General features: G+C 44.2%; 1 protein-coding gene across 1 annotated transcript; it reads left to right on the top strand.

The window, feature by feature from the left end:
- Positions 1-16,813: 16,813 nt before the first annotated feature.
- On the top strand, positions 16,814-43,273 carry LOC146631388 (outer dynein arm-docking complex subunit 3-like). The gene is made up of 13 exons (XM_085355354.1): positions 16,814-16,862; positions 18,048-18,169; positions 18,423-18,500; positions 21,637-21,822; positions 21,952-22,053; positions 40,715-40,840; positions 40,991-41,113; positions 41,630-41,779; positions 41,861-42,021; positions 42,173-42,329; positions 42,558-42,710; positions 42,985-43,063; positions 43,149-43,273. Exons 1-13 carry the CDS (start codon positions 16,814-16,816, stop codon positions 43,271-43,273), a joined length of 1,611 nt encoding a protein of 536 aa, XP_085211480.1.
- The last annotated feature ends 28,816 nt before the right edge of the window (positions 43,274-72,089 follow it).

Raw genomic sequence — 72,089 nt, 5'->3', positions numbered from 1 at the left:
TACAACAAGCCAAACCACACCTTGGTCACACCAACCCTTTTCTGCCCCGAAGATGTCCAACACCATCTTAGTCTGGACCAGGGTTGTAATAGTTTTGCAATTTTCATCAGTTTTAATCAGTTTTTTTACCAATTGTTTGCTAGTTTAGTTTAGTTTTTATTTTCTGAAAATCCTTAGTTTCAATTTAGTTTTATTTGTGTTTTGCAAAAAATTAAGTGCAACAAAATCCCAGTTCCATCATATCAGTCATGCTCTTCTGGTTATCCTTGGGTGTTGAGACTAATAACTATTAACTCTTGCCGCACCGAGTGGTCCTAATTTTGGTTCAAGTGAATTGATAACCTTTTGAAGGCGATTGTTTCACACCTTTATTTAGATGTCCCAGTCCTGTTGTCTCGGGATACATCACGCTGCCTTATCTGGGGTTAGCTATTTTCTGGGGATGCGGGTTGAGTGGGTGAGCTCTTCAAGGAGGGGGAGTGTGCTCCCCCTGATGAGGTCTTCTAGGTAAGCTAGGTTAACCTTCTTGTGTGAGCTTTTCAAGTGCACTTTAAGGTTAGTGGGACTTTTAGTTTTATAAATGTCCCTCATGTCCCCCTGATGACCCAGTATTTCATTTTTGCACACTGTAGTACACATTTTAGTTTTTGCTTGTAGCTCGCATACTCTACTTGCCACTCCTCTAATTCCTGATGTTTCTTAGAGAGGGCAACAGTACCTTTAAAATTATATCACATGTGTGGGGGTGTGGCCTTGCCAATTGTTTTGCCCACCTTTTCAAAATGGCTGGCGTGCCCACAAGCACATTTCATGGAAAAAGAAAGGTAAGCTTGATATTTACATTTAAAATGTTTTGTTAAACTCAGATTTTTATTTTATTCTTTTTTGCAAGTACCCCCCTCGGTGGCGAGAAACTGTTGGTGTGGTCAAGTGGGTGCTCTAGAAACAAACGCTCAGGACAGAACAGTTATCAGTCATGTACTTCCTACAAATTTTGCATATGTTTTATTTCATATTGATCCTCTGAGTGTAATGGTACATTTTAATTTGAATTTATCCAAACTAAACACAATATTTTCTTTATTTACTTTGCTCTTGTTCTTTTGCAGTACCACATCCTATCAAATGTCCCTGTCGATTATATTCTACATTTAATAACTTACTATTTCAAGTGAGAACCTAAATCATGTGGACCAATGTTTATTATTGCATATCTCTATTCTGAATGCCAGTCATTCATAGGTATTGTTCAATTTTTGCGATTTTCCTCTATAAAATTTAATTGACTTTTTACAGTGGCCTGCTGTGGTTAATAGTAACATATTCCAGTCATGAGTGGTATCAAAAGTCTTCTCCACTGTAGCATTTGGCATTCCCAATAATATAACATGATACCTTAATCAAAACACAGCTAATATAGCACAGTTTTCTTAATGCAAACATCAATAACTCAAAATCAGCAACCACAGTGTTAAGTCTGCAGTTCATACTTATGTGAAGCTAGAGTCTCCTCCTCCAGTCTCTCTTATCCTCCTGCTCCTGAAAAAACAAAACAAAACAAAGCGAAGCATCCACCCTTCTCTTGTCGGCTGGGTGAATTGTTTATGAATTGTTTATTGGCATTTACTAATCCTAAAGTGGGTGCAGTCATTGTCTCAATATCAAGTCAGTCAAAACTTTTAGTCGTCAGTCCATCACAGTCCATTCACATGCATACCTCCATACACATTCATACCAGATGTTGCTGATAATGGAGTCTCACGCGCAACCTATTCGAGCATCCATCACCAGCAAGATGACGTCATCATTTTAAAGGAAAACAATTCCTTGTTGTTTTTTTTGACCGGATTGACTCGGTGCAATCCTTTTAGACTCAGAACTTCTCAGTGTTCCCTATAAGTGAATTTCTCCCAAGCCAATTACAATCATGGAGAAGCACACTTTGCAACTGTTTTTGTAAGAATATTTCATAGCGCTTTAAATTTCAATCTTTCAGGCCTGGTTTAAAGAGCTGATTGTTAAATCATAAACTCACAAAATATCAACATATCACCACCGGTGGATCACACCTCTCAGATGTTTTTTCTCCAGTGCACTGTAACAAACACGAAAACAGACATAACCAACAAAATACTACTAAAATAACACAAACTAGGGCCCGTTGCAGACATGTCCAAGCATAAAACTATCCCTCTCTCGCTTACGAGAAAGAACACAAGCCAAAGCTCACTGATAAAATCAAGCTAGCGCTAAACAAAACCAAACAATCAACCAGAAATTCACAGGAACATTTTGCTTCCTGCCGGGACAATATTGTGTGGGAATGAGAACCTCAGGTGCCGTAACACCTTTTGTTCCTCCTTGAATTAAAACTCAATCACAGAAAATGCCGTACTCCAACCTAAACTTACACTATTAATTCATCATTTTCACTCTGTGCCACTGTTCCTCATCAGGGCTGTGTGAAGCACAGCAAAGAATTCAGTCAAGGCCTTGAGCCATAAACAGACATCACGCACAGACATTGTTTTCATAACCAAACTTTTTTAGACCTTATTCCTAAAATCTACATAAATGCCCTCTGGGTGACATATAACACATTCTAAGTATTTAATGGTAATCAATGGCTCCTCATAAAAATTATGCATTGGGATGTTTGTGTGCAGCATTTTGCATATCAGCATAAGCAAAGCATTCTTCATTGCATCAGCGTGTATGTGTGTGTGCGTGTGGATCACTCTTCATTGCACAAGCGTGTGCATGTGTATGTGTGTGCATCACTTCTCAGTGAATCAACATTCCCGTGTGTGTGTGTGTGTGTGTGTGTGTGTGTGTGTGTGTGCGTGTCCTTTCTCACTCACTCAACGAGTGCACGTGTTCATGTGTGTATTTCACTTCATTCTGAATCTGTGTGTTTGGAGACGTGTGTGTGTGTGTGTGTGTGTGTGTGTGTGTGTGTGTGTGTGTGTGTGTGTTCATCACTTTCCTGTTCTGGTGTTCTGGGTAAACCACGGCCTGAAGCGTGCCCTGGGGTCCTGCCCCCCTCCTTTTTCAGTTTGTTTGCGACCATTGCTGCTGCTGCTGCTGCTCAAAATTCAGTCCATCCTGGTTCTGACCCCAATTGGGGCAGTCCTTTCTCCAGTGTCGATGTTCACCGCAGGTGAAACCTGCATCTTCTTCTGTGTTTTTGTCCATTCTGAGGTGCCTTCTGTCCTCAGTTACTCCTCTTGTCTCGGTCACGCCCTTTTTCGCCACCCGATCATCCGTGTTGGTCCATCACTGTCCTGCACAGTGTGAATGCAAAGTTATCAAGGTCAGCATTCTTTCGCTCGGCCTTACTTTTCATTCGGGCTTGGCGGGCGTCTCGTCACAGCTCTGTCAGCTGACGCAGTCTGGGAATTTTCCCCCGTGTAGTGAAACGGGCCTTAGGTTTAGTGCTCTCCGTCTCGGCTGCATGAGATCACATTCCTGCAGGTCTGTTGACATTCTCAGGTCGTTGTTGTGGGTCCAGCTGTTGCAGCATTTGGTCAGTGTCACGTATGGGGGAGAGCAGGAGTCCAGTCAGCCTCGGCTTTCAGGGCCGGCAAAGCAGCCTGTAATTAAATATGTATAGAAAAAACAAAAACAAAACAAAACAAAAACAAACAAAAAACAAAAACAAACGAACAGGAAAATGTTGTTGTGTTGGCTGTGTTATTCAGAGGGGAGACAATGGGGCCAGGCCCTGTGTCAGCCTTCTCTCCCCCTTTTTTTTGTTTTTTGTCTCCCGATATAATCAACTCCTAACCCACCAAGTTGACAGGACAACACCGGTATATGTTAAAATTCTTAAGATCATGTTTAAAAGCCCAAAAAGGAACTTTCTTTCATTCAGTAATCACTTTTCTTAATCAATCAACAGAAAACATGTCACAATTTGAATCTTTTAACCACTAAATTTGTTGTGTCTTGCCTGGTTGGTTAGACCAGTGTTCCTTTTTTTTTTTTTTTTTTTTTAGTTAAATTGTTGTCCTGCAACCCAGAGGGTTTCTTTGTCAGTAATGTATAGACTTCATCATTTAAGTATGTTAATTTTTCTTTAACCTTGCTGGAAAATCTTCACGTGTTCATGAGTGTAAGCTGTTTCTTCATTGCGTGTATGTGCATTTGTATAAAAGCAGGTTAATTTTATCTTTTCTCAAACTAGGCGTTACCTTAAAAGGAGCCTTTCTCTCAGATTTCTCTGCTTGTGTGTGTTTTTGTTTCACCTTTTTGTTGTGATGCTCCGGACGCCTTCCCAACCTCCACAAGTCCGTTGGCCCCAATTTTATGTGTTAAAACTTCTCTTAATTTCTCCTCTAATTCTCTCCTCGCTGCTGTCTTTTTCACAGCTGCTGATTCGTGCTGGGTGTGGTTCCCATTACCTATAATTTTGCTTCGGCCGCTGTGCTTGTGGGGGCAGTTGGTCCAGGTCCGCAGCTTCCTGTATTAACACACTAAGAGATTTATTTTAATTTCATTTTCATCACTTTTAAACCGATAAGCAGGCAACACGCCTACCTTGACAGCGTAAACTGTACGCCAGTCTCCCAACACATTCCTCTCTGTACTCCTCCATAATTCTCCACTGCACACCTCTTACTATCTCTCCTTTTTATTTTTATTACACCACAGAGTAATACACCCAATTATGCCCGTCTATCTCTATGTGGCTCCAAATTCCCTCTTTATTTTAATTTCACACTCGTCAGGGGACAGGCACACAACAATTTCAACCACTGAAACGAGGAATTCAACCTTTTTATTTCTTTACTAATCTAGACTCAACGTTTGTTCGCAAAATGTGTCTTGTTCTAGTCCGGAATAAATGTGAACCCGTGATTACACGGCCGTTCCAGTGTTATTTCCGTAGCTATGCGGGGGCCCTCACCTCCCCAAGTCACCACCTCGGCACCCGGACAACGCCGGTCCTGGCCACGCGTCCACGGACAGGAGGGTCGCCACTCCTAGGGCAAATGTTCCACAGGTACACTAGGCATCAACCTTTGATCCTAAAATGTGTATTTGCTCTAATGTCCTCCTAATCAAACACATTAACCGTCACTGTCACTGTGTTCACGCTTCACACTCCACACAAAACACACTCAGAGCGCGCCTCACTCACACTCTCACTCAGTGCGCGCTTTACCCACAAGACAGCACCCAGAGCGCGCCTCGCAGCTTCACACACACTCTCTCACCCAGAGCGCGCTTTCACACTCACACACAACACTTTTCCTCAGCGGGAATTTTACACAGAAACCTCTGAGCTCAACTATTAGATCTTCTTAAAGCACACTGCACCATAGACCAAAATACCCCTTTCTCTGCGCTTATGACCGCCACAACGGGGCAAAGTCGCATCATAAAAGTGATGCTTGCATCCCCGAAGTTATACCAGACATCATAAACCAGGTTTTGCTCTATGTACTTCTTGGCAAGTAAAATTTTACTTTGTTTTATGACCGCAGCCCTTAAAAAAAAAACTCGACTGACGCCACAAACCACCGTCAAACCTCTGTTCAATGTACTAAAATTAGCACCAACCACTACTGCACTTCACGGCCGCATCACCGGAACACGGCCGTATCATAAACCAAACCTACGGACGTGTTTCGCTCTCGCGTTGCCAGTGTTTAACCGCACCGTGAAGCCAGCATCTGCTTTTCCTTAAATCAACTTCTATTTCATAGCCGGCAAGAGCCAGGACGTAACCGACACCATAAACAAACTTCAAACCTCGACTTCAATGTACTGAACTAATGGCCGTGTCTTCAGAAGAAATTCTAATGTATTATTGCTACAGAAGCCAGTATTAGACAAAATTAAATGTGGAAGGTAAAGTGGCTGCAATCTAGTCCAACGTAGTATGTTATTAGTATCTCGGTAGAAGCAGATTACTGCAATCTAGACCAACGTAGTATGTTATTAGTATCTCGGTAGAAGCAGATTACTGCAACTAGTCCAACGTAGTATGTTATTAGTATCTCGGTAGAAGCAGTTTATTTAACACACTGGAATTCAGCCTCAACTTATGTTGTTAGTATCTTGCGCCAAAAACCAGACACCGACCAATTTACTGTGAAAATACGTGTAACTCAGTGAACAGATTAATTTGGAAAGCCCAATATGCACATTTGGTATTTATAATACAACAGGCTGTGCTTACCTTTCTGTTTTAGGCCGGCCTTCTGTTCACTTTGCCCCACGATCTCACCAAAGGCCAAATCTACACCTCCTCAGCACACCAAAGATCCGGGTCACACGGCACCAAGTTGTTGAAAACACGCAGTTCTTTGAATCTTTGGGCTGAAGGAAGGACAATACTCGGTGTATAAATGCTCAATCAACAATCATTTATTTCCATACAATTCAACAATAAGAGCATTACAACGTCCGGACGGGAGAGATGCTACCAGAGGGTCAGGCACATGTCTCAAAATGGTGACGGGTTGCTCAGCTTTTTATAGTCTCTAGTGGCCCCCAGCTAGTCGTAAAAGCCAAAACATCACATTTTTTCTCTGTTACAGCGCCTAAGTTATGACCTCGGCAGTTGTTTCTCTGCTTTCTGTAAGGTGGGGGTGTGGAATGTGGTCTGTCTATCTCCCCTGTCTTTAGACACAGAGTCTCCTGCTTACAACCTTCTCTTCATGATTCAACAATTAAGCATGTCAAGAAAACAGTGTAACACATTCCCAGCAGATCAAGGATACAGAGTGATGCACATTTATCTAATGAACTAATATGTGAATATGTTCTGTTAACTCAAAAGTATAATGAGAACTAAACTACATACAGCTCACACACTCTATATTAAAGGGTATAATGTGATCTACAGCAGTATTCTAATTCAACTACTTTGATTACATATATAAGGTAACATATAATAACAGAATAATTTAATAGTCCCCTTGTCCTCAAGGCCTGTGCCCCCCAGCTGTGTGGAGTCTTTCATAAACTGTTTATGCTGAGTCTGAGTCTGCAGAGGGTCCCGGTGATGTGGAAGACATCATGCCTCGTCCCTGTACCAAAGACGCCTCGTCCCAGTGGCCCCCAGGATTACAGGCCCGTGGCACTGACCTCCCACATCATGAAGACCCTGGAAAGGCTCATCCTGGACCAGCTGCGACCCATAGTAAGACCACATCTGGATCCCCTTCAGTTCGCTTATCAGCCTCGTCTCGGAACAGAGGACGCCATCATCTACCTGCTCAATCGTGTCTACACCCATCTGGACCAGCCGGCGAGCACTGTGAGGGTCATGTTTTTTGACTTTTCCAGTGCTTTCAACACCATCAGGCCGACCCTCCTGGGTGATAAGTTAGCAGCGATGCAGGTGGATGCTTCTCTGGTGTCCTGGATTGTTGATTACCTGACAGGAAGACCACAATATGTACGTCTCCCACAGTGTGTGTCTGACAAGGTGATTAGCAACACAGGGGCACCACAGGGGACTGTCCTCTCCCCCTTCCTCTTCACCCTCTACACCACAGACTTCAGCCACTGCACAGAGACATGCCATCTTCAGAAGTTTTCTGATGACTCTGCGGTGGTTGGATGCATCAGCAGGGATGATGAGACAGAGTACCGGGCTGTGGTCGACTCCTTTGTCACGTGGTGTGAGCAGAATCATCTGCAGCTCAACGTGGCAAAGACCAAGGAACTGATCGTGGACTTCAGGAAGACCAGGAAACACTTGACCCCTGTTTCAATCCAGGGGGTCAGTGTTGACATTGTGGAGGACTATAAATACCTTGGAGTACACATTGACAATAAACTGGACTGGGCTAAAAACACCACAGCACTTTACAGGAAGGGCCAGAGTCGTCTCTATTTTTTGAGGCGACTGAGGTCCTTCAACATCTGCCAGAAAATGCTGAGGATTTTCTATGAGTCTGTTGTGGCCAGTGCGATCCTCTATGCTGTTGCATGCTGGGGGAGCAGGCTGAGGGTCGCAGATGCCAACAGACTTAATAAACTGATCCGTAAGGCCAGCAATGTTGTGGGGATGGAGCTGGACTCCCTCAAGGTGGTGTCGGAGAGGCGGATGCTGTCCAAGATAAAGACAATGTTGGATAACACCTCCCACCCACTCCATGACATGTTGGTCAGTCACAGGAGCTCGTTCAGTGAGAGACTGAGATTACCGAAAAGCACCACTGAACGACACAGGAAATCATTCCTGCCTGTGGCCATCTCCCTGTACAACGCATCCACTTAACACACTGTTTGCTGCTATAGCTACACATGTTTCTTTTCCAACTATTTATTTATAAGTGACTTATGTATGTATGTATGTATATATATGTATATATTGTACTATTCTTAGTTAGCGTATTGTCTGTCTTGTCTTAATGTTGGTTTAAAATGGAGCACTGTAACAAAAAATAATTTCCCCCAGGGATCAATAAAGTATTCTGATTCTGATTCTGATTCTTTGTATTCAGTTCCCTGTTTAGGCTCTGTTTCCTGAGTTGCCCTGTTGTGTTGTTCCCTGAGTGCTTTCCCTTTGTGACTCTCACCCCCTGTGTGCCCCTCTATGTATTCATGAGCCCTTGTCCCCTTTCGTGTGTTATTCCATGTTTTCCCCAGCCTGTTATGTCTGTGTTCTCCCCGTGCTCTCTCCTCCTGTCTGAACCTCTGTGTACTTCCTGTTTGACTCTGCCCGTCTCCCGTCAGTGTTATGTTCACCCCGCCCTGTCTCGTTATGGTTATCTGTTTCAGCTGTGTTCCCCGTGTGTTCCCACTTTCCTCGTTAACCCTCTGTGCATTTCTGTCTGCGTCTCCCTCTGTTCGGCGTCGCGTTCTCCCTCATGCTGTGTGTGATTCCCCCTGTGTTTCCTGGTGAACTTTATGTTATTTTTTCCCAGTTTAGTTTTCCTATTATCTTTTGTCAGCAATAAAGCTGCATTTTGAATTTATCCCTTGAGTCCGTGAGTTTTTGCGATTGGGTCCTCATCCTGCCTGCCACACAGCCGTATCATGACAGTTTGTAGGTGGGTTAATTTAACCTTTTGTATGCTCGTGGGGGGCAGTTGGTCCAGGCCCGTAGCCACCTGTATCAACACACTAAGAGATTTATTTAATATCATTTTCATCACAATCTTACTCTGCCGACTGAAGTGCCGGTCTTAATCAAGCACAATTTGTCTCTTCTATATCAAAACCCAGCCAAACATCAAACATTCAGCATAGTCATTCAAAACCTTATTTGTAATATTATAATCAGCAAAATCAGCGTTTCAATTACAGGCGTGTATCATTGTTTGCAAATAATAATTATAAAACTCAAAAACACACTAAACAGGAAGCAAAAATCCTCTGTGCGCCTCACAGCTCATTTGCATGTTCACACACAGTCTAAAAATAGCTCGCAGTGCGCTGTCGTCACACACAGGGTCAGACAAAACTCAGGCAAGACTCTATTATTTTATATTACAAAGACATCTTATATTTACAACCACTGACAGGCCTGACAGATTCAGCACCTAACAAATTTCGACAAATTTAAAATAACGGGTCTCACCGAAGAAAGTCTAACTTTTTTGTAATCAATTAACCAGTATCTGTTTCCTCCAGAACAGCCTATGGCCTGATTTCTAAAGAACCTAAACAATTTCGACAAATTTTACCATAACGGGTCTAACCGAAGAAAGATAACTTTTTTGTAATCAATTAACCAGTATCTGTTTCCTCCAGAACAGCCTATGGCCTGATTTCTAAAGAACCTAAACAATTTCGACAAATTTTACCATAACGGGTCTAACCGAAGAAAGATAACTTTTTTGTAATCAATTAACCAGTATCTGTTTCCTCCAGAACAGCCTATGGCCTGATTTCTAAAATCCCTAACTCAATTTAACTGTGTCCAAAAAAGCACATCACACCGTTTCAAACGGTGAGGAGACTCTAACTCCTAGCTTAATTCCGGGATGCCCTGTACCCCACAGTTAAGCCAAACTGAACTATCCCTGTTCGCCGACAGGTCAAGGCCACGCGTCCATGGCCAGGAGGGAGCGTAACCTCCGGGCTATGCGCTTCTTAGCATCTTCCAGTGCCGTCCTATAATAATTTGTAACAATTTGAAACAACAGTCAACACCCTAAAACAAGAGTCTGACTAAGGCAAGTGCCACCTAGAGGTCAATGGAGCCAACCCTCACTTATAATCACTCAGGACCACACTTATAACCAATTTGGACTTTAACCAACAACATGACCAATTCCCTACCAAACTACTTGAGCCTTTAACTCAATTCCTTGGGACTCTAACCCAGCATTTCTTTCATACTTTTTCAACTTCATTAAATACTCTTAACCGACTTTTACTGCATAACACACACACGCGGGCTCCTAATCAAAATCAAAACAGACCCTCTGCCAGTAATTTCAGTGAGTAGACTTTAATTTAGTCATATCCAATTTGGCACACTTTGGAAATAATTCAACAGGTAGTGCCTTACCTTTAGATAAGCCGGCTTATGCCCACTCACGTCAGACCACTGGCTTGTGCCTGTCCGTTCGACAACCTCGGACCGTCCAAACCTTTAAATTCCACCCCAATACCACAGGACGAGCCCCCAAGATGTTATGGTTCAAAATATTGGGGATGGAGACAAGAGAAAAACCACAATAACAACACAATGAAGATGGCGCCGGTGAGGTCGGCTGCCGTCACGACTGCTCCGACCACTTTTTCTTTGTTTTTTAAGTTAGTTTTCAGCGTTTCTAAATCGGCAAAATCACCACCATTGGGTACATTAGGTATGACAGTGACACTCTTGTTTCTATTGGTATACAATGTACTCACAATTCGAAGTTTTTAACTCCGGATCCGAGCTGGCCGAGTGAGATCTCGAGGGAGAACAAAGGGAAGCGGCGGCGGCCTAGAGGGAAGCGAGCCGGCGTCAGGAACAGGCTGAGAGCTTGTGCACACCGCACACCTCTGCCTAGCATCCTGCTCGCCAACGTCCAGTCACTGGAGAACAAGCTTGACGACCTCAGGGCCAGGATAAAGTTCCAGAGAGACATTCGGGACTGCAATCTCCTCTGCTTCACCGAGACATGGCTGAACCCAGCGGTGCCGGACCACGCCATCCAGCCGGCCGAGTTCTTCTCGGTTCACCGCATGGACAGGACACGGGACTCGGGGAAGTCAAGGGGAGGCGGCGTGTGTTTAATGGTGAACAACAACTGGTGCAACAGTGCGAACGTTGTTCCTCTCACACGCTCCTGCACACCAAATCTGGAACTACTGTCCATCATGTGTCGTCCTTTTTATCTACCTCGGGAATTTACATCGGTCATTGTAAGTGCCGTTTATATTCCACCACAAGCGGACACGGTCACCGCCTTATGCGAGCTGCATGAGGCACTCACACAGCACCAGACACAACACCGGGACGCTGCGCTTATTGTGACGGGGGACTTTAATAGCGCCAACCTCAAACGCGCAGCGCCGAACTTTTATCAACACATCACCTGCCCCACCAGGGGTGAAAGGACACTGGACCACTGCTACACTACGGTCAAGGACGGCTACAAGGCACAATCCCGCCCCCCGTTTGGCAAATCTGATCACGCCGCCATCTTCCTCATGCCAAAATACAAACAAAGGCTGAAACAGGAAGTTCCGGTTCAGAGGAAGGTCGCGCGCTGGACGGATCAATCGGTGGCCGCGTTACAGGACGCACTCGATGACGCAGACTGGGGCATGTTCAGAAACAGCTCCGACGATGACGTCAACGTGTTTACGGAAGCGGTTGTGGGATTCATCGGGAAACTAGCGGATGATACCGTGGAGACAAAGACTATCACAACGTTTCCCAACCAGAAGCCGTGGGTGGATAAAACCATCCACGACGCTCTGAGATCCCGCACCGCTGCCTACAACACGGGACTCACAACGGGGGACATGGACCCGTACAAAGCCGCGTCATATAACGTGCGGAGGGCGGTGAAAGAGGCGAAGCAGCGCTACGGGAGGAAACTAGAGTCACAACTCCAACAGAGTGACTCTAGGAGCCTGTGGCGGGGACTAAGGACAATAACGGACTATAAAGCACCAACAACCGGTATGACGAACGCGGCCGTGACTCTGGCAGACGAGCTGAACACTTTCTATGCTCGCTTCGAGGCTGCAGCTAAGGTCTCCAACAATGCTAGTGTTAGCGGCGCTAACGGCTGCAGACAGGAAGATACTGCCAGCACCGGAAACGTGCTCGTCATCTCCGAGCATGAAGTAAGGAGAGCCTTCAAGAGAGTGAACACCAGGAAAGCAGCAGGACCAGACGGCATCCCAGGTCGTATCCTCAGAGACTGCGCATACCAGCTAGCTCCTGTGTTCACTGAGATATTCAACATCTCTTTATCTCAGTCGGTGATCCCCACATGCTTCAAAGAGTCCATCATTGTTCCTGTCCCGAAGAAACCCCACCCTGCTTCTCTCAATGACTATCGCCCTGTAGCCCTCACCTCAGTAGTGATGAAGTGCTTTGAACGCCTGGTCAGAGACTTCATCATTTCTTCACTACCAGACACACTGGACCCACTACAGTTCGCTTACCGTCCAAATCGTTCCACAGACGATGCCATCTCTCATCTCCTCCACACATCACTCACTCACTTGGACACTAGAAGGAGGAATTATGTTAAAATGCTCTTCATAGACTACAGCTCTGCATTTAACACCATAATTCCCTCCACACTCACCACCAAGCTGGAGCATCTGGGACTCAGCTCATCTATGTGTCAGTGGATCTCCAACTTCCTAACTGGCAGACCACAGGCAGTAAGGATGGGCGGACATGTCTCAGCCTCCACCACTCTCAGCACTGGAGCCCCCCAGGGGTGTGTTCTGAGCCCCCTGCTGTACTCTTTGTACACATATGACTGTGTGGCCACTACCAGCTCCACCACCATCATCAAGTTTGCTGACGACACCGTCGTGGTGGGCCTGATCTCTGATAACAACGAGACGGCCTACCTGAAGGAGATTAGGAATCTGGAGAACTGGTGCCAGAGGAACAACCTCCTTCTAAACGTCAGTAAGACAAAGGAGCTGATAGTGGACTTCAGCACTAAGCAGGAGAGGAACTACCAGACCCCCGTCATCAACGAGTGCCCAGTGGAGAGAGTGGACAGCTTCAAATACCTCGGAGTTCACATCACGCAGGACCTGTCATGGTCCTGTCACATCAACACCGTGGTGAAAAAGGCCCGACAGCGTCTCTACCACCTCAGACGCTTGAGAGACTTCCAACTGCCCTCCAAGGTGCTCAGGAACTTTTACTCGTGCACCATAGAGAGCATCCTGACGGGAAACATCTCAACCTGGTTCGGGAACAGCACCATGCAGGACAGACAAGCTCTACAGAGGGTTGTGCGGTCAGCTGAGCGCACCATCCGCTCCGAGCTCCCTGACCTGCACTCAATCTACAGCAGGCGGTGCTGGACCAAGGCCAGGAAGATCGTGAAGGACCTCAGCCATCCCAACAACAGACTGTTCTCTCTGCTGAGGTCAGGAAAGCGATTCCGCTCCCTGAAGACCAACACAGAGAGACTGAGGAGGAGCTTCTTCCCGCAGGCGATACGGTCTCTCAATCACACCACCACACAGTACTGACCCACACATATGGTTCTTACACACACACTGGACTTTCTGGACATTGTTTTTGCACAACACTGGTCACTATATTCTTCATTTCCGGTTAATACTTGTACAGCTGCTGTTATTGTGTATATATTTATTTATATTTAGATTTCTTCATACATTCTTATATAGTTCTATATTGTGTATTTTGTTGTACAGTTATTTTATTTTCAACTTTAATTTATATATTTTATCTTATTCTCCCAGTTAAATTTACCCTTCATTCTAATTTGTGTTGTACAGTTATTTCATTTTTAACCTTAATTTATATTTTATTCCTTCCTAGTTAAATTTACCCTTTTTAATTTTTCATATTTATTTCCTATCTTATTCATAGCCTTTTCCTTTTTTTGTTTTCTTTAGGTCACGAGCAGTTGTCCAAGCATTTCACTACATATCGTACTGTGTATGACCGTGTACGTGACAAATAAAATTTGAATTTGAATTTGAATTTGGTCCGGCCGGGTCAAGTCAAACGATGATTTTAATGATCACACACGTGGGAGATGGACACCGTATGCAGACAGCCTCAGATCTCAAAATGGTGGAGCATTGCTCAAACTCTTATAGCCTCTGGTTCTCCCACCTTATCATAAAAGCCTAAACATTCACATGCTTTTCTCTCACACGGCGCCTAAGCTACGACCTTGGCTCCCCGTTTATCTGCTCCTGCTGAGATGGGGCAGAAAACTCCAGTATGCTCTGTTCTCTTCTAATCAGACAAATAAGGCGATGACTTTCTGCAAACAGTATTTCTTATAACTCAGCAGTATAATGCATCATAAAACAATATCATTCATCCACAATAAATCAGCAGTCTAATGTAATGCAAATCAGTTTAACGAATGCAATAGTTATCAGCTTCTTCTAATTCAGGAGAATAATGCAAACTAAAACTACATAATAATTCACAATCTTTAGTTAGGGGTATAACATGGCATAAAATAATATTATAATCTAACAATATGTAAAGCGCTTTGGGGTCCTTAGGGACTAGTAAAGCGCTATATAAATACAGGCCATTTACCATTTCAGAGAAGCTATAATTGTACTATGTCACACCCTGAAAACAGATTGAAAAGCAGGAGCAGGCCAAGTTAGCAGAGCAGGCTCAGCCAGAGGAGCAATCTTAGCAGAAGAGGGTTAGCTGGAGGAGCAAGCTGGATTAGCAGAGCAGGCCTGGCTGGAGATGCAGGCTCGGCCAAAAGAGAAGGCAAGCAGAGCAGGCCAGGTTTAGTTGATTGTAGTAAAAAAAGGTTCAGATAACTCCAGCTTACTAAGACCAATGTCTGAATCTGTGATATAATCACATTAAAACATACATGGCTTGGAGAGAAACTCATGCACACTCACTGACACTGCCATCTTGGGGCCAAACTGGCTGTCTCTAGGCAGGGGGTGGAGATAAGTGCAAAGGGAACAACAAAGAAACAAACAAAACAAAACAAATACATGCAGGGGCCCGGAGTGACAAAATGAATTAATTAAATACATCATTCGCAGATGCCAACAGATTAAACCCCTCTGACACCGCTGTTGATCAACAATTTGCAGTATCTCATTCTTTCCATGTTCTGTGCAATATTTTTGGCTCATGTGCAACATCTTTGGTATGAGCAATATTTTGGTCTCAGTGGAATTACCATCCCCACGCTAAATGATAGCCCCTCCACCCTTATTTATTTATTATATTATATTATATACCTGCCCTTGTTTACATCCGCATGATATTTCTGTTTCAATGTTTCTACGCATACACCATGATATAGTTCACTCACATATATGGGTGCATATATATTGCCGTTTATTTTTTTTCCCTCGTTGCATATTGTTTTCTTTTCTTTACTTGTGCGCCTTTGTGGTCCAGCTACCCAATTTTGCTGTGCAAGAAACCGCACAATGACAATAAAAGCTCTAAGTCTAAGTGTAAATAAACTGATTTACCAGGCCAGTAATGTTGTGGGGATGGAGCTGGACTCCCTTAGGGTGGTGTCTGACAGGCGAATGTTGTCCAAACTAAAGAGTGCTGGATAATACCTCCCACCCACTCCATGACGTGCTGGTCAGTCACAGGAGCACACTTAATCAGACTGAGATAACCAAAAAGCACCACTGAATGGCACAGGAAGTGGCCATCTCCCTGTACAACTCCTCCTCTAACACACTGTAAACACTACAATAGTTGCAGTCTTTTGCGCACACTCTTTACTACTCTGTAATTTTCTTTGTCAGTATTCTTGATATTTATTTATAATCACCTCTGTCCATTCTTGATATTTATAATTGAGTGATCTGTATATATTAGAGCTATTTCTCAGTATTCTGATTCTGATTAAATAATTAATGAAACATTTAATGAATTAATTAATGGCCAATTTAATTCATTCATTCAAGTCACTCCTGTCCCTCCATAATAACAGAGGCATGAATGTGTTTTTTGCACTGTTACACCCCGGCCTAGGCAACCGGCGTGCAACGTATGAAAATAGAAATAAGAAAAAAAACACACGAGAAAAAAACTAAAGCTCTCCACCAAAATCCCAAAACGAAGGTGTCTCAAACGAAAATATTAACAAACCCATTCACAACTATTTACAACAGACTATTTATTTACAACAAAACACCAAACTATTTACAACACGGGGGGAGATCGCGACCATGACCAACTGACACACAGGGCTTAAATACATAGAAGGAGCAATCAGGGAATGGACCACAGGAGGGAAACACAGCTGGGGCAAATTAGACCTGACGAGACAAGGAAACGTAAACTGAACACACTAAGATAACAACAGACCTTCAAAATAAAACAGGAAACACATGACAGTCACGCAAAAACAAAACACTGACAACACCGAAACGTAACAGCACGTTATCTCAGTTTGATCCCGTCTATGTAACGGATCTGGGCCCTACAGCTTTAAGCAGCTGCGCGCTCCCGCGGACGGCAATCACTTTCTGGCACAACACCTGAACTATCGCGAGACTCAGCGATCCTTACTGGATTGAATGGAGAATGACGCGACTATTCATTCAACGAGCCCTGGTTTGGCTTTAGGTGTACACGTTGCTAGGCAACACTGCGACCAACTCCAACAGAAACAAAGGCTTCGTTTTCCGCCACTGACTGAAGGAAGTCACAGCGATGGCAGCTGAACACATCACGGGGCTGAAGCGGAAAATCAGACTGCTCGGTAAGTTTGTTCGGCGGGTTTCAGCTCAGCTGGAGGCAGCCGGTGCACCTTAGCGGCTTGTTCCGCTCTTCGTGTTCCAGGTGTTGCATTTTCTGCAGTTAATCACAGATTTGAGCGATGAAAGAGCTCACGGATAAAGACGCTTGCTGTCTCCAGTTCGTGTCGATTACGACAAAGTTTCGACACTTGCAGCTGATCAGTGTCTTTAAATGAGCTGCAGAGAATGAATAAAACGACTTGTCTTCTAAAATTCTCAGTGCCCTAAACTGTGATTGATATTTTCAGCTGTAAAATAAATAATAGAATAGAATAGAATAATCCTTTAATTGTCCCACAAGGGGAAATTTGGTTGTAACAGCAGCCAAAAAGACAAATATACAAACAAACAGTACACAGGACAGAAACATACACAATTTTTCTTACATATTTACATTAAGGACAATGGTTACTATAAACAGAGAGTACTGTACAGTTATTAAATAAAATAAAATTTAAACAACAATGTTATTGTTTGTATAGTCTCCAAAACACCTGGGACTGATTACTGAAGATAATGATTTGTTTTACACATAAGCCATAGCTTGATTCTCGTGACAATCAGATCTGTATTATGGAGGTTCTACTTCCATCCTGAATGATCGCTACTCCTCATCTGAAATCCCCTCTAATGAATGTAAATCATACAGTCGCTGTGAGGTAAACACAAGCAACAGTGGTCTGTCTGTCTGAGGAAGGTGTACTTTAATTTTATATAAAACAGTGCAACCTTATTTTGGTTATATCGAGCAACAGCTGTGACCATCTGACAGGTACACTCAGGGTCCTGCTGAGTTCCATCTTTCTTTCATCAGAAGAAAAAAACGATGGCACAGAAAAGCACAGGTAGGCATCCAGCTTGAGGATATTTCATTTTAACTTTATGAAGCATTTTACAATCAGCATGATTTACGCAGTTATCTCACACAGCTCTTTCATTACTCACATCTGTGATAAACTGCAGAAAGTGCAACACCTAGAACACAAAGAGTCGAGACGAAGCAGCTTAGTGAAAAACAGCAAACTGCCATTTAGGTTCTTAAATGAACTTTAACACTTATAATTGACTTAGAGCCGATAAATTCAGCAGGTGACTGTGGGTCACCTGTTTCTCTGTATTATTGTGGTGGTGATGAAACGTGTCCATAGAGGTGGAGAGAAAAGCGTGCTATGACAGACATGAAGCTGCCATCATGAAGAACCAGGAGCTGATCCATCAGCTGAGGGAGGACAACAGGAGGCTGCACAGGAAGCTGGCGGGAGCTCATGCTGTAAGATGGTCACAACACAAGCTAAAGATGTTTGAATGCTGATCTGAACTTTATTTAATTTAAAATAAAGAAGATAATAGTGCAGTCACACACAGACTGAGAAACCTGGCCTACCTAGCTGGAAGCCATTTATGGTCCTTATGAAGCTGGAGACAACAATCCTCCTTCTTTTCCTCTTTTTTAACCATGTTTATCTCACGCAAAAAATGTGTTTTAGAATTCATTTTTGGTGACACTGGTGTCTGCCTCTTAGCGTGATGAGCAGGTGATCAGAGCGGCCTTTCAAAACAGAGCAAGGGAGAGGGAATCCTACCGCAACAAGTCTGTGAAGGTGAGAGGAAGCCTGTGCACGCACCCTGAACTCCGATTTTACTTGAAATGCAGTACTGTGAAGAAATAAGTCCGCCAGTGACTGAGCAGCAATAAGCTGCAGCATTGTTTTTCTGACTTTATCAATCTGTCACATCACTGTGGGGCAATTTTGGTCCACTCTTCTTGACAGCACTAATTCAGATTCGACTTCATTAATCCCCAAAAGAGCTTTTTGCTTGCAGCTTACACATAACACACAGTCTTTAAACCAGCTTTGATGCACAGTAAAGCTGAGATCAAGAAAAATAACATAAGGATGAAATAAATAAATAGAATAACAAGGAGAAATGTATAAGAATAAACATTCAAATTCAAATTTTATTTGTCACGTACACAGTCATACACAGTACGATATGTAGTGAAATGCTTGGACAACTGCTCGTGGCCTAAAGAAAACAAAAAAGGAAAAGGCTATGAATAAGATAGGAAATAAATATGAAAAATTAAAAAGGGTAAATTTAACTAGGAAGGAATAAAATATAAATTAAGGTTAAAAATGAAATAACTGTACAACACAAATTAGAATGAAGGGTAAATTTAACTGGGAAGAATAAGATAAAATATATAAATTAAAGTTGAAAATAAAATAACTGTACAACAAAATACACAATATAGAACTATATAAGAATGTATGAGAAATATAAATAAATATATACACAATAACAGCAGCTGTACAAGTATTAACTGGAAATGAAGAAATATTTTCACAGAAATTCACAGAAATATTCATCATCTGTCAGCAGTAAGTAATCTAAGAGCTGAGAAACGAGGATTTTAGGTTTCTGAATTTTAATGAAGGACTTTAAGTTTAGTTTATTCTACACTGGGCCGGGTCCAAGGTCACGGCGACCAACTTATTAACAACACTGCCGAGCGAGTTTCTATCCTTGATACATACTGAGCCAGCAGATAAAAGAAAATCTTCAAAGACTTTCAATAAATGAACAATAAAAATGCCATAAAACGTCCCCACTAACACATTCTCTGTTGATCCTGTTTTATGATGGAGATATTTGACAAAGGCTGTGCCGAGATATTTATAAGACTGCACTATTTCACAAATAACACTGGCTTTATACTCGGGGTTACGCGTCTGAAATCAATGATCATTTCTTTTGTTTTTGACACACATTTAGCTCCAGATAGTTATCATCACACTACTTCACAAATTCAGGCGAAACAGGGCCGTGGACAGACTCAGAGGACAGTGATATCAGGCAATTATAAATCTGTCCTCAGAAGAAGTCCTGCAGCTGTCGGCATACATAATAACGAGAACACATCCCTGAGGGGAACCAGAGCATGACACAGTCCTGCCGGACATTTGTTAACGAGGACTTGTCGACTCGTCAGTAGGAAGTTTAAAGTCAGCATCAGGAGCTGTTCTGGGAGTTTGGAACGTGAGGCTGCGTCTTATTAAAAGCAGAGAGGTCAGCAAACAGAAGTCTAACGTGAGGACTGGATTTTTTGAGGTGCTCTTAGACAGACTTTAATATAAAGGGTTTAGCATCATCAAAGCATTCACTCTGCTGATGAACAAATTACGAAGGATCAAGTTTACCATTAATGGGGGATCAAATAACACTTTAAAGATCTTTTCCAAGGTTTTAATTACCAGAGTCATGTAAGCGCAACGTGAAATCATTTGAAGTTTTAGTTGTAGGGATAGGTACTGCGGTTTGCACCATTCATTTCTGCACACCTCTCTGAGCTCTGCAGCACCTTGATTCTTTGGTTTTCCAGTCGTTCTATTGGAAATGGTGCTCATCCCGATCAAACTGGGTCATCAACATTATCGCGTTGATGACCCAGTTTGGTCCGAGCTTTAGCTGTGGGACAGATGGCCTCACACTGACTCTGGAATACTTGGGTATGTAGAGGTGTCCACGGTCCACTCAGTGACTCGTAGGTCCCTAAATCATCAGTCCTCCACGGCCCTTAACCTTTAACATGCTCACTAAGGTGTGCAGACTATCTGCTAAAGCTGTTTTGGGTTTGTCACGTCCAGCTGCGTGGCACACAAGATTTGGACCCAAATGCAGGACAGGAAAGGAAATAAACTCAAAATACAAAACAAAGGCTGGCCAGGAACAAGGGTCCAAAACTAAAGAGCCAACAGTTAGAAGACATGCAACCATGAGAGAGGACACAACAAAGAACTGAGACAAACTGAAGGAACAAATAGGCATGCCAGGGAGGGCAGCTAAACCTAAGTGAGAAAACAAGACAAGGAATGTAAAACTAAATACAGAGCACAAAAGACAAAAAACCCAACAAGGTAAAACAAGTAACAGATCTCAGGAAATAAACAGACTTGACACAGAGAGTGCAGGAGGCAGGAAAACAAACTCAGGGAATTACAAAGGACAGAATCAGGGCTGAGAATAAAAGAGAAAATGAGCTAGAATACCAAACTGAAAAAGGCAAGAAAAAAAGAGCAAACTAACCTTCCTGTCGTGATCGGGTCAAATCGCCCCGATTTACGACTTAAAACACTCATAAATATTGTGTTTTACATGTGATTGCCTCCAGGCCTTATGACATCCTCCACACTATGCACTTGAACATGTAAACGTGATGAGCACTTCTTTCAGTGAATTTTGAGTGTTTTAATCAACCTTGAATCTGTGGAGTTCCCGGTAAAAAGTGACCACCATAGGAATTTCACCTGAATTTTGGTGAAAAATGTTTGTTATTCTAATTTAAGAGCTGATAAAACAGACTGGGAGGGGGTGCACAAAACTGGAGTGCTAAGCAGAAAGACACACAGGTGAAAATCCAAACCAAAGGCTAACAAACTGAAGATATCTAACAATGACAGCAATAATAAGCAAAAAACTACAAAAGGAAAAAGACTGACTGAGAAAAAGGATCATGAAGGGCTTTTGCAGTTTCTCTGAGCTTGTTGTGAGTTCACTGGAACGTCCTCTTCTGTGAAGATTGTGTTAACATACCTGAATTCTGTAGACCTGCTCACACCGATGATGATCAATCAATTAAGGGTGTTCTTAGTTCTTCACAGGACTGCACACTAAATCTGTTGTCATGGTCCGCATGCATGACTGCACTGCATTCCTCCTCTGCATGTCTCACAGGAGATCATTGGAACACTAGACGACTGCGTGCTATCCAAAAGGAAGCGTCTTAATGCCCTAAAACATGGCACTGAGATCTATGAGAGGCGCCGTGAAGAGCTGAAGATGGAGTACCGGAGAATGAAACCAGAGCACAGTGTAGCGCCCCCTGGTGTTCGCACTTTGAAAAAAGAGGAGAATGCCATGGTAGTTACCTCTCTGATTCAAAAACAAAAAAGTGTCATTGCCTCTGAGTTTCTTTTTATATGGTTCTCATTTGTTATAAGATGTGCAGGTCAAAGGTCACAATGAGCAATGATTCGTGTTTGTCTTCAGAACTTGCGGGTCCTGGAGAACAGTCTGGAAAAAAGCCAGTTTAAGTGCAAGGAGGCCGAGAACATCATGATTGACTACCTGAAATTAAAGAGTCACTTACAGGTCAGTCCAGCGTTCCTCGTAAAACGCAAGACTTTGTCGGCACCGTCTCCTGTAACGGTTTGTGTTATATACACTGAACAAAAATATAAACGCAACACCTTTGTTACTGCTCCCATTCCCCATGGGATGGACGTAGAGACCTAAAATTCATTCCAGATACACAATATAACCATCCCTCCCAAACAGTGGTCACAAATCAGTCCAAATGTGTGGTAGTGGGCACATCTGCTATATTGAAATAATCCATCCCACCTCACAGGTGTGCCACATCAGGATGCTGATCTGACATCATGAGTAGTGCACAGGTGTACCTCAGACTGCCCACAACAAAAGGCCACCCTGGAATGTGCAGTTTTGTCTCACAGCAAAATGCCACAGATGCCACAAGCAATGAGGGAGCGTGCAATTGGCATGCTGACAGCAGGAATGTCAACCAGATCTGTCGCCCGTGCATTGAATGTTCATTTCTCAACCATAAGCCGTCTCCACAGGCGTTTCCGAGAATATGGCAGCACATCCAACCGGCCTCACAACCGCAGACCTCGTGTAACCACACCAGCCCAGGACCTCCACATCCAGCAGGTTCACCTCCAAGATCGTCTGAGACCAGCCACCCAGACAGCTGCTGGAACAATTGGTTTGCACAACCAAACAATTTCTGCACAAACTGTCAGAAACCGTCTCAGGGACGCTCAACTGCATGCCCGTCGTCCTCATCGGGGTCTTGACCTGACTCCAGCTCGTCGCCGTAACAGACTTGTGTGGGCAAATGCTCACATTCGATGGCGTCTGGCACGTTGGAGAGGTGTGCGCTTCACGGATGAATCATGGTTCACATTGTTCAGGGCAGATGGCAGCTGAGAATGTCCCAGTTCTTGCATGGCCAGCATACTCACCGGACATGTCACCCATTGAGCATGTTCGGGATGTGCTTGACCGGCGTATACGACAGCGTGTACCAGTTCCCACGAATATCCAACAACCTCGCACAGCCATTGAAGTGGAGTGGACCAACATTCCACAGGCCACAATTGACAATCTGATAGACTCCATGCGACGATGTGTTGCACTGCATGAGGCAAATGGTGGTCACACCAGATACTGACCGGTTCTGGGTCCCCAGACCCCCAATAGCGCAAAAAACTGCACATTCCAGGGTGGCCTTTTGTTGTGGGCAGTCTGAGGTACACCTGTGCACTACTCATGATGTCAGATCAGCATCCTGATGTGGCACACCTGTGAGGTGGGATGGATTATCTCAATATAGCAGATGTGCCCACTACCACACATTTGGACTGATTTGTGACCACTGTTTGGGAGGGATGGTTATATTGTGTATCTGGAATGAATTTTAGGTCTCTACGTCCATCCCATGGGGAATGGGAGCAAAAACAAAAGTGTTGCGTTTATATTTTTGTTCAGTGTACTTTTGAAACAGTCACTGCAAAGCTGGTCTCTGAAAATGGTTATTTTGGTCTTTGCTCTCAGCATTAATTCTGTTTTAGGCGTTAGCAGACACCTGCATGCTCGTACCTGAGCACAGTCTCTTAAACACTTCCTGTAAGATCTCTGTACTCTGCAAAATCTGCTCTTTGAGCCTGACGTCATTAGCCGTTTCTGGGTCCAAAGTCAAACGAACACTGCAGCATCACTGAAAGTTACAAACTGTCTAAAATCTTTCATCTTTAATACAATGATCAGCGTTGCTGCTTTATAAGGTTTAAATTAAGTTTAACATCCAGGCATCCATGAAAACAGGATTTATTACATTTAACGGAGTTAGACGTTAGCAGGAAGTTAGCTCGGTAGTTTCCACCTAAACATGATATAGCATGTTCTGACTGAGAGATTTCTAAAAAAAATTCAAACGTACAGCTCTGCTTGTTAAGTCAAAAGACATGACGTCGTGGTCTCACTCCAAGCGCTTTATTCGTTACTCCATGTTTTACTGCTCACACACAATCACAACAACTCACCGTGGGCCGTGATATAACAGAAAATAACAAGTTAACAATCTCCCTCTTTCTTTTTTTAAAAATAAAAATATAAACACCCCTTTTAAACATTTGTATACATATATGTGTGAGTAAACAAAACAAAAAAAAAACTTGTCAACTTTGTTGAACATCCAGGAAACTGTCAGGGTCCTGGGTCATTTTGACCCAGCGTTTTGTGTTTCCTTGAAGTTCATTTTTGTGCCTTGTGTTTATTCTGATTTTGTACTAGTTTAGGGTTCAACCTGAAGTTTGGTGTATATTCAGCCCTACCTGTGTCTGTCCTTGGTGCTCTGTTCATGTCCCCGTGTTGTGTTGTAAATCAGTCTGTGTGTTTCCTGCTTTACTTTGAAGGCTCGTGTTCTGGATTTCCTGTTCTATTCTGAAGGTCTGTGTCTGTTGTCATTGTGTTCAGCTTGTGTCCTCCAGTCATCATGTGTATCCAGATCAGCTGTTCTTCCCTCCTGTGTGCGATTACCCGATTACCTTGTGTGTGTGTGTGTGTGTGTGTGTGTGTGTGTGTGTGTGTAGTGGGTGTCGGTCTGTGTTCGTTGTCGGCTCGTCTGCGTTCTATGGTGTTCCGTTCCTGTCTCTGCGTCTCTCTGCCCCACACCCCTTTTGTATGCTCTCAGGTTTGTCATTTAGTTCTCCTAGTTTAGGTTTCTTCAGTTGTTTTCTCATGATTCGTTGTCTGTTCTGCCACTGTCACCTGTAAATAAACCCTCACTCATATCACCAGTCGGCTGCCTGCATTTTGGGTCCTCCTTTTCCTCCAACACTACACGGCTCACCCTGCCAGCCGTGACAGAAACACTTCAATGTGCTTTGCTTTGCTTAAAGCATACTATCACTGCACACAATAAACAATAGTGCATTTTAATGCAAAGAAAACTTCACAGTATCCAGAGTCCTTCATCTCATGCTTTTAGAAGGGTTAAAGGTGAAACTCCCTTTTTTGTCAGACAATCAGCAAGTTGGGATTTGGAATCTGACCAACAAACCTGTCTGATTTTCTTGGCTTGTATGAGCTTTTTAATGCTACTCATTTCTAGCCTCAGTCTCTTCTCTGTAACCTGCTTAGCGGACTTGAGTGCATCAAACAAGGAATGATTGTCAGTCACACAGATCAAAGGAAGAGCGTTCAGACCAGTGTTACCAGTTGTAAGCTCTGAAAAAAGTGTTGCCAGGAATACCGCAGTGTCTATTCCATCTGACATGGCAAGAGTTTCTCCTGCCAGTGTACTTCTGACCACACGCCTGATTTTCTTAGGCTGCCAAAAGAGAGGACAAAACTTTCCTCCTTTACCCATAAGGACGATTAATGTCCCTCCTTGAGTACCACCATCAGGAAGGTTACCAAAAGAAGCGTCACTGAAAACAACCAGTGCCAAATCCTCACTGTTAGCCAAGCTCTGAAACTTAAGAGTCACTTTCTCTGCCTTAAGTTTACAGATAACTTTGTTCACTTCATGAATGGACTGCACAGTTGCACCTTTGATATTAGATCCAAGGCTGCATGTGTCAAACATCACATCTGGCCTCGTTTGTTTGGCAACCCACAAAATCTGTCCTATTTTTGACCTGAGTTGCTCCCGTTCTGTTTCACTTAAGGAAGCATCCCTCTGTACAGCCCATGCTGCTTGTAACTGAACCGGCTGTAGGTTATCAATGTAAAGTTGTTGATGTGCCTCTATTACATCATTAACTGTACAAATGTCCATACCCTCTTGAGCCTCTCTGTCCTTGCCCGGATGATGCGGAACCTTCTACCCGATTGCAGAAGTTGGAACAGTTTGTTTACAGGATGGGACGGGTGCTTCAATATCTGCGCTGCTCTTGTCCGGCATCTCCTGGTGTAGGTGTCCTGAAGCAGGGGGAGAGCAATCCTGCAGCAGTGTTCTGCTGTATGGATCACTCTCTGGAGAGCTTTTTGGTCCTCAACACAGCTGTTCCCAAACCAGGATGTGATGTTCTGTGTAAGGATTCTCTCCACAGCGCCTGCTAGAAAGTCCTGAGGATCTCAGGAGAGACCCTGAACTTCCTCAGTTGTCGTAGGTGGTACAGGCGCTGCCTAGCCTTTTGCTCCATTGATGATAATGGGCTTGTAGTCTTTGTGCTGACTCCTTCTGAAGTCCACCACCAGTTCCTTGGTCTCGCCAACGTTCAGCTGGAGGTGGTTATCATGGCACCGTGATGCCAGATTCTTCACTTCATCCATGTAGGCCACCTCATCGTTGTTGGAGATGGCGCTCAACACCACTGTGTCGTCAGCGAACTTCACAATGGTGTTGGAGCCGCGGGCGGCCACACAGTCTGAAGTGTAGAGGGAGTAGAGCAGTGGCGAGAGGACACACCCCTGTGGTGCTCCTGTGTTGATGGTGATGCTTCTAGAGACGCATCTACCCACCCTCACCACCTGAGTTCTGCCAGTGAGGAAGTCCAACACCCATGCACACAGACGGCTGTTGAGTCCCAGTTCATTCTGCGCGATCAACCTGTGATATTTTACCACCAGTTTTGACCATAATGTCTTTGACCTTATTGTACCAATAAAGTGAAGCATCTGCAAGTCCATACACACACTTTTTTAGTTTCCATAGAACATTGTCCTTGCCAGCTTCAGGTGGGGGATGAAGATAATGTCTCTTGACAGTTCCATTCCCTGCAAAAAGGCAGATGTAATGTCCATTTAATTCATTTTCCACTTGTTTTGATATATCACAGCTAGCACCAGTCTGAGGGACTCAGATGCACATGTTGGAGAGTCTTTCAAACCCGCAACAAGTCGGGCCTTTGGGACGATACCATTATTAGTTTCTTTGAGTGTACAGAACCGTCTAGTAGACACACATTTTTGACCCAGGTCTTTCACTTCATCAAACACGCCATTACTTTGCCAGTTCTCAATCTCCTTTTTGGCAGCATCAAAGGAGATATCTTTTGTTATTAGTACATCTACATCTCTGTTTTCAGCTTCAGTGCAAAGACCATCAACAAGTGACATGTCTAAAGCTTTCTTTTCACCTTCACTACCATCAGGCTTAAGATATTGCACATTGTACCAGTTTTTGTATTGCCCTTTTGCTTTTCCCGGTCTGCCTAGCACTCTGGCTGTATGTTGAACACCGTTGTCTCTGTTCGTAAAAGTGATCAGCTGTCCTGCCCTTAACTTTACATCTGCAGAGGAGACAGGATCAGTGTATGTAGAAGACTGTGTCATAGACATGTTACTGTAGTGTTAGTTTCCCTGTCACTAGTGATCTCTTCTTCCTCACTAATACTCTGTTCACCATCGGGTGCTTCTGTCTCATCATTTTCAACTGTGTCTTTGTTGTCAGTGTCATCATCAGTAGTACTCTGTGGTATTTGTTTATCTCCACTCTGTGCATCCACTTTACTCAACCTTGACTGCTGTACTCTTACAAGAGTCCCCCCATGTCTTACAAATACAACAGCTCCATCTTGCCCAATAACTACACCTCGACCCTTACACTCTGTACAGTCGACTCGTTTGTAGTATACTTTATCTCCTGCCTCATATTTGTCATCTGTAGGCCCAAGTTGCTTGTGTAGTGCTCTCATGATCCCTTCTGAACACTCTGCCTCAGTAAATGCTTTCCTGGAAGCATGTAATGCTGATGTGTGTTCAGCTACTCTTGCGCTTACAGTTGTGCTTTCTAAGGCAGGTGGCTTATCCATCAACACAGAAGGAAGGTTGGGGTTTTGGCCAAACACAAGTTGATGTGGACTATAACCATGTACAGCATACTGTTTTTGGCCATGAGGGCCCAGTCTAACGCAGTGTGCCAGTCACATCCTTGTTCCTTTTTTACCTTCAGGAGGATTTCTGTAAGTGTCACGTTATGTCTCTCCAGTAGTCCGTTGCTCCAGGGACTATACCCCGCCGTTATCTTTACCTCAATGTTGAAGTTTTCAGCCATGTCCCGAAGCTCCGTGTTGTTGAACTCTCCGCCGTTATCTGTGTAGAGCTGTCTGGGGGCACCGTGAATGCTTATCCAGGTGTGAATGAAGGAGTTGACGATCTCTGCAGCTTTCTTTGTCTTTACGATGCTGCCGTCACTGAAGCGTGTGAAGTGGTCGATGATGTGAAGGCTCCAGCTCATGTAGAGCCATCGCTACTGTCTCATTATACTCAGAAACCAGAGGTAGACCAACAGCAGCTCTCGGCTTGGTTTTGCAATATCTCTGATAAATGTCACAGTCATGATCTACCTCTTGCAGAATAAATGCACATTGTTGGTCTGTATTGACAGAGCTTTAGATGAGTCTCAATAACCTCTCTGCAGATGCATGGCCAAACTGTTTATGAAGCTTCACAAGAACTTTGTTTCTCTTTTGTAGACATTTCAGCAGTTACAATGAGAACTTCATTTTCATTGCAGCTTTCTGTAGTATTTTCATCTCTAATGTCTGTGAGGGTTTTCAGTCACCCAGGTCTATGATGACCTGGATGACTGAGAACCTTCACAGACATATTGCCGTACATTTTGGGAGGAGCACCCTTCAACTGGTGTGGGAGTATGAAAGGGAATCAAGAAAACTAGCGGCTTATAGGAACCATCTCCGTTTCAACCTGAGATGCAGAGAAAGCAGAGTTGTTCCTAAGAGCTTGCGCCTTGAATCCACTGTCAGGGGATACAGAGCAGACTTGATTCTACAGGGAGCACAAAATCAGCTTCTAAGTGAAAAGATAAGACAGGTCTATTTCACTATAGATGCCCTCTAGAGCAAGATTAGCCAGACTCTGCAGGAACTGGAAACCCTTCTACCCTCCAATCCTAGAAGAGGTTTACAAGTTTGTGTCCAGTTTGGGTCCAGGACGGAGGGACCAACACCGAACAAAAACAAGCTCCAGCGAACCAAGTGAATTGTCCAAAACAAACACACATGCTGGAGTTCAAGAACAAAACACAGTTCAGGAGGCCGGCCCGGAGGCTGACAACTCAGAAGTCCAGGACAATTCATCTTCTGAGGCCGGCCACGTTGGCGACACAGATCCAAAAGCCAACCGCGCGGAAGGCAGCGGTGGCGAAGTGGAAACAGTTCAAGGTGCCGACCGTGCACACGGCAGCGGCGGCGACGGGGAAACAGTTCAGGGGGCCGACCGTGCAGACAGCAACGGCGGCGACGGGGAAACAGTTCAGGCGGCCAACCGTGCGGACAGCAACGGCGGCGGCGACACAAGTCCGGAGGCCGGCCGCGCGGAAGGTAGCGGCGGCATTTGGGAGGTCGTCCATATCGACGATGACGCCCAACGAGCGGCCTGGCAGATGACCGCCGATGTCGAGGCGGCAGTTTGGGACCTGAAGGTGGCGTGGCCCCCGCAGCACCAGGCGAGGAGGAGGCTGGACCAGACGGGGCAGAAGCAGAGGCTGGACCAGGCGACGCTGAGGATGCCGAAGCCGGCTTGTGACAACAATACCTACGAAGCCTTAAATCGAGACCCCACAAGCAGCAGTCGTGATGCCAGAGCTCTTGGCCAATCACTACACTGATCCAGAAACCAGTGTTTCACAAGGGCCACATTCCATGGATGTTACCGTGACAAAAAAAAAAGGAAGGAAAAAGCTTGCAGACAACTCTTATATTGAAGGACTTTATTGTGATTTCATGTTTAGTGTCACATTTGGGTGGACCCATCTTCCTGTACTCTGCACTTTATGGTTTGTGTTACCTGTTGTTCTGTCACTCACAGTGAAAAATTATTAGAACGTGTTTAAATTGCTATAAATGTCTGTCACAACAGTTATACTTTGTTGTAAATATTTGCCGATTTGCACTACTGCACTTTACAGCTGTGCTGTAAATTATCTCTTTGTCCAGAATGGGCCAACGCAATCTATTTTTCTTTTCAGTTTGTACTAGATACAAATAAAGTAAGTGTTGCACAAGTCTTTCATCAGGACTGTCTTTATTTATAACTGACAACAGTGTTACATGTTACTATTGAAGCTTACAGGACAAAGGCAAAATAGTATACCGTTGTGCATTATTAGTTGATTTGTATAAAAACACAGCTGCACAACAAAACAAAAACAACAACCACAAAAAATTGATACAACAAATTGGAAAACAGTTATTCATCACTTGCTTGCTTCACAACAACACTTGGGCACATATTTGTGAGCGCACATGATACAGCGACTATCTTATCCAGCAAAGTCATGTTCTCACCTTCACATGGCACCACAAAACCTAAATGGATGGTGTCATTTAGGACAGTGTACTTGGACCGTAGACAGCCTATAACGCGTTCTACATGGATCCAGACATGTGCCAGTTTTCGTGTGTCCTCCACATCTTTTGCTTGTAGCTGACTACGACCCCATGTAAATGCTGGAATTTTTAAAGTGACACCCATTAAGGCAACACTTTCCTTGATATCAAAACCCCGGTCAGCGAGCACTATGTCCCCAGGTGAAAGCTTCTGTAGAAAGCCAGATGTTTAAGCTATCTGCTGTGGTTGGATCTCAGCTGTAGTTTTCGTAGTGACTGGTGCTGAAAGATACACATGCATACAGACAAAGACAAGTTCATTTTATGTGCAAAAACAAGACACAGTACTTAATGTGGAAAAAGTGGAATTTATTTATGTACATTAACAATGTTACCTGCATGGATTTCGCCTGGATGAGCTGTCTCTGCCCCACAGGAACGCGGGCCTTTTCGTGGCTGTTTTGATTTCGATCTCTGTCTTAACTGATCAAATCTCACTGTTTGAGAGAGGGTGCCCAGTCTGGATCGCATTCCAGCATTTTGTAGGCTGGTTTGCCTACAAAACACAGCAAACATTACACACAGCCACAATAAACAAAGGAGCATAGCGCGATGATTTCTGTTCAGCGCCATATAAGACGTATTAACTACTACAAAACACTTACCTTTGTGGAAATGCTTGGAGCAGACTAACATGTGAGGTGGAGTGTTTTCGAACGTTATATTAGGTCTTCGGATAGCGGCAATCCAGGCCATCCATCACCTCTTCTTGACTTAGGGACCCCTAACTTCCAAATGTACTTCCTCCATTAAGAGCCTCGGTGTTACTTTTGACAGTGCTTTTAAATTTGATAAACAAATCAGCTCCGTAGTCAAGGGATCTTTTTATCAATCTACAGATTTTAGCTAAAGTCAAGTCCTACCTGTGCAGGAACGATCTAGAAAGGGTGGTCCATGCTTTTATTACATCACGGCTGGACTACTGTAACTTCCTTTATGCTGGTTTAGATCGTTCCTGTCTGCATCGCCTCCAACTGGTGCAGAACGCTACTGCTTGCATGCTGACCGGTTCCAAAAAGAGAGACCACATAGCTCCGGTCCTCTGCTCTCTCCACTGGCTCCCAGTTGCTTTTAGGATTGATTTTAAAATTTTACTGCTGGTTTTTAAGGTTCTTAACGATACTGCACCTCCTTACCTGGCAGAGCTTCTTAGCATTTACCGCCCCAGGAGATCTTTGAGGTCAGCAGACCTGATGCTTTTAGATGCTCCCAGGTACAGACTAAAGACTAGGGGAGAGAGGGCTTTTGCTGTGGCTGCACCCAGACTGTGGAACAGTTTACCTCCTCACATCAGATTCTCCACAAGCCTAGGAACTTTTAAAACTGCTCTTAAAACTCACCTCTTCTCATTGGCTTTTAGCAAGGTTTAACTTACTTTTTTAACTTATTTTTTTTTATCAGTGAGGTGTTTTATGTACTTGCGTTTTATTGTATTTTATATTTGTATTTTATTGTACAGCACTTTGGTCAGCCTTGGTTGTTTTTAAATGTGCTTTATAAATAAACTTGACTTGACTTGACTTTGGAAACATGGCTTGGACAATTTCTCTTCCACGCCGGAATCCAATAAAAACCATTCGCTTTACCCGTCGGCTTCACGCGGCTGTCGCTCACCCGGCTTGTGCAGTTAATAATAAAACAGCTTCTTGCCATTTTTTGTTTCTTTTTATCGCTGTGTAACTGATTTCAATTGAAAGCCTGCGTGCGCTAGTACCTCTTGCCACGAGTTCCCAGAATTCTTTGCGGTTTTACCCCTGAATGACGTCACATTTTCAATCTCTGTAACAACTCACCGCGGGCAATAGTACTCTCGCGATATAACAGAAAATAACAAGTTAACACTGCTATCACTTCCAACATAAATGAAGACAGGAAACTAAACAGCAGTGACGTTTGTAAGGTTACTGAAGTTGGGCTAGCTGGTATATAATGATGTGCTACGTGATCGCTAGCTACACAGCTATGTTTGCATAACATAAACACAGTGAAGCTGGAGGATGAACGCTAACTTTTTTCCACTCGATAAACGTTAATGTGAAGGTTCTTGATGGTTAGAGACAAATGCAGTCGCATGGCAGGATGCTGTAAACGGACCAAACTTCAGTCAGGAGAACAACTGAGATAATCCATCCACAATACGAGGTTAGTCATTAATATACTGCTGCATGGGCTGGGCTGTAGTTACACCGTAAGGTTTTGATAACTGTGCTTTAAAATGGTAAATGGCCTGTATTTATATAGCGCTTTTACTAGTCCCTAAGGACCCCAAAGCGCTTTACATATCCAGTCATCCACCCATTCACACACAAAATGAACAACGGTAATAAAAACCGAGAGAGGCCGACAGTGATCACCGACTGTTTTTATGGGATAGAGATACAAAACATGTTAAAAACACAACAGCCTTAATAAACGCATAGTTTGGACCCGGAAGGATTCATCACATCATCACTTAAAGACCAGATGGGGTCTGATTATAGGAAGTCTGAGGGTAGTATAATTAAAAGTTTATTTTTTATAAATGTTGTATTAGTAAAATCAGAATATTGTATATTTTATGTGTTGCACCCTCAGAGAGACATGACTCCGTTCTCCTTTTTCTTGCAACTTTATTCTCCTCAGTTCAGGTTTGGAGTTTACAGGCAGAATAGCGTATCATCAGCAAAACATCACTCCCTCACGTCTCAGACACTGTTTTTTTTTTCTGCACTTACTGATGACATCACACATCTGAACTCTGACCTCCTGGAGCCAGTAAACTACAAAAATTAACTAGAAATGTGTCCAAAAACAAAACGCAATTAAATAAGAATAGTCTTTAAAGATTTTCCCCACAATTCAGAAAAATTGAAGTTTTATAAGTACTTTTAGAGCGCAACACCCTCCCCCACAAAAGAAAAATGTTGCCACACATTTTCTTTCTAATCTTTGACAATTTACCAAAAATAGAACATTTAACCAAAGATGAGTGAGCAAACAAGTATTTCCACACATATTACACATTACTGGGTGAGAGGCTATACCATCTCTTGGTATCTCAGGACAAGTCTCTCATGGTCACGATACAAAACTAAATGTTCATAGTCCTTTTGTACTGAAGGGTGGGTTATCCCTCGAAGTATTGGTGGGCCTGCCAAATCTTCGCAGTGGGACAAGGAAAATACCATTTACACCCCAACATCATGTGATTACACACTTCAAAACCATGAGTTCAGTAAACCCATATTGTACTCACTACTGTCTTAACTCTTTGACGCTAGAATGATAAACCTTCCCTCTATTTATTATAGTAATAATGCTCAGAGTACCTGTTTCTCTTTTAACTGTAACATGTGTCAATACTACATCAACATGAACTGCAACTGTAATGTTACGCTTAGATTAAACTCTCTTGTGAAGTTGACTCTGTGTTTTTCTGTTATATCTATTGATACTGTAAAGGATACATGAATGATGGTGGGACAGAGGAATGATGGATGGCACTTGAAGGGCTGTTCACACTGACAGGGCATGTGCTCCATTGCTGGACTGTTGGCTGGCCTAGTTTTTCATATGTGTAGACACGCCGGGGCTGTCTCATTCTCTTTGGCTTGTGCCTCCATGTCTCAGCATCGCTCTGCTCACCCTCGGGTCCAACAGCTGGAGCTTCAACCTCCTCCTCCAAACTGCGTCTCTCCTCCACCTGTTCCTCTTCAGGATGCCCCTGTGCTCTGAAAGCAGGCTCAGACTTCTCTCCGAGTGCGTCACTCTGGGGGCAGAAATCCTCTGTTTCTGGGTCGAGGGGTGGATCAGCATATCTGAGTGCTGTCCACATGTGACAGTCATCTTCACTAGAACTGCCTGTGTCTGTTTGGTCAGTATCGGGCTTGGTCTGATGATGTCTTCTTGCTGACTGTCTCTGTTTGTTTCCACGGCTTTTCTCTTTCAGGCTGCTTTCACACACCACAGACTCGTCAACCAGGTAAGGACACGGCAACAGTAGGTTACGGTGTAACACTCGTCTTCTTCCTGTCCCCTGCAATGGCTCAACCACATACACTGGACTATCAGGACCTTTCCTCTCGGTGATGACATGAATCATATCCTCCCAATAGCTGCGCAGTTTCCCAGGACCTCCTCTGGGTGTGAGATTTCTCACCAAGACATGGTCACCTGGCTGAAGCACAGAGCTCCATGCACGTTTATTGTAGTTTTTCTGTCCCCTTCTTGCACTCTTTCTCATGTTCTGCCTTGCAATTGCATAGGCCTCTTGCATAACTCCTCTCCATTTCTCTGCATAGCCACTGCGTGACTGACTCTTCTCTTCTTCTCTTTTTGGGAAGAGCAGGTCGATAGGCAAGGTTGGTTCACGCCAAAGAGAAGGAAGAATGGAGAAAATCCTGTTGCTTCGTGCACAGTCGAGTTGTAGGCATGAACTACTTTGTTCAAATGGTCTTTCCATCTTGACTTCTGAGATTCATCAAGTGTCCGGAGCATACCTAGGAGGGTCCTATTGAAGCGCTCTGCGGGATTGGCCTGTGGGTGGTACGGGGAGGTACGAGAATGGTTGATACCGCAGTAGCCTTGAAGCTTGCGGAAAAGATTGTTCTCAAATTCTTTCCCCTGGTCACGGTGTATTTTGGATGGGAAACCAAAGCGCATGATAAAGTCATCAAAGAGCTTTCTTGCCGCAGTCTTCCCAGACTTGTCCCTTGTCGCATATGCCTGGGCATATTTGGTGAAATGATCCACAACTACGAGTATGTATTCTTCACCTCCTGTGCACTTGTCCAAATGCAGATAGTCAATGGATATCATCTCAAACGGCGCAGAGGTTTCAATGCTCTGAATTGGTGTTCTGGTTATTCTGTTAGGCTTCTTCTTCTTTATACAGCGACACACCTGAGTGACATAGTGCTCCATTTCCTGCCTCATTTTAGGCCAGAAGAAGCGCTGCCTGGCGAGAGCAACCATCCTGTCTGCTCCTAAATGTCCCATCTCCTCATGTAGATGTTTATAGACCATGGGCTTTAATGAATCAGGAACAACAAACTGTTTTCTCCTGGTGGTCTCACGCCTCAGAATGCCATCTCCATCAATCTGCAAATGGGGCCACTGCCGAAGAAGGTACCTAACTGCCTCACTCTCCGCCATCTTTTCTTTATGCTTCAGGTAGGTGTGTGTTCTTTTCAGGGACAAAACTCGGTTTATGGCTATGTCTGCATCCTGGGTGTCTCTGATGTTGTCAACTGCAAACGGCTGAATTGGTTCTGAGACGATGCATCCCTCTGGCAGCGCGTTGACATTACAGGTGACAGCTGAGATCCAGTTCATTTCTCCTGTTTTCTCTCTCTCTAGGGCTTTCCCAATACATTCAATGTCATCTTGCTGACATTCCTCTGTGCATTCGTGCATGATGTCTTCAATGGGCTTTCCTCTTCTTGATAAGAAATCTGCATCTCGATTCGCTGCCCCTGGCCTGTACTTAAGAGTGAACCGATAATCTGCCAACTCCGCCACCCAGCGGTGTCCAGCTGCATTAAGTTTCGCTGACTTCATGACGTATGTCAGCGGGTTATTGTCACTGTACACAGTAAAATGAGGCGCATGAAACAGATAATCACAAAAGTAGTAGAGAAGTAAAGTAGTAGAGAACACCATGAGAACGCTAAAGGGTGAAGTGTGGGCGTTGATCGTATATACCGGACAATCGCACATACCTGTCTAAAAGGACAGGTATGTGCATTATGTGGAACATCGTTGTTTTAACAACCCTGAAAATGGCAAAGAGACACGCTTATGAAGCACAGTTTAAACTGAAGGCCATCAGCTATGCGGAGGAACATGGAAATCGAGCAGCGGTGAGAGAATTTAAGATTAACGAATCGATGGTTCGCAAATGGAGGAAGCTAGAAAACAAGCTCCGGCAGGTCAAGAAAACGCAGCTGAGTTTCCGCGGACATAAGGCGAGGTGGCCCGAGACTCGAGCGGTGGATCATCGAGCAAAGAAGGAGCGGGAGAAGCGTTTCGACGGTCACCATTCGGCTAAAAGCAGTTTCACTAGCTGAAGAGATGAACATTGAACATTTCCAAGGAGGTCCGTCTTGGTGCTTTCATTTTATGAAACGGTGCCATTTTTCCATCCGGACCAGGACTACGGTAGCGCAGCAACTTCCAGCGGATTATAAGGAAAAGCTGGCCATCTTCCGCTCCTACTGCAGCAAACACATCAGCGACAAAAACATCCAGCCCAGCCACATCACAAACATGGACGAGGTCCCGCTCACTTTTGACATCCCGGTGAGTCACACTGTGGAGAAGAAGGGGACCAGCACGGTAGCGATACGCACAACGGGGTATGAAAAGTCTTCTTTTACTGTTGTGCTTGGCTGCCATGCTAATGGACAGAAACTGCCGCCTATGGTGATTTTTAAGCGAAAGACTTTGCCTAAAGAGAAGTTTCCAGCAGGAATCATCATTAAGGCAAATGAAAAGGGCTGGATGAATGAGGAAATGATGAAAGAGTGGCTGAGGGAGGTGTATGTAAGGAGACCAGGTGGTTTTTTCCACGCATCACCATCGCTGTTGATCTGTGACTCTATGCGTGCCCATCTCACAGCTGATGTGAAAAAACTAGTGAAACAAATGAACTGTGAGCTTGCTGTCATTCCGGGAGGCCTGACAAAGGAACTCCAACCGCTGGACATCGGTGTGAACCGCCCGTTCAAAGTAAGGCTGCGAGCGGCGTGGGAGCGATGGATGACCGGTGGAGACCACAGTTTCACCAAGAGTGGAAGGCAGCGCCGGGCGAGTTACGCCACAATTTGCCAATGGATTGTAGATGCTTGGGCTAACATGTCTGCTGGCACTGTTGTTCGAGCTTTCGCAAAAGCCGGCATCATTTCCGAGGAGCCGCACGGCACGGAAAGTGACTCTGACAGTGAAGAAAGTGAACCTGGCATGTTTGATGGAGATTTAGCGCAGCTGTTCAATTCAGACACAGAGGATGAGGACTTCCATGGGTTTGATTGATGATAAAAATGTGAGTACCAAACTTTGTTTTGCTCCTGCTTTATTTTTAAATACGCACACTTGTATGCTTGTGTGTTGTTGATGATGACGATTACCGGTAATAGAAATGTGAGTAAGGTACCGAACTCGGGTTTGCTCCCGCTTTATTTTTAAATACGCATACGGTACTTGTATGCGCCCTATAATCCAGTGCGCCTTATGTGTGTGTTAAATACAGTAATGGCACACATAACTGAGACTGCGCCTTTTAGTACAGTGCGTCTTATGGTCGTGAAAATACGGTATATGTCTTTTGCACAGGCACTTTGTCTTTTAGCTGTATCTCCAGCTCTAGATCTTTAATGCATCCCGTGTCCCAGTCATCTTTTGCAAAAACATTGCATTCCTCCCTCAGCATCTGTTTTACCTGCTGCTGTTGGTCACTTGTCAGATGGCTCAAATCCACTGGTGGGTCCCAGGGCTCAGTTTTTGTTGTCTGACTGGACTGCACTGTGGGTAAGGAAGTACTTCCGTCTGATGTCTTAGAAAGCTCACCCTCCATACATTTTACATGTGGCATGTAGATAGCATCAACATTGTGCAGCCACCCCAGTGTAGTGCGACTACAGAGGGTGATATCATGGTCAGTCATGTTTTCCACAGTCACTGCAACAACTAGGCCTGCTGGCCATGGTGTCTCACAGTTCGGCTCCAACACTGCATGTGACCCACTCAACACACTCTTATTTAGCCAACCACATTGCACTGTCATCATGTTACGCTTCGGGATGGTCACAGGTCGCCTTCCTACTCGGGCTATGTGGGGATGGCTGTCAGGCGTTTGTTTCTTTAGGACAGACAGGACAGCTCTTGCAGTTTTGCGCCCCACCTCGAATGCTGAGCACAATCTGTCCAGCATATGCCCTGGGGGGATACAGTCTTTGCTGGTGTCATTTCTCAAAGCTAATTCTTCTATCACATTAAAGCCGATGATGGGGCATTCAATGTCACCGCTGGCGACTAGGATTGGAACTTGGACGGGCCTGTTGCTCATCCCAGCAACAGCATTTTTGGACAGGCTGAACTCAGTCTCTATCCATCCTTCATATGGAATACTGGTCCCATTAGCAGCTGAGAGCTCTAAAGCTCCCTCTTCGAGCAGCTCTTCCACTGACCTCATTTCAGCATCAGGCAGGTGTTTCTTTCTCCAGTTCGTCCCCACTATCGATACTTGTGAGCCGGTGTCCCACAATATTGTGGTGTCCACACCTCCTAAGAAGCCACGGACCTGGCATCTTTTGCCTACCAGCTTCGCCATTTGTTGTTGTTTACCAGTGAGGGGTGCTTTGAGGCTGAATGGGTCGGTTTGGTGCTTCTCCCCTTCAGGGTTAAGTATGATTTCGATCTTACTTGAATTAGCTGAGCACTTTTTCCTACGACAACCTGCTGCCCAGTGTTCCGTACTGCCACATTTGTAACAGTGGTCACATTTGTTTCCTGTATTAGATGATTGACACTGCTGGCACTGTCTAACGTTTGTGCTCCTAGGCTGTGACTGGTATTTCCGGTCAGGTGGTTCGACCATTCTCATGTGCTGAGGCTTAACGGTCTGCTGGAGGCTGGCAATGTGAGTGGTGAGGTTCTGCAGAGCCTCACATATAGCCTTGTTGCCTTGATCAACTTTATCCATTAATGTGTCTCGTTTGACCGCTCCACCTTGCTTGTTCTTACTGTCTGATGTGTGCATACTGCTTTCTTTTTCCACCTCTTGATCTTCCCCACTTACTGCTGCAACTTTGATCATCTTTGCTCTTGATGCAGCTGACAGCTTATTCTTTCTTTCCATTTCCAGACTGTATGCCGCAGTCATTTTTTCCAGAAGAACCTCATCTGTGATTTTAGGATTTTGCAGGTATAGCTTCACATCAGCTCGGATGGTGTCATCATGGAGGCCAGTGAGTACTGTCTGGAGAAACTGATTTTGGATGAGCTCCGAACTGTACTTTAAACCAGACTTAACTCTCTCTGAAGCAAGAACAAGTTGTTGTCTCAAATCCATTGCTCGCATCAAAAACTGGATTGGAGTTTCTTTTGGCTCCTGTACAGCACGTGTGAGCGAGTGATACAACTCTGTGGCATCTTTCTCAATGTAATGAGTCCGTAATATTTGCCTGAGAGCTTGCAAAGTCAAATCTACTCTACTCTCAAGGTAGCTTTTCAGTTTTGTTCCTGGGGCTATAGCTTGAATGATGGCTTCAACAATGTCTCCTTCATCATATCCCCTCTTCAATGCCCTCTGGATTTGTCTTTCCAAGCTAGTGCATGTTAATTTGTCCTTTTGGTTTGGTTCTCCAATTTGTCCCATTATTTTCAGATCCCGTCGGTACAGTGGGTGTACAAAAGGGACACTTTGAGTGGCGACAGGGGTGACTCGTGTAGCATTCAGATGAGAAACACTTTCTCTCTGCTCGTCTGAATTACTGGGTGCTATCACATTTTCAGCCACAGGGTGGTGCTCTTGTACCACTTGTTGAGGCAACGGGGCATTACTTTCGCATCTCTTTTGCTTCACTTCATAAATTTTGTCATCTAATTCCAACAACAGAGACATTCCTTCATCTTCTCGTGCAGTAACATCCTCTCCCTCTAAGTACTGGAGAATACGCCGCCTCAGTTTACGAGGTAAGTCTTTTTCACTTTCATCCACGGCTAAACTGAGGGCAGCACAAATCTCATTCAAATCCGGTGCTAGCAGTGTAAGTAACTTTTCCTCTGTCTCCTCAAGAAGTTGCTCCCAATCAGGAGACATCTGCTGTACTTTAGACATGACGAAAAACTTTTACCTTCACTGCCTTTTCTTGGAGGGATGGCACTGCCGTATGAGTTCAGGTGGGGGGGTAGTGAGCGAGGCTAGTCACATGTAGCTCGTCCTTCTTTGCGGTATAAACTCCAAACCGGGCGGAAACACCAAGATTATGTTGCACCCTCAGAGAGACATGACTCCATTCTCCTTTTTCTTGCAACTTTATTCTCCTCAGTTCAGGTTTGGAGTTTACAGGCAGAATAGCGTATCATCAGCAAAACATCGCTCCCTCACGTCTCAGACACTGTTTTTTTTTTCTGCGCTTACTGATGACATCACACATCTGAACTCTGACCTCCTGGAGCCAGTAAACTACAAAAATTAACTAGAAATGTGTCCAAAAACAAAACACAATTAAATAACAATAGTCTTTAAAGATTTTCCCCACAATTCAGAAAAATTGAAGTTTTATAAGTACTTTTAGAGCGCAACATATGCATTGATGTGATGTTAATTAGTTGATCGCTTTGCATTATTTGTGCTTCTGCCTGCATTTCTCTCACTTTACCACCTTCAGGATGAGAGTCTGGCGTATCAGAGCCAGCTCGACACTCTGCAAGCAGAAATCCTGAAGCACAGAGAGGAGCTTCGCAGTCTGCAGGTCGTGAATACTGACAGCCAGCTCTCCAAAGAAGCTGCTAAGGTGACCTGTAATTTCCTTTGCTGTGACTTCAGATTAAGAAACACTCAGCATCGCTCACATTATCCAGCTGATTTGCCAGAGTCATAAATGAAGGAGTCACTGTATCTCACAACTCGCCACCATCAGCCTACATCTTCTTCTGCTTCGCAGGCTGAGTTGCAGCAGCAGGAGGAGCTGCTTCACAAGGAGTGTAAGGAGAGGGACCAAGTGATAGCAAGCTACAGGAAAAAGGTTGATGAGCACAAGGCCCAGGCTGCAAAAGTTGAGAGAAGGGTGAGAGACATTTAATGTACTCAGTTTTTGTAGATGAATGTTGAGTAACAAATAAAAGAGCAAAGATATAAAGAAGTACCTTCCTGCTCACTCCAGCACAGCAGGCCAATCACATTGATGTTAGTGACACAGATGTTTGGTGACATCATCAGTCTCTCCAACGGTAGAACGATGTGAGGTGAGGGCAAAGACAGACTTCTCTTGTCCACATCTTTGTCTTTCCTGTCCCCCAGTCATGTCTGTACCGATTGTAATAACTTAAGAGTAAAAAAAGTAATAAAAATAAACAAATAACAAAGATCAATCAAGTGGACCAGCATGGCAAAGCCGTAATGATCCACTTGGGAAAATAAATGTGTCGGGCATTTTTCTTGGTAATAATTGTGATTGCTACAGTGCTGAACGGAAAAACGTGGAATGCCCGCTCTGGGTCAGGGACGAGTTCCTGCCCCAAGTGGAGGAGTAAAGTGAAACCAGGTCCCTGACATGTGCAGTGGTTGCTGTTGTATCGTGCAGGTACAGCGAGCAGCTGTGCAGCTGGATGAACTAAGCAGTGAGGTCCAGCACAGCACCACCAGGATGCTGGCTGAAGAGGAGAAAGACATTTCGACTGCTGAGGAGGCCTTCAGACGCATCAAAGAGGCCACAGGGATCACCGATATACAGGTGCAAAGGTTTCCGCTCATTCTGCTACACACAGCGTGCTTCCTGATATGCGTTTTCCTTTCATGCATTTTGTGTTTGTAGGAATTAGAGGAGCACTTTACTTCTCAGAAGGAGACACGTCGACATCTGGAGAGGCGGCGGGAGGAGAACGAGGAGGTCCTGCTGCAGCTGAAGGAGCAGAAGGAGCTTCTGGAGCAACAGTCTGAAGAGATTAAATATTCTGGGGAGGCTAAACTCTCCAGGTCAGACACATATTTAACTCTGTCATGCAGCAGCTGTCACAGTGTTTGTGAATCACATGGACTCTCTGTTGGTGTGAATGGGACTCAGAGGATCACACGAGTGTCTAATTCTTATTCTGAAGCCTCTGCTCTTTCTGTGTGCTTTTTCTAGCCACCAGCAGATGCTGCAGGAGCGTGAGCAGCAGCTGCAGGCTGAGCAGCAGAGGTGCGATGAAGCCGAAGAGCGACTGGATCGGCTTGTGAAAACCCTCGGTCCCGTCCGTCACGGAGTTGAGCACCTGGCAGACCATCTTCAGCACATCTCACTGGTACAAACACCATTGTCTATTAGGATTCCCCTTATTTACAAATCAGTTTGTATCATCATTACCTGCTCCCTATATAATGCGTGTGTAATCAAGGTAAACCTCCATCTCAAGGTACGTTTTTTAAGAGTGTTACCTTCAAAGGAAATGCCCCCCAGAGAGAGAACTGCCCTGCTGGAGCTCCACAGTCTTCATGTGCTTTTGTTCCTTTTTTCACGCATCATCTCCCAGGATGAGCACACAGTTCCCAACATGCATCCAGACTCAGAGGACTTTGTGGTGCTGAAGCTGATGGCCCAGTGTGAGCAGAAATTGGAGTCCCTGCAGAAAGAGCTTGAGGGGATGGATGTGGCAGCTATAATGAAGGAGATGGAAGAAAAGGAGGTAAGACAAAAGCCTACAAACTCAAAACTTGAAATGGATCATCTGAGTCTGAAACAACATGTTTGACATTTGGAAATTCAGTCAAGGCTTTTGTTTAAGTTTGTCCATGGGCTCCCCATTAAGAGAAAGGCAGTAAAACATGTGTGTAGATGATCATTAACACTCAGCAACACCTTCTCTGTTTGAGAATATAACACAGAGCATACAAACACACAGTCTGCCAATGACACTGATTAACACTAAGCCTAACCCTTCCTGTTTTTTCTGCTATGAGTTCTACGTCAGGATTGAGGGGAAACACAGCACCCAAGTCAAGCCACCTGAGGATCAAGCAGAAGATCCCTACAGTGATGGTAATTTGGTGTTCTTCTACACACTACCAGCTACGACTACAGACTAAATTACATTGAAATTGCTGATTACTTAATTGTGTTCCAGAGGACAAGAGTGACAAGGACTGGGCTCACGTCATCTCTCGTGAGGCACTGAAGCGTCAATCTCAGCTAATCGTCGACTCCAACTCAAAAAGAAAGGCCCAGAAGAAGAGGAAGGGCAAGTTTTAATCCGACGGCATCTCCAAACTCTCCCACAATAAAGCAGTGATGTGTAAAACGGGATGATTTTAAGCCGAGTGAACAGACTGTGATTTGCCATTTGTTAGGGCCGAGAGGGCCAGGCTGTGGGTGTGGACTCAAATGCAGACACAGAGGGAGGCAAAACAGGCGTGAACACAGTGCTTTATTTACAGTGCCTAGTGAACTTACAAAGCAGGAAACTATGACTGCTATGAACGGAGAATGCTATGAACTGAGAACTGTGAGGCCAAACTGTGAACATGAAACTCTGAGTGCTATGACTAGGTGCTAGATTTCACGGATGGATCCTGGGAATGGAAAAAAGGGGCAGCGGCTTGGATGGAGGTACGCAGTCACTATAATAAGAGGAGACAAGTAGTCAGTGGCAATCTAGTGAATCACAGCTGAACAATTAGACTATGGTGGTTAGGGCTTACGCGTTGCAGGTTAAAGTGTCATGCGAGGAGGGGGTGTCCAAGGGGTTCCGGGTGAGGAGTGTCCAGAGAGGATCCAGAATATGCTTGGAGTGAGGGGCTTGGCAGGGAGGCAGGCAGGTGTTGTCCGATGATGGAAAGGAAGCAACCAGATGACAGAACCAGCGTCCAGGCAGAGATGTGAGTAGTTTAGGTTGGAAAACGCGACTGCCAGGTGGGTCTTATGACAAAGAAAACACGGTGAGGAGAAAAGCAGTAGTTAAGGGCTTGGCAGCCTAGCACTAACATGAGTTAGCAGAAGATCTGGCAGAGGTCTGTTGTGAATGCTGGTCTTATATGCTGGTGACTTGATTGGAACCAGGTGTGGAAGCTGATTGGAGTCTCTGCCTGAAGGTGGAGCCCAGCGGAGTGGAAAAACCCCGTACTCACCCGGACCAAGACACCATTGCTATCAAGTTTCTCCTCTTAGCTGCTGCTATAAGGATATGTAGTAAACAACAAATGAAGATTTAAGTTTTAACAGTCTTACATGACTGTCATGAATTGATACCTTATGTCTGTACTTGTTGTGTAAGTAGGTTTCATTTAATAATAATAATAATGGATTGGATTTATATAGCGCTTTTCAAGGCACCCAAAGCGCTTTACAATGCCACTATTCATTCACTCTCACATTCAAACACTGGTGGAGGCAGCTACAGTTGTAGCCACAGCTGCCCTGGGGCAGACTGACAGAAGCGAGGCTGCCATATCGCGCCATCGGCCCCTCTGGCCAACACCAGTAGGGTGAAGTGTCTTGCCCAAGGACACAACGACCAGGACAGAGAGCCCGGGGATCGAACCGGCAACCTTCCGGTTACAGATACGCTTCCCAACCCCCTGAGCCACGGTCGCCCTCGGCAACAGTCAGCTGTCAACACTTTACTCCACATCATTTTTGGTTGTTTTACTCATATTTCACTCTCTGCCTGTCTCCACAGAATACACTATACAGGAAAGAGGGTGCTCTAAATAGGTCTTGCAGACTCAAATATATGCATCCACTGTACAGGCAATTTTGTTGAGCACTACATGCATGCTATATGGTGTTGTGTGCCTGTGCAGAGGTTTTGGCAGAGGATTTTTTTTTTTTTGTGTGTCCCGTTTGGATCTTCAGCCATCAGAATTGTTGTCTGAAGGCCAAGAAAGATGCCAAACAGTTTACAGTTTACTTCACCAAGTGGATCATCATGGCCTTGCCATATTGGTCCATTTGATTGACCTTTATTATTATTATGTATTTATTTTATTTTATTTTTGGTTGTTACAGACGGGATAGACTAGTGCATAGGTGTCAAACTCTGGCCCGCGGGCCAAATTTGGCCCGCAGACTAATTACATTTGGCCCGCCAAACCAAATTACTTTTAGAGCTGGCCTACTGGTATTATACAGCTAATATATATATTGTTTAGTATTAAGCTTTGCTTGTTCCATATTCAGTTTTTCAGCAAAACGTATTTGAGTCCATATGAAAAGATTCATTCTTATATCTGAAGGAATAAATATTAACGTTAGCCCACGACTTTGTTCCAGTTTTGAATTTTGGCCCACTGTGTATTTGAGTTTGACACCCCTGGACTAGGGGATAGGACAGGGAGAAAGAAAGAATGAAAGAAAGAGGGAGAGAAAGAAAAACACAGGGGAGAAGAGATAGTGAGAAAGGGGGAAGAAAGAAAAATCCCCCCTTCCGGGGGGCGCCCGGAGGGAGCCCAGAGGGATTGATCAAATGTGGTGGCAGATGCTGTATCAAGACTAATGTGATCTATTAGGTGGTTTTTATATTGGTTAGAATTAAGATTATTTTTTATTTTTCCAGTTAATGAGGACCATTTTCTTGGCAATGCATAGGGCCGTAAAAACAACGTGGGCTGTGTTTATTTCTGCAGTGACCTCATCCAAGCTGCCCAGCAAGCACACTAAAGGGGAGGCTGGAATGTTACATTTCAGACACTTTGATAAGTCTTCACATATCTCGCCCCAAAACCTCTGAACTGGTGGACAGAACCAAAGAGCGTGGATGTAATTGTCCGGTGTATTTGCTTGACAGTGTGAGCAGTTGTTAGAAAACAGCCCATCTGGAACATCCTATTACCTGTATAGTGGGCTCTATGTAATATTTTGTATTGTATTAATCGCAAACTGGGATTTCTGATACATTGAAAGGTTTGCAAGCATATCTGATACCAAAAGTTTTGGTCTAAGCTGATCCATAAATCCGCTTCCCATTTTGCAATAGGAAGGGATATTGATTCATCTATTTTAGAAAGTGTTCTGTATGTTTTAGACAATAATTTGGGGGGTTTAGAGTAAAGAATTGTACCACACTTGGTGGTGTTTGTAATTCAGCTTGACTGGGCTTAAATTTATTTTTTACTATGGATTTAATCTTTTGATATTCTAAAAATCTTTTCTTGTTGATCCCATATTGTGTAATTAGTCTGTCAAACGAAATAAAGTCTGTTCCTTCTGATATATGTTCCAAGTATTTAATTCCTTTATAACTCCAATCTGGCAAGTTGATCATATTATTGTTTTGTAAGATGTCCGAATTGTTCAAGATAGGTTTACGTTTGCATGGGATTAATGAAGACTCTGTTATTTTTAGAAACTCCCACCATGCTGTCAGAGAAGAGCTGATGTTGATGCTTTTAAAGCATTCATGTCGTTGGATGTTTGAGCTGATAAATGGTCCGAAATTTCTAGATTATTACACAGTGCCTGTTCTACATCTAGCCAAGGTTCATCTAAGAAGGTATGTTTTAACCATCTAGAGATAAACTGAAGCCTGTTGGATGAAAAGTAGTGATTAAAGTTTGGCAGATCTAGTCCTCCTTTATCTTTGGTCCTTTGTAATGTTTTTAAGCTTATACGTAGGGGTTTATCTTTCCAAAGGAATTTAGAAATATACGAGTCTAGAGATCTAAACCAATCTTATGATGACTTACTTGGGATCATTGAAAATAAATAGTTTATCTTTGGTAAGACCATCATTTTTATAGCGGAAATCCGTCCCATGAGTGATATGGGTAGACATTTCCATCTAGCCAGATCGCCGCCTACTGTCTTTAAAAGTGGGATATGGTTTAATGTAGTTAAATCTGCAAGCTTAGGAAAAATATTGATACCTAAATATTTTATATTTCCAGATTGCAGTCAGGTAGATGAAGAATTATGGAAGGAGCAATTAATTGGAAGAGCTGTAGATTTTGACCAGTTAATTGAATAATCTTAGACTCTTGAGAAAGAGTTTATCAATTCAATCACAGAGATATTGGTTTGTGAATTTGGAGAAAAAGTTACACGTCATCCGGATAAAGGCTGATTTTATATTCTACATTCTTGCATTTTATGCCCTTAATTACTGAATTCTGTCTAAATGCTGCTGCTAGTGGTTCAATAAAAATTGCAAACAGTGAAGGGGAGAGTGGGCATCCCTGCCTGGTGCCCCTCAGGAGACAGAAGCTGGAGGATGTTTGGTCATTTGTTCTGACACAAGCTGTTGGGGAATTGTATAATATTTTTAACCAGTTAATGAAAGAGGATCCAAAACCAAATTTGTGTAAAGTTGCAAATAAAAATTTCCAGTTAACTCTGTCAAACGCTTTTTCTTGCCCACAACTGGTCATGGCAGATGGCCGCCCCTCTCTGAGCTTGGTCCGGCTGAAGGTTTCTTTCTGTTGAAAAGGTTTTCCTTCCCACAGTAGCCAAAGCGCTCGCTCCTAGGCTTCAAATCTGTTGTTTTTTTTCTTTGTTTTCTTTATATTATCATATGGAATTTACCTTAAAACATAAGGCAAGGCAAATATATTTGTATAGCACAATTCAACAAAAAGGTGATTCAAAGTGCTTTACAGAGACATTAGAAACAAAAACAAATAAAAAGCATGATTTAAAATTGATTAAAACAAGCAAACAAACAAACTAATTAACAAACTAACAAACAAACAAACAAAACCGTATATAAAATAAAAATCAAAACCGATAAAATCAGTAGTTAAATGTAAGTTTTGAAATTTAAGCTTAAGTGTGGATTTGGTGCTTTATTCAAATGCAGCTGAGAACAGGTGAGTCTTCAACCTGGATTTAAATAAACTGAGTGTTTCAGCTGATCTGAGGCTTTCTGGGAGTTTGTTCCAGATATAAGGAGCATAAAAGCTGAATGCAGCTTCTCCGTCTCTGGTTCTGACTCTGGGAACTGATAAAAGACCGGATCCAGATGACCTGAGGGATCTGGAAGGTTCATACTGGGTCAGGAGGTCACTGATGTATTTTGGTCCTAAACCATTCAGAGCTTTATAGACCAGCATCAGGACTTTAAAGTCTATCTTCTGACGGACAGGCATCCAGTGTAAAGACCTCAGAGCTGGACTGATGTGGTCCACTTTTTTGTTCTTAGTGAGGACTCGAGCAGCAGAGTTCTGAATGAGCTGTAGTTGTCTGACTGATTTTTTAGGCAGACCTGTAAAGATGCTGTTACAGTAATCAAGCCTACTAAAGATGAATGCATGGACTAGTTTTTCCAGGTCCTGTTGAGACATCAGATCTTTGATCACAGTGGTGTTTCTGAGTAGCTTATTTGCTTAGCAATTTAATTAACAACTTTTAAATACATTCTTTTTTTCTTTTTTTTTTCTTTTTTTTCTTTGCCTGTCCCGTTTGGCTCTTTTGCCATCAGAATTGTTGTCTAAAGGCAAAGAAAGATGCCCAACGGATTTACTTTACCAAATTGACCATCCCAGCCTTGCCATAATGGTCCATTTGATTCACCTTTTATTGTTCATTTTATTTTCACTTACTGAATACGGGACAGACTTGACTGGGGGAAAGAAGGGGAGAAAGAAAGAGGGAAAGAGAAACAGCTGAGAAGAGGGACGGGGGAGAAGGGCAAAAGACAAAAACCAACAGAATGAGCAGAAAAAAAAAGAAGAAAAAAAATGCATCCATCAATCACCTGGATCACCTGCTGAGAAAGAAAAAAGAAAACAAGCAGAAGAGAACAAGAGTAATAGAATAAACAACATCACAATGATATATGGGAATATGACAGTAAATACTAAATATTAAACATTATTGTGCAGCACATAAGATCAACAGAACACAGTGTGCTTTGAGGTAGGAGCCAAAAAGGGTGTAGTTTGTGGGTGTGATCACCCGTGTGTACACCTGTGAGCATGGACACGCTTGGTTTTTTTTTTAAAAAGGTTCCTTCATGTAATGATCTGCTAGAGGGTGTGGGATTGGCCACAGCCCCATCCTCCAGGGCATGAAGCAGGTATGGAGGAGCTCAAAACTCCAGACATCCAGAGGCCCCCAGAACACAAGAGACCAAGGAAGACCAACAGAGGGGCAGCCGCGCCACTGTCCCAGAAAGAGCTGAGGAGAGTCCCAGATGAGGGCTCACTCAGCAGCCGCGGAGCAGAAGCCAGGGGGAGTTGCAGTGACGCGCCCGTGAGCTCTGCCGGCAGCCAGCTGTGCCTGAGTGACCGAGCCCCAGGCCGAGAGGCCGGGGGCACCCCACCTCCGAAGTGGCCTGAGTGAGCCCCAGGCTCCAGGCCCCGATATGCGGCCGCCAAGGAGTGAGCCGGTGTGTACCTGGACGCCCATCCCCGGACACAAAGAACCACCAACGCACCGATGTCTGAGGGAGTCCGCCACTGGCAGGGGAAGTGGTGGTAGGGGGAGATAGGCCTCCAAACCTTGGAGGGCCTAAGATGTCCCCAGAGAGGTGGCGTCTGATACCCAACCTGACATATAGACACAGACATACAGGCACACACAGACACAAACATCCATTCCCACCCTCATGCTCTCATATGCACTTACTCCACACTCAACCAACGTGGAGACAGACATAAAGAGACGCTGTACACACGATCACACTCCCCAAGCGTACTCTAAGCCCCGGGTCTAGGTACCCTTGCCCCTGGAGGGGGGAACTGCACCCAGACCCAGGTGGTGTTACCCTTTTCCCTGCGGTGGGGGGAGGCAGACCGCCCCGACTCCGCAGCAGCAGGAAGGCTCCACACTCCAGACCGCAGTCTGACGGCCAACTCCTCCTAGCCCCCCCCCGCTCCAGCAGGTCGCAGAGAATGGGGGTGAGAGAAGACTCCGAACCTCCCTCCACCCGCTCATTGTAGTGTTGATGCATGTGTGTTCTAAGGTGCATTTAAAACCCAGGAGGGCATGGAGCTACCTGCCAGAGAGCAGCAGGTAAGCGCATGGTCCCTCCTGCTAGCCCTCAATGTCTACGTGTATTTAACATTGAGAGGTGGGCAACGATGCCAGGGGTGGGGTGTACACCCTGATGGTACTTTGGATTCCGTGTATCGTGCCCACCCCCAAGATCCTATATGTATGTGTAATGAGAGTGTGAGTAATGTGAATGTCTAAGTTGTGGGATAAAATTGAGGCAGAGGCAGCCAGAAGGGGACGGGGGGGGTGGCCTCCTCTGCACCCTGGTGACATGTGTGGGTGGTTGTGGTGGAGCGGGAAGAGGGAGGCAGCTGGAGATGGGGAGGGAAGGAAGGGAGGGGCAAGTGACCCCTCCCTGGGGCCAGCTCCCCCGCTGACCCCAGTAGGCACCCCCATACTCCGCGACCCGCCAGGGAAAGGGAGCCCATCCAGACCGGGGCCCAGCGCAGCAGCGCCTCCCGGCCCCACAGAGCCCGGGACAGTCCACCCAACCCCACCACGGAGAAAACTGCACCCACCCCACCATCCACTCTTCTTCCAGACTACATAAGACAATAAACACCCAGGCTGAGATCTTCCTCCACCTCTCCTGTATCTCCCCCTCCTGCAGAGGCAGCTCCTGAGGAGAGGAAAGCTCCTGCAAGATGTGACAATCTCCCCCACCAGTTGAAGAGCCCCCCAGGTGGCTCGATGCACCGGTGGCACCCTGCTCCAGGGCTGGGCCCCCATGCACCCACCCGCCCACAACCCCGGCAACACACCAACCAGGACCCGAGCCCCCGAGGCCCGGCCCGGGCCCCAGCCCAGAGACGGAGCGCCCCCAGAACCTCACGCCCATCCCGGACCCACCCAGGGGCAGCCAGGCTACCAGGTCAGTAACCCACGTCCGTCAGCACAGACCCTCCCCTAGCCCCGCTGCACGCAGCCGCGAGGAAACAGTCACCTGAAAGCCAACAGAGCCCCTAACCGGACATGACCGCTACCCCGGGTTGAGCCCCCCAAGGAAGATGCCTCCGGGGAACCCCCTGACGCCCTAAGCCTGTCCCTACCCCCACACCAATCACAACAGTGAAGGCGGGACCAAACTATGACCCCCCACCCCCACTAGGTGATGGAGCTGATCAAAGGAGCCCAGAGCAATTGATCTGATGTGGTGGCAGAGGCTGTATCAAGACTAATGTAATCTAATAGATAATTTCTATATTGGTTAGAATTAAGATTATTTTTATTTTTCCAGTTCATGAGGACTGTTTTCTTGGCTATGCATAGGGCAGTGAAAACCATATGGGCGATATTCTTTTCTGAAGTGACATTATCTAAGCTGCCCAACAAACACACTAAGGGGGAAGTTGGAATGTTACATTTCAGACACTTTGATAAGTCTTCACATATCTCGCGCCAAAACTTCTGAACTGGTGGACAGAACCAAAGAGCGTGGATGTAATTGTCCGGTGAATTGGTTTGGCAGTGTGAGCAGTTGGTAGACGTAAAGCCCATCTTGAACATCCGATGACCTGTATAGTGCACTCTATGTAATATTTTGTATTGAATTAATTGAAGACTGGGATTTCTAATTAGATGAAAGGTTTTTAAGCAAATCTGAGACCAGAAGTTTAGGTCTAAGTTAACTGATAAATCCGCTTCCCATTTTGCAATAGGAAGTGATATTGATTCATCTGTTTTAGAAAGCATTCTGTATATTTTGGATAGTAATTTGGGGGTTTTAAGAGTAAGAAATTGAACCACACTTGGTGGTGTTTGTAGTTCAACTTGACCCGGTTTAAATTTCTTTTTTACTATGGATTTAATTTGTTGATATTCTAAAAATCTTTTCTTGTTGATCCCATATTGTGTAACTAGTCCGTCAAATGAAATAAATTCTGTTCCTTCTAGTATATGTTCTAAATATTTGATTCCTTTACCACTCCAATCTGAAAAGTTTATCATATTATTGTTTTGTAATATGTCAGGGTTGTTCCAGATAGGTGTACGTTTGCATGGGATCAATGAAGACTCCGTCAATTTTAGAAACTCCCACCATGCTGTCAGAGAAGAGCTGATGTTGATGCTTTTAAAGCATTCATGTCGTTGGATGTTTGAGCTGATAAATGGTAGGTCTGAGATCTCTAGATTATTGCAAAGTGCTTGTTCTACATCTAGCCAAGGTTCATCTAAGAGGGTGTGTTTTAGCCATCCTGAGATAAACTGAAGCCTGTTGGCTAAGAAGTAGTGCTGAAAGTTAGGCAGTTCTAGTCCTCCTTTATCCTTGGTCTTTTGTAGTGTTTTTAAGCTTATACGTGGGGGTTTATTTTTCCAAAGGAATTTGGACATACATGAATCTAGAGATCTGAACCAATCTTGTGGCGGTTTAGTTGGGATCATTGAGAATAAATAATTTATTTTTGGTAAGACCATCATTTTTATAGCGGCAACCCTTCCCATGAGTGATATGGGTAGACATTTCCATCTAGCCAGATCATCTTCTACCTTCTTTAAAAGTGGGATATGGTTTAATTTAGTTAGATCTGCAAGCTTGGGAGAAACATTAATACCTAAATATTTTATATTTCCCGATTGCAGTGGTGTAGAAGAGGAATTATGGAAGGAGCAATTAATCGGTAGAACTGTAGATTTTGACCAGTTAATTGAGTAATCTGATATTCTTGCAAAAGAGTTTATCAATTCAATCACCCCAGAGATATTGGTTTGTGAATTTTGGAGAAAGAGTAACACATCATCCGCATAAAGGCTGATTTTATGTTCCACGTTCTTGCATTTTATGCCCTTAATTACTGAATTCTGTCTAATTGCTGCTGCTAGTGGTTCAATAAAAATTGCAAACAGTGAAGGGGAGAGTGGGCATCCTTGCCTGGTGCCCCTCAAGAGACAGAAGCTGGAGGATGTCTGGTCATTTGTTCTGACACAAGCTGTTGGGGAATTATATAATATTTTTAACCAGTTTATGAAAGAGGATCCAAAACCAAATTTGTGTAAAGTTGCAAATAGAAATTTCCAGTTAACTCTGTCAAATGCTTTTTCTGCATCTAAAGAGAATATTGTAGTTTCTAGGTTTTAAATACATTCTCTTTCATAGTATAATCTTCACGTGCTTCATCCGAAGCACACTTTCTGTGTACTCACTACCTAATTTAGAGCCAAAGTATTCACTCACTGTCTCTGTACTGTTTCGCTAGCTTAGCTTAGCTCGTAGCCGACTCGTTAGCACCATGGCTACTTCACCTGTCCCTCCTGCACTTTCTTGCTCATTGTGTCAGATGTTTAGTTACTCCTCGGCCTCCTTTAGCAGTAATGATATCTGTAACAAATGTAGCATATTTGCAGCTCTGGAGGCCAGGATTACTGAATTGGAGACTCGGCTTCGCACCCTTCATTCACCCATAGCTAGCCAGCCCCCTGTAGCTGGTGCAGCCGAAGATAGCGTAGGCCCCACTAGCTGTTCCCTGGCAGACCCCAAGCAGCTGGGGAAAGAGGGCGGCTGGGTGACGGTGAGGAGGAAGCATAGTAGGTAAAGTGGTCGCCCCATGATCGGAAGGTCGGCGGTTCGAATCCACTTAACGGCTACCCTGAGGTACCCCTGAGCAAGGTACCGTCCCTACACACTGCTCCCCGGGCGCCTGCTTAGTGGGCTGCCCACTGCTTCACTGAGTGAATGGGTCAAATGCAGAGAAAAACAAGTAATTTCCCCATGGGGATCAATAAAGTATCCATTATTATTATTATTATTATTATTAGTCCTAAACAGAAGCCCCAGGTACACCACCAACCCATTCATGTGTCTAACCGTTTTTCCCCACTCGGCAAGACACCCGCCGGGGATCAAACTCTGGTAATTGGTGATTCTGTTCTCAGACATGTGAAGCTAGAGACACCGGCAACCATAGTCAATTGTCTTCCAGGGGCCAGAGCAGGCGACATTGAAGGAAATTTAAAACTGCTGGCTAAGGGTAAACGTAAATTCAGTAAGATCATAATTCACGTCGGCAGTAATGACACCCGGTTACGCCAATCAGAGGTCACTAAAATCAATATTGAATCGGTGTGCAACTTTGCCAAAACAATGTCGGACTCTGTGGTTTTCTCTGGTCCCCTCCCCAATCAGATCAGATAATTGGCAAACCTTCTGGAGGAAACCTGGTCTTGTTAGGAGAGACGGCATCCATCCCACTTTGGATGGAGCAGCTCTCATTTCTAGAAACATGGACAAATTTATTAAACCCCCCAAAATATTAGGTCTCTCTCCTCCAAGTCTCTGTTAGTACATGACTTAATAATTGATCAACAAATTGATTTACTCTGCCTTACAGAAACCTGGTTGCAGCAGGATGATTATGTTAGTTTAAATGAATCAACACCCCCGAGTCATTCTAACTACCAGAAACCTCGAAGCACAGGCCGGGGGGGCGGTGTGGTAGCAATTTTTCACACCAGCCTATTAATTAATGAAAGACCAAGACAGACTTTTAATTCATTTGAAAGCCTGATGCTTAGCCTCGTCCACCCCAGCTGTAAAACTCAGAAACCAGTCTTACTTGGAGTGACATGTTTAGCCGCATGTTCTCCTTAAATTGCTGGCTGTCTGAGTGGTGTCCCAGAAATGATGTGGGCTTCATAGATAATTGGCAAACCTTCTGGAGGAAACCTGGTCTTGTTAGGAGAGACGGCATCCATCCCACTTTGGATGGAGCAGCTCTCATTTCTGGAAATATGGACAAATTTATTAAACCCCCCAAAATATGACTATCCAGAGTTGGGACCAGGAAGCAGAGTTGCAGTCTTACACGCCTCTCTGCAGCTTCTCTCCTCCTGCTACCCCCCCAAAAACCCATCTCCATAGAGACTGTGTCAGCTCCCAAACAGACAAAAAACAAACTAAAAACCATCAACAAACAACTTAAACATAAACAATTACAAAGAAAGAACAATACAGTATCCACATCTGAATCAGAATCAGAATCAGAAAGGGTTTTATTGCCAAATGTTGAGCGGGTTTACAACATTAGGAAATTGCTGCGGTGCTTCAGTGCAAACATACTGTTATAAATACTGTTATAAATTAAGCTTAAATAGACATGAAAATAAAAATGAGAACAAGAATTAAAAGTGCTAAGTAGATAGATAGATATATACATGATATATACATGAGTGCAGGTGGTGATCAGTGCCAAACATGGAATGATGCAGTGAACACAGCATAGGGTCATGTGTTAGTGGTGGGAACAGTCATACAGTTATTCTTCATGTGTCCAACAGCAGAGGGGAAGAAACTGTTCTTATGGCGAGAGGTTCTGGTGCGAATGGACCGGAGCCTCCTGCCTGAGGGGAGCAGGTCAAACAGATTGTGTCCAGGGTGAGAAGGGTCAGCTGAGATCCGAGCTGCACGCCCCAGTGTCCTGGAGGTGTACAGATCCTGCAGAGATGGGAGTCTGCAGCCAATCACCTTCTCAGCAGAGCGCACAACATGCTGCAGTCTCTGTTTGTCCCTGATAGTGGCTCCAGCGTACCACACGGTGATGGAGGAGGTGAGGATGGACTCGATGATTGCAGTGTAGAATTGCATCATCGTCCGTGTTGGCAGGTTGAATTTCTTCAGCTGCCTCAGGAAGTACATCCTCTGCTGGGCTTTCTTAATGACGGAGGTGATGGTGGGCTCCCACTTCAGGTCCTGGGTGATGGTGGTACCCAGGAAGCGGAATGAGTCCACAGAGGTGATGGGGGTGTCAGTCAGGATGATGGGGGGGAGTGGGGCTGTGTGCTTCCTGAAGTCCTGAAGTCTTCCTGAACCAAAGAGTAAAACAGTGAAATGTGGATTATTAAATATTAGGTCTCTCTCCTCCAAGTCTCTGTTAGTACATGACTTAATAATTGATCAACAAATTGATTTACTCTGCCTTACAGAAACCTGGTTGCAGCAGGATGATTATGTTAGTTTAAATGAATCAACACCCCCGAGTCATTCTAACTACCAGAAATCTCGAAGCACAGGCCAAGGGGGCGGTGTGGCAGCAATTTTTCACACCAACCTATTAATCAACCAAAGACCCAGACAGACTTTTAATTCATTTGAAAGCCTGATGCTTAACATTGTCCACCCCAGCTGTGAAACTCAGAAACCAGTCTTACTTGTTATCATCTATCGTCCACCTGGGCTTTACACAGAGTTTCTGTCTGATTTCTCAGACTTTATATCTAATTTAGTTCTGAGCTCAGATAAAATAATTATTGTGGGTGATTTTAACATCCACGTAGATGCTAAAAATGACAGCCTCAACATGGCATTTAATCTGTTATTAGACTCAATTGGTTTCTCTCAAAATGTAAAAGAACCCACCCACCACTTTAATTACACTCTAGATCTTGTTTTAACATATGGCATAGAAACTGAACATTTAACAGTGTTTCCTGAAAACCCTCTCCTGTCTGATCATTTCCTGATAACATTTACATTTACAATAATTGATTACACAGCGGTGGAGAGTAGACTTTATCACAGTAGATGTCTTTCTGAAAGCGCTGTAACTAAGTTTAAGAATATAATCCACCCACTGTTATCATCTCCAATGCCCTGTACCAACACAGAGCAGAGCAGCTATCTGAACGCTACCCCAACAGAGGTCGATCATCTTGTTAATAATTTCACCTCCTCACTACGTACGACTCTGGATACTGTAGCTCTAGTGAAAACTAAGGTCTCTAATCAGAAGTACCTGACTCCGTGGTATAATTCTCAAACACGTAGCCTAAAGCAGATGACTCGTAATCTGGAGAGGAAATGGCGTGTCACAAATTTAGAGGATCATCATTTAGCCTGGAGAAATAGTTTGCTGCTTTATAAGAAAGCCCTCCGCAAAGCCAGAACATCTTACTATTCATCACTGATTGAAGAAAATAAGAACAACCCCAGGTTTCTCTTCAGCACTGTAGCCAGGCTGACAAAAAGTCAGAGCTCTTGTGAGCCAACAATCCCTTTAACGTTAACTAGTAATGACTTCATGAACTTCTTCACAAATAAAATTTTTATCATTAGAGAAAAAATTACCAGTAATCATCCCACAGATGTAATATTATCTACAGCTACTCTTAGTACCATTGATGTTAAGTTAGACTCTTTTTCTCTAATTGATCTTTCTGAGTTAACTTCAATAATTACTTCCTCCAAGCCATCAACGTGTCTTTTAGACCCCATTCCTACAAAACTGCTCAAAGAAGTCCTGCCATTAATTAATTCTTCGATCTTAAATATGATCAACCTATCTCTAATGATCGGCTATGTACCTCAGGCCTTCAAGCTAGCTGTAGTTAAACCTTTACTCAAAAAGCCATCTCTAGACCCAGCAGTCTTAGCTAATTATAGGCCAATCTCCAACCTTCCTTTCACATCAAAAATCCTTGAAAGAGTAGTTGTCAAACAGCTAACAGATCATCTGCAGAGGAATGGTTTATTTGAAGAGTTTCAGTCAGGTTTCAGAGCTCATCACAGCACAGAAACAGCTTTAGTGAAGGTTACAAATGATCTTCTTATGGCCTCTGACAGTGGACTCATCTCTGTGCTTGTCCTGCTAGACCTTAGTGCAGCATTCGATACTGTCGACCATAATATCCTATTAGAGCGATTATAACATGCTGTAGGTATTACAGGTACTGCACTGCAGTGGTTTGTATCATATCTATCTAATAGACTCCAGTTTGTGCATGTAAATGGAGAGTCCTCTTCACACACTGAGGTTAATTATGGAGTTGCACAGGGTTCAGTGCTAGGACCAATTCTGTTTACATTATACATGCTTCCCTTAGGCAATATCATTAGAAGACATAGCATACATTTTCACTGCTATGCAGATGACACCCAGCTCTATCTGTCCATGAAGCCAGATAACACACACCAATTAGTTAAACTGCAGGAATGTCTTAAAGACATAAAGACCTGGATGGCCGCTAACTTTCTGCTTCTTCATTCAGATAAAACTGAGGTTATTGTACTCGGCCCTGAAAAGCTTAGAAATATGGTATCTAAGCAGATTCTTACTCTGGATGGCATTACCTTGGCCTCCAGTAACACTGTGAGGAACCTTGGAGTCATTTTTGACCAGGACATGTCCTTCAATGCACATATTAAACAAATATGTAAGACTGCGTTCTTCCATTTGCGCAACATCTCTAAAATTAGAAATATCCTGTCTCAGAGTGACGCTGAAAAACTAGTTCATGCATTTATTACTTCCAGGCTGGACGACTGTAATTCATTATTATCAGGAAGTCCTAAAAACTCCCTGAAAAGCCTTCAGCTAATCCAAAATGCTGCAGCAAGAGTCCTGACAGGGACTAGAAAGAGAGCAGATTTCTCCTGTTTTGGCTTCCTGTTAAATCCAGATTTCAAAATCCTGCTCCTCACATACAAGGTCTTAAATAATCAGGCCCCTTCTTATCTTAATGACCTTGTAGTACCATATCACCCTATTAGAGCACTTCGCTCTCGCTCTGCAGGCCTACTTGTTGTTCCTAGAGTATTTAAAAGTAGAATGGGAGGCAGAGCCTTCAGTTTTCAGGCCCCTCTTCTGTGGAACCAGCTTCCAGTTTGGATTCAGGAGACAAACACTATCTCTACTTTTAAGATTAGGCTTAAAACTTTCCTTTTTGCTAAAGCATATAGTTAGGGCTGGATCAGGTGACCCTGAATCCTCCCTTAGTTATGCTGCAATAGACATAGGCTGCCGGGGGATTCCCATGATGCATTGAGTTTTTCCTTCCAGTCACCTTTCTCACTCACTATGTATTAACAGACCTCTCTGCATTGAATCATATCTGTTATTAACCTCTGTCTCTCTTCCACAGCATGTCTTTTATCCTGTCTTCCTTCTCTCACCCCAACCGGTCGCAGCAGATGGCCGCCCCTCCCTGAGCCTGGTTCTGCCGGAGGTTTCTTCCTGTTAAAAGGGAGTTTTTCTTTCCCACTGTTGCCAAAGTGCTTGCTCATAGGGGGTCATATGATTGTTGGGTTTTTCTCTGTATCTATGAAGCGCCTTGAGGCGACTTATGTTGTGATTTGGCGCTATATAAATAAAATTGAATTGAATTGAATTGATCCTTGATATATTCTTGAGGTGATAGTAAGCTGATTTTGTTATAGTCTTAATGTGTTTTTCTAAGTTTAGGTCTGCATCCATCACTACACCCAAATTTCTCTCCTGGTTTGTGGTTTTTAGGTGTATAGATTGAAGTTCTCTGGTGACCTGTAATCGTTTTTCTTTGGCACCAAAGACTATTACCTCAGTTTTGTTTTTGTTTAGCTGGAGAAAATTGTGGCACAACCAGTCATTAATTTCCTCAATGCATTTACCAAGAGCCTGTACAGGGCCTTGGTCTCCTGGTGACATTGTGATATATATTTGTGTGTCATCTGCATAGCTGTGGTAGTTTATTTTGTTGTTCTTTATAATCTGTGCCAGTGGGAGCATGTAAATGTTAAACAGAAGGGATCCCAAGATGGAACCTTGGGGAACTCCACATGTGATACTTGTCTGCTCAGATGTGAAGTTACCTATTGATACAAAGTATTTCCTGTTTTCTAAGTATGTTTTGAACCAGTTTAGTACAGTTCCTGAAAGACCTGCCCAGTTCTCCAGTCATTTGAGTAATATGTTGTGGTCAACTGTATCAAATGCTGCACTGAGATCCAGTAAAACTAAGACTGACATTTTTCCACTGTCTGTATTCAGACATATGTCATTGAACACTTTGGTCAGAGCGGTTTCAGTGCTGTGGTTCTGTCTAAAACCTGACTGGAAGGCATCGTAGCAATTATTCTGTTTTAAGAAGTAATTGAGCTGTTGAGAAACTGCTTTTTGTTTTGTGATCCTGTTTTCTCCTGTTTATGTATTGTTAGGTAGGTTATGGTTATTTGTTGTATATTTTGTTTTCTTTGGAGTTAGGCAAGTTCCTTTTATTTTCGTATTAGGGATGTTTTGCTTGTTATGTTGGCCTTGGCTCTCCCTGAAGCTGATTGTCAGTCTGAACTCAACCTTTACAGCTGAAGATAAACCTTTTAAAAGCTACCATCTTGACTCCTTCACTATTTTAACTTTATGTTAGCCCCTTCTATAGCCAAGGGACATAACATCAGCCATCCAGGAGGGGCTCAGATTAGAGCCGCTGCTTTTTCATATCGAAAGGAGCCAGTTGAGGTGGTTCAGGGATGCCATAACAGGGATGCCTTCTGGGTAGGTATTCTGGGTTTGTCCCACTGGGGCAGACCCAGGACACGCTGGAGAGATTAGATCTCTCCAGCGTGTCCTGGGAACGCCTTGGTGTTTCCTGGACAAACTGGAGGGGGTTGCCGGGGAGAGGGAGGTCTGGACTTCTCTGCTTAGGCTGCTGCCCCTGCGACCTGACCCCGGATAAGTGGAATAACATGGAAGGACATTTGAAATGCGTGCAGAAAAATTTACTATTTGCCTTCAGACTTGTGTACACTTCAGGGCCCTGTGCTTCGTACGTCGCTTACTACATCCAAGATCAAATGAAACATCCAAGACCAAATCATCGCGCTAACTCTGAGCTCGCTATTCCGGTTCCCCGAACACACCTGTTGTTGACGATTAGTATAGCTGGATGAAGTAATGTGAGATCACTGGGTGGCCCAACAGGGGCTACGCATCGATAGTAGAAACATTGATCGGCAACCCTTTGATTGGTCGGCGAAAATGTCGAAGGAGCGCGCTCGGTATTTTTCGGCAGCAGAGCAAGAACTCTTGAGTGAGGGATTTCAGGAGTTTCAGAGTTTAATTAAAACGCAAGGGAACACTACAAAGGCTGCAAAAGCAAGGAGAGAGGGCTGGCAGAAAGTTGCTGACAAATCAAACTCGTAAGTAATTCAATAATAACAATAATAATGGAGTGGATTTATATAGCGCTTTTCAAGGCACCCAAAGCGCTTTACAATGCCACTATTCATTCACTCTCACATTCACACACTGGTGGAGGCAGCTACGGTTGTAGCCACAGCTGCCCTGGGGCAGACTGACAGAAGCCAGGCTGCCATATTGCGCCATCGGCCCCTCTGGCCAACACCAGTAGGCGGTAGGGTAGATTTATCATATCACACCATATTATCCAATATTATATTACATTATATTATATTATAATATGTTATATTATATCCCCTTTCACATTAGAGCCACAACAGGACCCACTAGAACATGGGAACAAGTAAAAGTGAAATATAAGAATATTCTACAGAATGGTAATATTTATCACTTATATTGCTTGTCGTCTCTTGGAAAGAGACCCTGGAATACTCTGTTTGTTTGTTCATAACAGCAACCAAGAAAAGGGCAGAGCAAAAAAAAAGACAGGTGGTGGTCCTGCACCCCCTCGTCAACAAGTTGGTTAAGTGAATAATACCCTCACGGGAAAATCGATATCTCTCTATGAGCACACTGTCGCGCTGAGCTAAAGGATCCTGTCTGTCCCGCAATATATGCTGAATTCTGAGGACTCTCCTTATCAATCTTGCACCTTCCGCAATGGGTTGCTCGCGTAAACGGACAGGATATGACTGCGACAGACTTCCCAAATCCACCTTCGCTTTTATAGCCGTGGTCTCTCATCTTGATTACACGAAGTAATTTGCAATTACTACTCTGAAATATGAATTACATCTGTAATAATCACATACATGTAATAGAATGTTAATAGTACATTTCCCTTTTTTAGGGAATGACCTGTATGTATCTGTGTGAAATCAATAAAAGGATCAAGTGCTGCATTATCTTTGGTTACAGTGATGTTATTTATTTATGGTGAAACAGTGGTGGAATATCGCTGTTGCTTTCGTATGAATGACGCGGGCATACCTGCGTGGCCGCGATCTAATCCTGTTTACATAAAGTAAACCTGCTCCCCAGCAGGTTTACGCTTACGGCTCTGTTGCTATGACAGCAAGTCCCGGATGGGCTTCGGGGAACCGAACGATCCAGGATCACGCGAAATCGTCAACAATCTAATCCAGCTAACTCACTTAGCGCGGTACGAAGCACAGGCCCCAGACCTTTAGAAGAGGACAATAAACCTAATCATAGAGATCAGGTATACCAAATGGTTTGTTTCCCTGTGAAATTTCTGGTTAAATTTGGAAAGATAAACATTCTGGCTAGAAATGGAAAGAGATTCAAACTAAAAATATATAAGAAATATTCCAGGGAGTGTAAAAGACTCATGGAGTGACTGAGATCTAAAAAAAGCAGCACTCCACTGTGACCACTCTCTTGAAGAGCGCCTCAAGGCGCCTCGTTGTGTGCCTCAACTTTCGGTCTTTTATCACAAGCTAATCTGCCATTTTTTTTTCTTGGTTAGGTTTAGGGATTAGAGATCTGTATGGTATGCTAGCTCCCTACTGCCTCCCAGAAAACGGAAGAAGAGCAGAATATTTTCTTTTCTCTCACGGTTAGCTTACTGCCTTAGCTGCCCAAGTGATGTCAGCCCTTTTTAGCCATAGCCAGTGACTGGTCCTCTCAGCAGTGTTAGCTAGTTCTCTTAGAGCCTGCCATTGCGCCTGTCCTCTGATCCCAATCTCTCTAAGCAGATTTGCTGTTGTACTGGCAACAAAGCCCCTGCACCCACTTCCACCTGGTTGTGGAGGCTGGAGCCGCTATGGTTAAGGTGAATGTGGCGCTGGAAGCAGCCACCGGTTGCAGCAAGGAAAATGCAGCACGTGTCTGCTGCATGTGGTCAGGTCGTTATATCACAGCACACTGTATGAATTTGCAAAGAGCACCCAAAATGCAGACAAAGAATGTGGAAGAAAACGTGAATATTAACAAAAACATTAACCTACAGGGAGTGCAGAATTATTAGGCAAGTTGTATTTTTGAGGAATAATTTTATTATTGAACAACAACCATGTTCTCAATGAACCCAAAAAACTCATTAATATCAAAGCTGAATGTTTTTGGAAGTAGTTTTTAGTTTGTTTTTAGTTTTAGCTATTTTAGGGGGATATCTGTGTGTGCAGGTGACTATTACTGTGCAGAATTATTAGGCAACTTAACAAAAAACAAATATATACCCATTTCAATTATTTATTTTTACCAGTGAAACCAATATAACATCTCCACATTCACAAATATACATTTCTGACATTCAAAAACAAAACAAAAACAAATCAGCGACCAATATAGCCACCTTTCTTTGTGTAGCGAGCGAAAGCCACCGAGTAACCGCTAAGGGCCTCTATACTACTTGTGCAAACTTTCAGGCCCAAAGCTCTCACAGGAACGAGCCCAGAATAAACAGGACAAGAGGGTCAATATCAGTCAGATATGTTAAAATTTATTATTTTAAAAGAACACAAAGGGTTTGCAAAAGGCCTAAAACATCAAAATGGTAAAAGGTCACTAACGACCACAAGATAGTGTTATTGGTGCAACCTGCCAGCAATGCAACTATCACCTGAGGGCTTGCTCTCCCTTGGCGGTCCCAGATGCTCGTTGCTTTAAAAGAAACAAATCCACCCCAAATAAATACGAGCCCAACAGAACACTTATCGCATGCACTAAGTGCTAGTTCAGGCAATAATCGGTGGCACTAAAAATCACTCTTAATAAAAACCTATTCACTGCAAATCCACACAGAGCACCTCTAAAGATCCTAATTCCCCTAAGGTAAGAGCCCCACTCAGGGATTGCACATTGCCCGACTAATATTGCACCAGCCCAGTAGAAATAAAAACAAACCCGGCATAAAAAAAACAGTTTTAAAAGGTGACCCTACCAAAACCAAAAACACAACAACAAGGAGAAGGAGGAAAAAAACAGCGACAAATTCACATGTGCAGCCTGCCCTGCAGGAGGCAATACAATATAAATTAGATTATAGTGCATCAATATACTTTTTTTAATGTCAAATATATTAAGTTAACATACCTCCAGCAGACAACTGTGTTTGCTGCACACCTGGCTTATCTTGGCTTATCTTGTGAAAATCACTACTAAAACATAAAATACAATAAACATCAAATACATTTCAACAAATTTAAAAAAAACACTAAAAGAAAAACAGCCTGTACCTCGAACCTCTGCTGTAGAGGTTTAAAACAACTGTTTGTGTAGCAGACAATTAAAACTTCTCAGGCTCTTCACCTACTCACACAACCATTGTTCACAGCCGCTCGTCAGTGGAAATGAAGAGCACCTGCTGCTACTTCCTCTTTTATACCCTCCATTGGGTCCCCTGGGTCCTAAAGACTTCCCCATTACAATTGCCCCCGTTTTAAAAGGTCACCGTCCCGGTGACCACTTACTGCCAGGGCCTAAATAAATTTTGGGGCAAATCATTATGGACAAGAGAGCTCTGTGAATCGCTAGTGAGAACAGCAGTAGTCTGATTTACTGACCGTGGGAGATTAAAGGGGTTAGCATGCTTTCCTGCTGTACTTCTTTTAGGCCGCCCCTGAACTCTTCCCGAGTCCTGCTCTAAAACATTCTCCCTATTATCAATCCCACTTTCCTCTGGCTGTTCTGGAACTATGGATACAGGGTTCAAGTTGCTCGAGCCTATGCTACTAGTTTCACTAACAAGCTCGGGAACACATACCGAGGGTGGCTGATCTTTGGGTGGGTTTGGAACAAGGGCGAGTACAACTCCACCAGCCTCACTGTCATCATCTGGTGTATCTGATGTTGACTGCCGGGGTGACTCAACTACCAGCCCTGGGTCAGAGAGAGGATATTCGTCTGGAGCAGGTGCTACAATACCTGAGGGTATTACTCTCAACTCGGCCCGATTTAAGTTCTTGTCTGGACCTGAACGATCTCTAGGGCGTATTTTGTAAACCCTGCCTTCTTTGTCCATACTCTGCACAACAACATACACCATAGGATCCCAGGCATCGTGGATCTTATGGCGGCCTAAAGGATGACTTTTCCGATAAACCCGAGTACCTGGGGAGAGAAGGGAAGTAACTGTGGGCTGAAAATGTTTATTTCTCCTCTCTGCAGCTTGTTGGAGTTGTTCTTTCGCATGCACATAAACTGAACTTAGACGTTGTTTATGCTCCTCTACCCACTCCTGCGCAGATCTAGACATTGGTTCCGACTGGGAAGCCCCCAGTAAGAAGTCAACGGGCAACTGGGGCTTCTGACCAAACATAAGCTCATAAGGTGAAAAACCGGTGGACTGATGTTCTGTGGTATTGTAAGCATACAGTACCTGTGGCAAGTATTGCGGCCACTTTCTTTTCTTATCAGGAGGGAGCGTACGCAACAGATCATGGAGTGTTCTGTTAAATCTCTCGCATTGTCCATTGCCCTCAGGATGATATGGTGTGGTCCTGCTTTTGTCTATGCCGTACAGGTGACACAGACGTTTCAGCAAGTCTCCCTCAAAGCTCTTTCCCTGATCACTATGGATACGCTTAGGGACCCCATAGATATAAAACCATTTTTCAGTTAATACCCGTGCCACTGTACTTGCCCATTGATCTACTGTAGGGTATGCTTGAGAGAACTTTGAAAACACGTCAGTGACCACAAGTACATTCTCACGCCCATCACTAGACTTGTCCAAAACACTGAAATCAATGGCAATGACTTCCAGGGGTTTAGAAGCCACCAAACCCCCCCTGAATGTGCGAACTTTTGGTTTTACAGCCTTTGCCAAGACACAACGATCGCACTCCTGACAATATTTCTCAATGTCACGTGCCATAAAGGGCCAAAAACACCTTTCTCTCACCAGGCTGGTAGTGCGTCCAATGCCTTGATGCCCATGATCATCATGTAAACTTCTCAGGACCTCTGTTTGCAAGCACTGGGGTAGCAACAGTTGAAACAAAACTTGGCCATTACCAGGTGTCTGAACTTGACGATACAAGACACCTTCCTTCAACTTGATTCTGGGCCACTGTTGCACCAACTTTTTCACTCCCTTACTTACATTACCCATTTCCTGCTTGGTAGGCAGCCTCCCTCTTTCCCAATACTGTGAAAAAGGGCCAATTACCGGGTCAGCAGCTTGAAGGGATATTAGATCAGCTTTAGGTCGGGATGGAAATGCACCTATGGCTCTACACGTAGCGGCAACAGCATTTCCCAGTTGACCTACATCTGTCTGATCTTGCACTTCCTGTGGAACCTTCAACCCTGGAAGCAGGCCAGATGGACTCTGTGGATGCAGTTGCCGTGACAATGCATCAGCGTTGCGATTGCTGGGACCTGGCCTATATTTAATCTCAAAGTTGAACACAGCTAGTTCTGAGGCCCATCGCTGCTCTACGGCTCCCAATTTAGCAGTTTGCAAATAGCTAAGGGGATTGTTATCTGTGAACACGACAAACTTATTTCCCAACAAATATTCACGGAATTTTTGAGTGACAGCCCATTTTAGTGCCAAGAATTCCAACTTTCTAGAGCTATAATTGGACATATTCCTTTCACTAGGTCGCAGGCCCCGGCTAGCAAAAGCAACTGGCCGCCTCTTTCCTTCTTGCTCCTGAGATAAAACTGCCCCTAACCCTGCCTGACTAGCATCTATCTCAAGGACAAAAGGTTTAGCAAAATCTGCATATGCCAATACTGGGGCACTAACCAGCAGCCTTTTTAGTGTTTGGAATGCATTCTCACATTCCTCACTCCAAAGGTGACACATTGCCCCACTGGCACCACTTCTACGTTTCTTCTTGGTACCTCCCAGCTCGCCCACCAGCCGGTGGAGCGGGGCAGCATACTTGGCAAAACCTTCAACAAAACGCCGATAATATGAGGCAAATCCCAAAAATGACTGTAGCTCTGTACAAGTAGTCGGTCGTGCCCACTCAGCCACTGCACTAATCTTAGAAGGGTCAGTCGCCACCCCAGAAGCCGATATCACATGCCCGAGGTATTGAACCTCTGGCTGGAAAAAGTGACACTTCTCCAGCTTCAACTTTAGATTGTGTTCTTTGAGCCGCGTTAAGACCAAGTCAAGACGCTCCAGATGCTGCTCAAAGGAGGATGAAAACACAACAATATCATCCAGGTACAATAAAAGGGACTGGAAACTTTGATCCCCAAAAATCCGCTCCATTAGCCTCTGAAAGGTGCTAGGGGCATTACAAAGCCCAAATGGCATTCGATTGAATTCGAACAGACCAAAAGGGGTACAGAAAGCAGTCTTGGCTTTGTCCTTCTCGGCCACTGGTACTTGATTATACCCACTTGCAAGGTCCAATGTAGAGAACCACTGTGCTCCCGTCAGGGCATCTAATGACTCCTCAATACGGGGTAATGGATAAGCATCTTTCCGTGTCTTGGCATTAAGCAAACGGTAATCAACACACAGCCTAATCTCTCCATTTTTCTTGAAAACCACCACAATTGGGGAAGAATAAGGGCTACTGCTTAGACGCACTACCCCCCGATCCAACAAATCTTTAATATGGGCTTTCACTTGTTCATACTGAGAGGGTGGGAGCCTGCGATACCGCTGTCGCACTGGGGCATCATCCATTAAAGGGATCTCATGTTCCACCAATGTGGTACATCCTAAATCTCCCTCCCCATAGCTGAAAACTGAACAATACTTCTGCAAAAGTGACACTCCTTGTTGTGACTGTTCATTGGACAAGTTAGGCCATGAGAGCTCGGAAAAATCAAGGTGCGGATGCGCCTGTACAGTCACTTCGTGCATCGTTATCTGCAACGTGGGATCATCAGACTCTGCAGTAATGACAGAGTCCCCAGATGATGGAGGGTCAACCAGATGCAATTCACCTAGTTGTGTACAGGGCGGTAACCAAACATCCTCAATTCCCACATTAACCACCGGAATGTCAACAACACCCTGTTCAACAGAAAGGAGGGCCGGAGAAACCAAGATGCCCCCTGGCAGGGGATTACCTGTCGCTATGGGCTCCAGGAGCACTGATGGAAGGTTAATGTTAGCAGCAGAGGGGCAGCTAGTACGTATCCATTTCAACGAACCAGCAGGGACACAAACAGCTCGACCGTGGATTTTTGCTTTACCTAAATACCCGGATGTATTCAAAGCCTCATTGCGCTGACACTTGTGAAGTGTCTCTCTCCACGTCTTACTGGCATTTTCAAGGGCAGGAGATTCAAACAGACGAGGGCCAAACTGCTCAAAGAGTAGGTGGTAACAACGGCTAATGATATTCATCCCCAAGAGGCCAGGCACACTCTGTGGCTGCTGAACGCTCCCATCTAGAGGGTCCTCCACCACCAACACGCCCATTTTTGTCAGGGTGCCACCAAAAACAGTCACATCAAGCTCCATGTAGCCTATATAGGGGATTTTCAACCCATTAGCTGCCCTGAGGCGTAACCATTGGCATTTCTTTAAGTGCCCCACCCCCTGCGACCTGAAGTGCTTCTCAAAGAAACTCTCTCGAATAGTGGTGACCATGGACCCAGTATCCAAAAGACAGGGAACTATAACACCCCCCATTTCTATTTCCACCACTGGACAATTCCCAATTAGTCGAGAGGGATCTTCCATAACAACTTCAGCTGAGCCTATAAACCCTGTTCCTGATGCCTGACTCTCTGCACCAGAGGGACCTAGTTTCCCGATGGCTGGGACTCAGGGCCTTGTTCCACAACCTGACTTTGTACATGTGCATCAGCATGAGACCCACCACTATTCTTTATAGCTGGATGTTTTACCCTACAGAACCTGGCAATATGACCAGCCCTACCACACCGATGGCAAATTGGCTTTCCATCTGCCTGGAAACGAAAAGGCCTAGTTGTGGGAGGGGTCAGGGGTAGTTCAGTCTGAGACGGCTGTGAAAATTGGACAGACATTTGCTTCATGAGCGTATCCAATTGAACCTGTTGTTTACGAAGGCACTCTTTTATCTGTAGAATGTCATCATTAGGCCCAAGGGTGACTGCATGCATCTCTGCATTAACTCCCTCTACTACCTGACAGTTCGTATCACAAGAATAGGCTCGGGACCTAGTTTTCCCTCCCTGCCTACCTACATCAGCCCACTTAAGGGCGATACTGCGTAGGGCAAGAAAGGACATGTCTGGTGTTTGAAGGACCCGCTGTTTCAGCTCTCTGCGCAGCATATCATCATGGACATGTTCAGTAAACTGGTCCCTTAGCAATATATCAGAATTTGGAATACCACCTGGTGTCTTACAGATTACAGTGTCCATTAAAGATTTAAGGGCATGAGAGTAATCTCGCAGAGATTCCCCTTCTCGCTGGGTGCGCTGGAAGAACTGTAGCTGGGCAGCTACATATGACTGAGTGCAGCTATAGTGCTCGACCAAAATATCAAAGATCTTGTCAGGAGTGTCTCTGCTGATACTCGAATGAAAACAGACCTCAGATTTAGCACTGCCATCAAGATGGTCCATCACAAACATCACTTGTGCTGCTCTTGACATAGGACGAATCTCCAGGCATCTACGTACTTCTTCAACCCACTGGTCAACAGTTAACAAGTCCACTGACAATTTACCAGTAAACCTTGGGCATTTACGCTCCCGAGGTGCATAAACGTAACACACATTTGTAGCTTCATTTATTGGGTTCATATTTGATGGCACAGTAGATGGACCTGGCACTGGATCTGGCACTAGACCAGTCACAGGAGAACGTTCCTGTAATTGGTCTCTCAACTGTTCATTTGCTGCTTTTAGCTGTTGCAGCTGCTCCAAGAGGGCCTGTACGTCGTCCATAGGGTCGGCGAAGGAGGTTTATTATCCCCGCAGCAGCCCAACCGTTGGCTTCCGCTCCGTAGAAGATGTCACTGTTTTTCCTCCTCTCCTCTAACACTCTTACTAAAATAAACAGGGCCACACTAAAATAAAAACCAAACACCGTAACTGATATGACCTGGATCCTGTCGACAACGCCAAATAATGTAGCGAGCGAAAGCCACCGAGTAACCGCTAAGGGCCTCTATACTACTTGTGCAAACTTTCAGGCCCAAAGCTCTCACAGGAACGAGCCCAGAATAAACAGGACAAGAGGGTCAATATCAGTCAGATATGTTAAAATTTATTATTTTAAAAGAACACAAAGGGTTTGCAAAAGGCCTAAAACATCAAAATGGTAAAAGGTCACTAACGACCACAAGATAGTGTTATTGGTGCAACCTGCCAGCAATGCAACTATCACCTGAGGGCTTGCTCTCCCTTGGCGGTCCCAGATGCTCGTTGCTTTAAAAGAAACAAATCCACCCCAAATAAATACGAGCCCAACAGAACACTTATCGCATGCACTAAGTGCTAGTTCAGGCAATAATCGGTGGCACTAAAAATCACTCTTAATAAAAACCTATTCACTGCAAATCCACACAGAGCACCTCTAAAGATCCTAATTCCCCTAAGGTAAGAGCCCCACTCAGGGATTGCACATTGCCCGACTAATATTGCACCAGCCCAGTAGAAATAAAAACAAACCCGGCATAAAAAAAACAGTTTTAAAAGGTGACCCTACCAAAACCAAAAACACAACAACAAGGAGAAGGAGGAAAAAAACAGCGACAAATTCACATGTGCAGCCTGCCCTGCAGGAGGCAATACAATATAAATTAGATTATAGTGCATCAATATACTTTTTTTAATGTCAAATATATTAAGTTAACATACCTCCAGCAGACAACTGTGTTTGCTGCACACCTGGCTTATCTTGGCTTATCTTGTGAAAATCACTACTAAAACATAAAATACAATAAACATCAAATACATTTCAACAAATTTAAAAAAAAACACTAAAAGAAAAACAGCCTGTACCTCGAACCTCTGCTGTAGAGGTTTAAAACAACTGTTTGTGTAGCAGACAATTAAAACTTCTCAGGCTCTTCACCTACTCACACAACCATTGTTCACAGCCGCTCGTCAGTGGAAATGAAGAGCACCTGCTGCTACTTCCTCTTTTATACCCTCCATTGGGTCCCCTGGGTCCTAAAGACTTCCCCATTACATTTGCAAGGACACTCAAAAGCCTGCCATCCATGGATTCTGTCAGTGTTTTGATCTGTTCACCATCAACATTGCGTGCAGCAGCAACCACAGCCTTCCAGACACTGTTCAGAGAGGTGTACTGTTTTCCCTCCTTGTAAATCTCACATTTGATGATGGACCACAGGTTCTCAATGGGGTTCAGATCAGGTGAACAAGGAGGCCATGTCATTAGTTTTTCTTCTTTTATACCCTTTCTTGCCAGCCACGCTGTGGAGTACTTGGACGCGTGTGATGGAGCATTGTCCTGCATGAAAATCATGTTTTTCTTGAAGGATGCAGACTTCTTCCTGTACCACTGCTTGAAGAAGGTGTCTTCCAGAAACTGGCAGTAGGACTGGGAGTTGAGCTTGACTCCATCCTCAACCCGAAAAGGCCCCACAAGCTCATCTTTGATGATACCAGCCCAAACCAGTACTCCACCTCCACCTTGCTGGCGTCTGAGTCGGACTGGAGCTCTCTGCCCTTTACCAATCCAGCCACGGGCCCATCCATCTGGCCCATCAAGACTCACTTTCATTTCATCAGTCCATAAAACCTTAGAAAAACCAGTCTTGAGATATTTCTTGGCCCAGTCTTGACGTTTCAGCTTGTGTGTCTTGTTCAGTGGTGGTCGTCTTTCAGCCTTTCTTACCTTGGCCATGTCTCTGAGTATTGCACACCTTGTGCTTTTGGGCACTCCAGTGATGTTGCAGCTCTGAAATATGGCCAAACTGGTGGCAAGTGGCATCTTGGCAGCTGCACGCTTGACTTTTCTTAGTTCATGGGCAGTTATTTTGCGCCTTGGTTTTTCCACACGCTTCTTGCGACCCTGTTGACTATTTTGAATGAAACGCTTGATTGTTCGATGATCACGCTTCAGAAGCTTTGCAATTTTGAGACTGCTGCATCCCTCTGCAAGATATCTCACTATTTTTGACTTTTCTGAGCCTGTCAAGTCCTTCTTTTGACCCATTTTGCCAAAGGAAAGGACGTTGCCTAATAATTATGCACACCTGATATAGGGTGTTGATGTCATTAGATCACACCCCTTCTCATTACAGAGATGCACATCACCTAATATGCTTAATTGGTAGTAGGCTTTCGAGCCTATACAGCTTGGAGTAAGACAACATGCATGAAGAGGATGACAAAATACTCATTTGCCT

Source organism: Diplotaxodon limnothrissa, linkage group LG6, assembly GCF_057381915.1.
Source record: "Diplotaxodon limnothrissa isolate DT_005_m linkage group LG6, D_limnothrissa_male_GT1.1, whole genome shotgun sequence".
Classification (NCBI taxonomy): Eukaryota; Metazoa; Chordata; class Actinopteri; order Cichliformes; family Cichlidae; genus Diplotaxodon; species Diplotaxodon limnothrissa.
The sequence above is the reverse complement of the archived record's forward strand: the minus strand, read 5'-3'. Positions and strand labels throughout refer to the sequence as shown.

Coding starts and splice junctions, on each gene's coding strand:
- LOC146631388 (XM_085355354.1), top strand. CDS start 16,814: ATGGCAGCTGAACACATCACGGGGCTGAAGCGGAAAATCAGACTGCTC. Junction 22,054..40,714: donor AATTAAAGAGTCACTTACAG/GTCAGTCCAGCG, acceptor TACCACCTTCAG/GATGAGAGTCTGGCGTATCA. Junction 42,022..42,172: donor GGGGAGGCTAAACTCTCCAG/GTCAGACACATA, acceptor TGCTTTTTCTAG/CCACCAGCAGATGCTGCAGG.